This window comes from Beta vulgaris, chromosome 5 (assembly GCF_026745355.1).
Source record: "Beta vulgaris subsp. vulgaris cultivar EL10 chromosome 5, EL10.2, whole genome shotgun sequence".
Taxonomy (NCBI): domain Eukaryota; kingdom Viridiplantae; phylum Streptophyta; class Magnoliopsida; order Caryophyllales; family Amaranthaceae; genus Beta; species Beta vulgaris.
This window is the reverse complement of record NC_079206.1, coordinates 41,374,496-41,446,584: the sequence shown is the minus strand read 5'-3', so window position 1 is coordinate 41,446,584 and position 72,089 is coordinate 41,374,496. Positions and strand designations below refer to the sequence as shown.

The 72,089-nt window shown below is 36.0% G+C and overlaps 5 protein-coding genes and 3 long non-coding RNA genes across 8 annotated transcripts; 4 read left to right on the top strand and 4 right to left on the bottom strand.

Moving 5' to 3' along the window:
- The first annotated feature begins 2,798 nt into the window (after nt 1-2,798).
- On the top strand, nt 2,799-6,353 carry LOC104908260 (uncharacterized). The gene is made up of 7 exons (XM_010697352.4): nt 2,799-2,958; nt 3,132-3,218; nt 4,911-4,977; nt 5,082-5,204; nt 5,286-5,369; nt 5,453-5,539; nt 5,653-6,353. Exons 2-7 carry the CDS (start codon nt 3,151-3,153, stop codon nt 5,737-5,739), a joined length of 516 nt encoding a protein of 171 aa, XP_010695654.1. The 5' UTR covers nt 2,799-2,958; nt 3,132-3,150; the 3' UTR covers nt 5,740-6,353.
- Nucleotides 6,354-13,834: 7,481 nt separating this feature from the next.
- On the bottom strand, nt 13,835-15,064 carry LOC130591414 (uncharacterized). The gene is made up of 4 exons (XM_057394729.1): nt 14,846-15,064; nt 14,370-14,759; nt 14,016-14,291; nt 13,835-13,918 (listed from the first exon to the last, which is right to left on the bottom strand). The coding sequence occupies exons 1-4, from the start codon at nt 15,026-15,028 to the stop codon at nt 13,835-13,837; spliced, it is 933 nt and encodes a 310-aa protein (XP_057250712.1). The 5' UTR covers nt 15,029-15,064.
- Nucleotides 15,065-15,640: 576 nt separating this feature from the next.
- LOC130591615 (uncharacterized) lies at nt 15,641-19,330 on the bottom strand. The gene is made up of 2 exons (XM_057395114.1): nt 18,152-19,330; nt 15,641-15,956 (listed from the first exon to the last, which is right to left on the bottom strand). Exon 1 carries the CDS (start codon nt 19,322-19,324, stop codon nt 18,257-18,259), a length of 1,068 nt encoding a protein of 355 aa, XP_057251097.1. The 5' UTR covers nt 19,325-19,330; the 3' UTR covers nt 15,641-15,956; nt 18,152-18,256.
- Nucleotides 19,331-20,093: 763 nt separating this feature from the next.
- LOC130591614 (uncharacterized) lies at nt 20,094-21,988 on the bottom strand (the record flags this gene model as incomplete). Its single annotated transcript, XM_057395113.1, has 1 exon — nt 20,094-21,988. A coding segment is annotated over exon 1 (1,158 nt), but the record flags the coding sequence as incomplete, so codon positions are not given.
- Nucleotides 21,989-36,248: 14,260 nt separating this feature from the next.
- LOC125497487 (uncharacterized) lies at nt 36,249-39,448 on the top strand. Its single transcript, XR_008969265.1, has 4 exons — nt 36,249-37,069; nt 37,177-37,252; nt 37,809-37,886; nt 38,655-39,448. It is a non-coding gene; the product is annotated as an uncharacterized LOC125497487 (long non-coding RNA).
- Nucleotides 39,449-46,137: 6,689 nt separating this feature from the next.
- Nucleotides 46,138-49,857, top strand: LOC130591413 (uncharacterized). Its single transcript, XM_057394728.1, has 2 exons — nt 46,138-46,403; nt 49,002-49,857. The coding sequence occupies exons 1-2, from the start codon at nt 46,138-46,140 to the stop codon at nt 49,855-49,857; spliced, it is 1,122 nt and encodes a 373-aa protein (XP_057250711.1).
- A 4,224-nt stretch (nt 49,858-54,081) lies between these two features.
- Nucleotides 54,082-59,557, top strand: LOC104908258 (uncharacterized). The gene is made up of 2 exons (XR_002041462.3): nt 54,082-54,646; nt 56,390-59,557. It is a non-coding gene; the product is annotated as an uncharacterized LOC104908258 (long non-coding RNA).
- Nucleotides 56,971-60,541, bottom strand: LOC125497486 (uncharacterized). The gene is made up of 3 exons (XR_007274279.2): nt 60,334-60,541; nt 60,072-60,234; nt 56,971-57,175 (listed from the first exon to the last, which is right to left on the bottom strand). It is a non-coding gene; the product is annotated as an uncharacterized LOC125497486 (long non-coding RNA).
- Nucleotides 60,542-72,089: the final 11,548 nt, after the last annotated feature.

Below are 72,089 nucleotides of genomic sequence, written 5' to 3'. Positions count from 1 at the left end.
AAACAACACTTATACACTAAGTATTACGATTATGCTTCTTAATGGAATGTGTTTAGTACATGGACTTGTGGAGTAATTGTGATGATTGAGGTGGAGTTGTTATGTTATTGTTGTTGTGGAGTTGTTGTGGTGGTTGTGGTGAAGTTGTTGTGGAGTTGCTATTGTTGTTGTTGCTCTGTTGTAGTAGGTTGTTGGGTTATTGTTGTTCTTCATTGTGGTTGTGGTGGAGTTGTGTAAGTTGTTGCTATTGTTGTTGTTGGCCGTTGTTATGGTTGTTGTTGTTGTAGTTGTGGTGGCTATTGTGGAGTAGTTTGATGGTTGTGTAGATTTATTATGTTGTTGTTCTGTTGTTGTGGTGATGTTGTGGTAGGTTATATGAAATAGTTTACTAGTTTGGAAGATGAATTAGTTTGGATATGATTAAAAAGGTTACGATGATGTGTCCAGAGCTAGTATCATGTGGTTTATAGTTTAAGTATATATATCCAAAGTATTCAGTAGAACAATATGGTTCATCTTGTTATTATGATTCAAGAAGTTGGAGTGATAAATTTGGGAATATGATTTACTTAGGTTTGTTATGAACATAGTAGGTGGTGGTTTCTTTGTTGGTTGTGTCTGTTGTATTGTGGTTGTGTTGTTCTGTTATTGTGCTTAATGTTGTGTTATTGGTGTTGGAGTTTATTGTTGGTGGTGGAGGTGGTATTATTGTTGTATGTGCTGTTGTTATTTGTTGTTTTGTATCGTTCTTATTGGATAGTCGTTGTTGATGATGCGAGGGAAGTCATAATCTTAGAATTGGGAGACTGTTATAATTATTTAGTTGGAGTTGATATGCATGAAGTCGAGTTATGAGTTATGGAATGACTTCGTTAATTTCTATTTACGGGATTCAGTTTGATTAGCATAATGGTTGCTTAGAAGAAGATAATTAGAATAGTTAAGTTTGATATTATTGATTTATGTTACTGTGAGGTGGTTGTTGGAGATGGCTATGTAGACGTATAGAATTGAAGATGATATGGGAAATCAAGTTATGATGATTGGAGGTTTCGTATAATTGTTATAGATTGAGGTAACCTTTAGGTTCAGCAAAATATATTTAAATGCTCCCGTGGGCGTTATATTGAATTTTGGATATCATATATCGTTTGTGGTAATGGCCATGATTATAGATACATCTCTTGAGTTAGTTGTGAATTGTTATTGGATTGTTAGTATCATTTTGTTCAATTATCGAAATCGTTCGAAAATACTATATTTCTCAAAATATGATTTGGTATGATAATGAGGAAATGATTCAAATATGAGTTAAGACCAGATAAGGTCGAATATGGTGTTATGTTATGAGTATTGAGGATTCAAGTATGAATCATTAAATATCTTATTTATAAATATGAAAGTGAGGCATGAATAAGGCACCCCGAGTTAGGGCGGAAGTCCCTAGCTGTTGCCTTTAGGAGGGGCGAATTCCTGGCGTTATAAGACATGTCCGGGTAAGTCTTGCAAGCATAACAATAAAAGGCTGGGTGACGACCCTCACTAGTTTGGAGACAGCTACTGCGTGGTACCCCTCTCCACTCGCGTTCATGCCAAACGATTTGATTTTGTGAAAATATATCAACTAAGTTGATGTGATTATCTGTTACTATAACTATGTGTTAGTTTTCAAAATACACCTAAACTTGTATTTTCTATTACACAGTGTGTACTCAGCTTTGCTGATGGTGTTGTCATTTCTGTGGCCTGTCACTTGGTGGGTGGCAGAGTCAAACATCGTTGCAGGTTTGGTGTTGTGAGCTCAGGATTCTGAAGCGAAGCAAGATAAAGATGCCGTCGTAGCTTATGGATTGAGTTTTGTATTTTAGATAGTCAATTAAGGAATAGTTTCTGATATATTTCGTTGTATATAATATTTGGGAATATTAGTCGAGATATCAGTGTAATTGAAGTCTTATATAAAGGATTTTGTTTTGTGGGCCAATAACCCACAAGTTCAGGATCGTTTTCTAGGTTATGTTTCCGTTGCGAGTAAATGTTTATTTCGAGGCTTATTAAGCATTAATTGTGATTAGTGAATCTTAAGCGTATTTACCTAGCAGCTCGGGAAAACGGGCTGTTACAAGTTCAGTTCAGCTCTTGACAATACTTTTACTCTCACATATCACTATTCATTTCAGTTCAGTTCAGTTCAAATCAGTTCAGTTCAATTCAGTTCAGTTCAGTTCAATTCAGTTCAGTTCAATTCAGTTCAGTTGTTTTATGCCGAAGAGAACAGACCCTTAGAGTCCATAATTTTAAAAAATTGTTATTATTTGTTTCCTTAAATTTTGCAACTAAATATTCCTTTTTCAAATTTGAATTTAAAAGATACATGTTCTTTTACCTTAAGCGTACATGTTTATTTACTATATGTTCTTTCATTATAACCTATGTTCTTTTATAAATACAAATTTACATCTTCTTTAATTTTAAGTCGTGTGTTATTTTTTAAAGTAGAAAAGTTGTCGAAAAAAACTTGTGTTCTTTTACCACAAATTGGGATATTTAATCCATGTTGAGTGACTGAGCTTTCCTGTGAGTTTAGTTTTTCGCTTCCATTCGTTTGGGCCAGGTGCACACAGCTCACTGTGCACCTGGATGCACTGTCCACGAATTGCCTAAAAGCAGTGTTAAAATAAAGAAAGCAAAATAGAAGAACAATAGGAAAAGGAAAAAGAAAAAGGTAAAGAGAGGAAAAGTTACGTGGCCACAAAGGACAAAGAAAATGAAAAAGAAAAAAAGAAAATGAAAAAGAAAGAAAGAAAAAGCGAACAACGGAAGATCGAAGAGAGAGAAGAAAGAAAGAACAGAGAAGTGGGAAACCAGAAACGAAGAAATAAAGAAGCGAAGAAAAAGAAGAAAGAAACTGACCGGCGGTGGGGCTCCGGCGAGTTCGAAGCTCCTGTCGGCCGTCAGGTAAGTTCTCCTCTTCTTCTCTTTTTCTCTTCGCGTTCGAATTAGGGTTTCTCTATACTTGTGTTAGCTTTGCGTAGCAGATAAGTGTATTATTTAATCATTTGAGATTTTCTGAGGTTGGCTGGGGCTAATCTTTGATGCTGGGTCATTTTCGTGAAACAACATCTTTTCAGTCTTTGAATTTGAGCTCAGATGAAGGTGTTTGAGGTCGATGCTCACACAATCACTCTTTCCCTCTTCATCGACGTCACTAATTCAAAGTAGGTTTCTTTCTATCTCTCTCTCTCTATCTATCTATCTATATATAATATTATAACTTAGAGTTGGGAATCATAAATGAAAACAAAATGACATCTATATGACCTGCTTACTTTGAAGCTTTCAAGATCTACTGAGTGTTTGCTGTTTCTAGAGTGCTATGGTGCATTCACTTACTTCCTCAAAGTGAAAATTATACGCATTTGAATTTACCCTTTTTTGATTGGCAATTGACTAGGAAGAGGAACCTATCACAAAATTTAAGGTGGATTAAAGTGATAATGTTGTGAAATCTGGCCGAATCAGTACAAGGCTACTTTCTAGGATATGAAATGCTGTAAACTAGTTGAATGGACAGGGATTTTGTTTTTTGTGCGAAGGTTATATATTGCGGTAGGTGATCCCTAAGGAAGATGTGTTACTGTGTAGGTGCCGCCTTTGTTAGCAAGAAGTAATATACCGCCTCTTCTCTTTCTGTGCAGTCTTTTGGTTTCAGTCGGGCTGGTTCAAAGATGTCCTGGTAGCATGGAATATATATGGATCAGGGAAATGTGTTAGCTAGTTCCCCTTGCCTATGTGCAGATGCACATGAAAAGTGAGCTTGTAGATTTTGTTAGGGTGTAGTTTGTTTATAAAAGAATGCGAATTGACTCAAACTATTAAGTTTGGACGATATTAGCTTTCCTTACTTTTCTTTTTTGAGAGGAAAGCGGGAACCATATTATTAAGCTAAATCAAGTTCGACCAAAGTAGAGATACGTTGGGGAAAATAGCTTAGAAACAACCTCATAATCTAAGTTAAAATTCCGCCGTGCCATTAAATTTGCTACGATATTTCCCGCTCTCTTCACATGACTACACTTAAAAGCAGAGGAAGATTTACGAAGTGCAATAGTATCCTCACATAGGAGAAAGATTGGGGGAACCCCCCATGCTCTTGAGAAATGGCAGTAGCAACCTCCAATGCATCACATTCCAGCCAAACCTGTGTGTAACCCATTTGACGAGCACGAGCCAACATCACCCCATATCTAGCAGCAGCCTCTGCTATTCGAGCCTCCCAACACACCTCAAGCTTCTTTGCTGCAGCAGCAAGTAGGACTCCATTGCTATCCCGATAGCACAGTAGGGGAGCTTTGGCTCCCACAAACTTTCTTTGTGAATTCTATATATTCTTCCACCATTCTACAAAAACCAGCACCAATGTGAATAGGCGAGGGTGAGAGATTTTTAAATAGCACCTTATTTCTACATGTCCATGCTGCCGACGCATTTGTAGCACAAGTACGCAGCAAAGCACCTGCTTGAGTCATAATTGCGAGCAACCACTTTGCCTTTCACCTGCTACCTTAGTTTCTCCAACAATTTGAAACTTCAGAGTGCCATATCTAGACTTCTTAAGACATGCTCAAAGCCTCAAAGGGGTTTAACATCAGCTGTATCAAGGAAACTTCACAAGAGCTCATTAGTACATGTAATCTGTTCAAAGCACTCCAAATCTGCACTGCTCTGAGGTCTTGTCTGTATCAGGCTTTAATGATGTTTTCTTCTATTTGCACTTACTAGGCCTTAAGATGATGAAAATGGAATGGTTTTAGATTGCTGTAATGTTTGCACCAACTGTCCTGTTCTAGTTCTTATGAAGATATACCATCTGCAAATATTATGCCATTTTTCTATGCCTGTGTTTACAGGGAACTTTTGGATTCTATGCAAGCTGGAAACTTGAAGCCAGAAGTTGCGTTTCTCAATGCATCTCTTGTGAGCTTCTCTAAACTACTGCTACATCTATAATTTTCTGTTTATAGTGGGGTTTAACACCTTTTTCTAAAAAGAAATTTAATTTGTTATATTTCTTGAAACAGATTCCTGATGTCTTCCCTGTTCTGGCAGCTGCCCACAAGGCTCTTCTGTCAAAAGCGCGGGAGTCTCTAACAACAAGGACTCTTCATTCTGAGCTAGTTTACAATTATTCAGGATCTAAGCATGTAATCATCTTTGTTCCTAAACAGTAAACACTACCAATGCGGCCCTATGACCTTCTGTATCTAAAGTGTTAATGTCAATAGATTACAGAGTCTTTAAAAAGGTGTGGCATCTCTGATAGTTGTTCATATGTCCTTGCTGCATGCTTCGATGCTTCAGTAGATGAGGTGAGCTATTATATATTTCTATTAAGTGGTGGTGCTGAAAAATTCAACATGACGCAATTGATCTTAGATTCGAATTTTCGTAGATGAAAGCCATGCAAGACATCATCAAGGGAAAGGAAATTGATTTGGAAGAGTTGGCAGGGAAAGCAAGTCAAGGCCAAATTCTAAAGGTAGGCTACTTTATGCTTGATAAATCACTCAACACCTATAGCTATCTCCGTTCATGTAGTTTCTATAGCTATCTTTGCTCGTGTGGTGGCTAACACATTTGATCTATGTCCAGCTCTTCAAAATTTCCAGCCTAGAATTGGGGGTAGGCACACTTGCAGATGCCATTACATGTCGAATTGCTGCTCGTGATGCTTTGTGAAGAAAGGGAGCTCTAGAGCTGTTTTTGTGAGAATGCATGCATGATGCTTGCAGCTTTTCTATTTATCAACTTTTATTGCAAACTTCTCACATAAGTTGGGGGTGTTACAGCCTCAAAGTCATCGACGAGCCTGTTCTACCAGTGAATTCCTGATTTCCTTAGTCCTTCACCCGACAGAGAAGAATTGGGCGTCGATTTTGTCGCTTCTTATTGTCTTCATCTTCATCTAAGGGTGTTCTATTTGGGAGAATCTCCTCAGAAACTCTGAACCTCGCTGCTGATTGGTTGACGAACAACATCTTCCACTGCAACGAGCTAAGTCTTAGGTTCCTCTATAGATTTTCTTTTTAATTTTAGTTTTAATTTAATGTTTAATTTTTCAGTTGATTGTCTTTTAATGTAGTTTGGGGTGTTTTGAATGTTACTAGTTAATTGGTTTAGCTGTTAGGCGTTATATTTTTTTGGTCTTTGTTATGTTTTGGAAATCAGTGTTACTTGTTTGTGTTTGTGCTTGTTAGTCTCATCATGGAGTCAGAATATTGGAAACTCGGGTTTCAAAAGTTGGGGATAGAGTTTGAATTGCACGTTATGAAATTGAGAACTTTTGATGGTTCTTCCTCTGTTGCTTATAGAATGGGCTTGTGATCTAAAGGAAATGGGTTATTGCTACTTCAATCAATAGGAGTTTTGTGCTGCCGCCTTGATTTATGAAACAATTATGGATTCTGTTATGGGATAACTGTCGCTGGAGACTTTGCAAGAACCTAAAGTCACCATCTTGATTATGAGTTGTTTTTCAGACCTTTCAGCTTGTGAGCTCAAGCTTCATAACTACGACGTCATTTTTCAATTCTCTGTCATATTGACTATTGACTGCAAGAACACCAAGAGCTGCTACAAGAGAGGCCAAGCATATGCTAGGATAGGTGAAATTCAGGAAGCTCTTTCAGATCTTCCTAAAGCATCAATATTCGAACCTTTTGATACAACTATCAAAGTAGAAATTTCAAACCTTCTTCAAACTCAAGGAAACCAACATGAGCATGTGGTTTCTACCAAAGGTGTATGTTCATGATGAATGTACCAACCCAGTCCGCTCTTTGACTAAAGAGAGTCAACTAATAGGGACTTTCGATCCTTTGCATGTACTTAACAAGGTCGTTCAGTTAGGAGGAAAGCGACCTCTAGATAATGGATGTTCGATAGCTAAGAACAGGAAAAGCATGAAGGTCTTTTCAACTGTTCCATTAGAGTCTACCTATATTCCAAAAGGGAAAGTAGACAATTTGCATTGCTCAGGTAGTAATGGAGGTTCCATTTCACAAGGTAATGAGTGTGTGAATCAGAAGATAGTATTAGGAAATATTGAAGCAGGATATGAAGAGTCAAGATCGAGCACTTTTCCAAGAACAGAATCAACCATGTTGGGATTTACAAACAAGCGGAAGAAGTGTTATACATTACACCTCTCTTCTTCTACTTACTCTAAGGTGATATAAGGAAGGCAATTTATGGTTCATAAACCGAGTGAATGCTCAGGGATGTCTGTTTGTATTGCTTCAAAAAAACATTTTGCAGCATCAAGGAGGGGCAATGATGCAACAAAAGCCATGACAAGCTGATAATTTCCCTACTAATCTAAGCGCAGGTTGCTCAGTGTCTATGGATTATGACATTGGAGAGGCCATTTCCACTGAAGAAGGTATGATCGACATGGAAGGCACAAATGCGCAAGGATTCATCATGGTTGTTGACATTAAAAACTCTTCCCCTGGATTAATACAAGAGTCAGCTGTAATTACCTCATTCGTTTTCTCAACTCCATCCCCAGTTCGTAGGTCTACTATCACCCAGGTTTTAACCCCACTTCAAGCTTCTCAATCTATGCTACGAAAGAAAAGGAAATACCTTAAGTATAATTCCTTTACCAAGGTAGGTATTGGTGACAAAAGGGAAAAGTCACCAGGTTCTTTTGCTTCGGTAGACGCTAATGTAAGAGCTATAAAAGCTCGTTTTAGTTGCTTACTTGTAACTTGTACCGTGTTGACGCTTTCATTTCTTTCATCCCGTGTAAAGAAAAAAACAATAGATTTCCAAACTAAATAGTCAACTCAAACCACAAGAATAACAAAATTCAATATTGGTAAGCTACGGAAAAATTCAGGCAGAATATGTTCTGCCACGGACGTGTATGCGCTCCGCACAGGAGCATGCCCATGGTGCAGGACTCATGCGTTTAACACATCAACATGTACATATATGTATATACATATATGTATATGTAATATATATACATATATGTATATGTATATATATATATATATATACATATATACATTTATACATATATATATATACATATATACATATATACATATATGTATGTATGTATGTATGTATGTATGTATGTATGTATATATATATATATATATATATAGAATTGAGTTCAGGTGAGAATGAGGTTTTACATGAGAAATGAGAAGAAATAACAACCCTTAGATCATGCTCCATTTAACGGTGCTGATTAAAAATTAAAATAAAAAAATTTAACACCCTAAAATCCCAAAACTATCTCCACTTCTCACGCTTCTCTCTTTCCTATCTCTCTTCTCTCTCCTCTTTCATCCTCTCTGTCCTCTCTCCTAACAAATACTCCTCTCTGCTAAACTTTGACGGTTTCAATTAGGTTCACATACTATTTTTTTTCCTTGCAATACTAGTTCAGCGAATTTCTTCTGCAATTCGACACCAAATCTCAAGATTACTTGTTGCATACAGTATGGGAGAGAAAGGTAAGTTTTTTTTTTTTCGTTCTAGTTTTCTTCTTGAGTTTTTTTCAGAATTGCGATTGTGATTGGGCACTTCATGAAATCTATTGACATTAATTATGCGAAAATTTCCGAGCTTATAAAAATTAATTTTCCTGACATTAATTAATTTGCTTGAGCTTTGTTCATTTTGGGTGGGTTTAGTTATATAGTTATAATTTACTCCCTCTGTATTTTTTTATCTTTCTCACTTAGAATCTTGACACTATTCACAATTAGAGAGAATCTTTTAAATTTTTCTCAATATATAAGAAAAAATATAGTCATGTGGGGTCTTATTTGATTCGTCTCAATGAGTACTTTATTAATATTCAATCATTATAATTTTTTACTAATATGTAATAAGAGATATTTAATGTAGAATAAGTGCATTGGCAAACGTGCAAAGTCAAAGTAGGAAAGATAAAAAAATACAGAGGGAGTAATTTCGTTGAATTGGATAGTGCAGTAGGAAAGTTATAATCTTGTTTAAAAAATCTGATGAAGTTTACCAATTCTTTTTCTAATTTTTTTCAAGAACTCGATTTTGGTCTTTTTTGTGGGATGATATTATCTTCTTATGTAAAGTTGTGGATTGGTAGATGTTCTCCCTCTATCTGTGTGTAGGATGGAGAGCTAAAGTAGTTGGAGAAAAATTGTGAATTGGTAGATATATCTGAATTTCCGTTGTAGAAAAAATAGAGTTTAAATCTGATTAAAGATCTAGATAAGGAATTTTAGAGTGCTTATAAATACATTATGAAATGAATACTCAGCAGCCGTGGGATATGAGTAGAATGTTTGGGGATTATTCAAGCTTATAAACATTCACCTTTATTAAGAATTGAGATGAATGTTTTAAAGATTCTCAGTTAATTAGATTGTCTTGCTTTTGAGCAGAGCAATGCCATAGTGACTACCTTTTAGTTTTGGTTTTGCGACTAGGTTACCTTTGGTAGCTAGGAATGTGCGTTCCTGCTATTGCTCTATGCACTCATATGTGGTTATGTGTACTAAGATTTTTCAGATTGGATGTTTATGATTGAATTTCTAAATTTATATGCATTGTGAAAGTGGAATTTGTTTCAACTCACAAACCAAAATTGATCAAGAAACTTTTGTACTAACAACTAGGAATATAACTCCTTTCTACACCCTAAAACCTATTAGCTCAACTGGAAGAGCATTGTGCTATGCACAAGATGTGGGTTCGATTCCTACATAGGTTATGAAATGACTCTTGTTAGACGTTAGAAAGTTAAACATATAAAAAATTATTTTGTACAATTGCAATCATGTAAGTTTTAGGTAGAGTCGAACTTCTTTTGTTATTATTACTCAAGCTAGTGTAGTTTATTTCTTCCTATAACTCTACAAAAGACTTCATGTAACTCTAAACAAGAGTTCTCCGAACTCACAATGCTCATTTTTGGGACAATGTGTACCTATATAATCCTCATTTATAAATATTGATGTGATTTTTAGTCCATAAACATTATGAAATTGATATTCATGTGGTTAAGCATTATGACATGGAAAAATTGATGTGATTATGAAATTGTATTTTTAGACTTACATAATACTTGTTTAAGAGTTATAGGAATATATTGATGTGGTTAACCATTATGACATGGAAGAATTGATGTGATTATGAAATTGTATTTTTAGACTTACATAATACTCGTTTAAGAGTTATAGGAACTAGTAATTAAAGTTACGACAACATGTGTTTAGAGTTATGAGATCACTTATTTAGAGTTATAGGAAGTAGTAATTAGAGTTGTGGCAAAACTTCTTTAGAGTTGTAGAATATACTTGGCAGAGTTACATCAGATCTTGTTTAGAGTTATATGCACTAGTAATTAGAGTTATGAAAATACTTCTTAAGAGTTATAGAAAGTAATAATTAATTTTATTAACACTAGTGGAAAAAAGCAGTAGGGCTGCGCTGAAAATGGTATGTAGGGCTGCGCTTTTAGAGGGCAGCCCTTTCCATCGCAGCCCTTCATTATTCAAGTAGGGCTGCGCTAGAAAAGCGCAGCCCTTCAAGACGAAGGGCTGCGCTTTTTTCAAAAAGGCGCAGCCCTTCAATAGGAAGGGCTGCGCCTTTTTGAAAAAAGCGCAGCCCTTCTTAATAGAAGGGCTGCGCCTCCTTCACAAGCGCAGCCCTTCTTGCTTTAGAAGGGCAGCCCTTCTAGCAAGAAGGGCTGCGCTAGTGAAGCACTAGCGCAGCCCTTCTTAGTATAAGGGCTGCGCTATTTTAAACTAGCGCAGCCCTTCACTATAATTTTTTTTTTTTATTTTGCTTGCACACAGCAGCCTGCACATACCAGCAGCACAGCCTGCACCCACACACCAGCCACCACCCACCCATAACCTCTCTTGGACAAGAAAAAAATGCGAATTGCAATACGATAATATATGACAAGTGGAGAAAGGTAATAATTAACTTCAAATATATTAAAATAATGTAAAAAGTGTACATAGGTGATAGAAACTAGCTACTACATTATTGTTGGAGCGAAAATCTCATCCTATGCAATCATCGGTAATGTAGGACGCCAACTTATCCCGAACTTCGTCAATTTCTTCTTTGGTGAAGTTCCTCAAACGTGGTTTGGAACTAGCATAAACCTTGCAAAATAACCAACAAATAAACATATACAAAAAGTCAATCATTTTACCGTTAGTACTTCTAAAAATGACATATATCTTCCCGAAATGGAATCAAAATCAAATGCAAGCCTAAAAGTCTACACACTAGTTATAATATATCTCATATAATCATGTTCAAAGAGAATTTGAGGTTAAATCACTTCATAACTACATTTTGGGAGCGAAAAGGCCAAATTAGGCCAAAATAGGCCGGAAATGGCCTTTTTCGTTCCCGAAATGCAACCAACAAGAAATTAAAGCCTAAAAGTCTACACACTAGTTATAATATATCTCATATAATCATGTTCAAAGAGAATTTGGGGTTAAATCACTTCATAAATACATTTTGGGAGCGAAAAGGCCAAAATAGCCCAAAATAGGCCGGAAATGGCCTTTTCGTTCCCGAAATGCAACCAACAAGAAATTAAAGCCTAAGAATCTACATACTAGTTATAATATGCCTCATATAATCATGTTCAAAGAGAATTTGAGGTTAAATCACTTCATAACTACATTTTGGGAGCGAAAAGGCCAAAATAGCCCAAAATAGGCCGGAATTGGCCTTTTCGTTCCCGAAATGCAACCACAAAATTAAAGCCTAAGAATCTACATACTAGTTATATATATCCTCATATAATCATGTTCAAAGAGAATTTGAGGTTAAATCACTTCATAATACATTTTGGGAGCGAAAAGGCCAAAATAGCCAAAATAGGCCGGAAATGGCCTTTTCGTTCCCGAAATGCAACCAACAAGAAATTAAAGCCTAAGAATCTACATACTAGTTATAATATGCCTCATATAATCATGTTCAAAGAGAATTTGAGGTTAAATCACTTCATAACTACATTTTGGGAGCGAAAAGCCAAAATAGGCCAAAATAGGCCGGAAATGGCCTTTTCGTTCCCAAATGCAACCAACAACAAATTAAAGCCTAAGAATCTACATACTAGTTATAATATGCCTCATATAATCATGTTCAAAGAGAATTTGAGGTTAAATCACTTCATAACTACATTTTGGGAGCGAAAAGGCCAAAATAGCCCAAAATAGGCCGGAATTGGCCTTTTCGTTCCCGAAATGCAACCAACAAAAATTAAAGCCTAAGAATCTACATACTAGTTATAATATGCCTCATATAATCATGTTCAAAGAGAATTTGAGGTTAAATCACTTCATAACTACATTTTGGGAGCGAAAATGCCAAAATAGGCCAAAATAGGCCGGAAATGGCCTTTTCGTTCCAAATCCAACCAACAACAAATTAAAGCCTAAGAATCTACATAATAGTTATAATATGCCTCATATAATCATGTTCAAAGAGAATTTGAGGTTAAATCACTTCATAACTACATTTTGGGAGCGAAAAGGCCAAAATAGCCCAAAATAGGCCGGAATTGGCCTTTTCGTTCCCGAAATGCAACCAACAACAAATTAAGCCTAAGAATCTACATACTAGTTTAAATGCCTCATATAATCATGTTCAAAAGAATTTGAGGTTAAATCACTTCATAAGTACATTTTGGGAGCGAAAAGGCTAAAATAGGCCGGAAATACAAGAAACAACAATTGGAAACCTAAAAGTTACATACCTTTCGAAGATCAACAACATCTTTGCAATAGTTGACGATATCGAGCATGAACCTCATGACGTAATACCCACACGCAAGTCCACCTTCTTGTACCGGACACTAAAATTCACCAAAGATGCAATAAATGACATGTTATATGTGTATTATGTGTTTGTATAAAAGGATGCAAAAAATATTACATGTTACCTCGACTAAATACCAAACAGGAGCTTTTCCTTGTCGAAGTCCAGATGAAGTAATCTTCTTCATACACTACATCAATACACATTATTATAAGATTAGATGTACATTTAATATTTAATAAGCTAATAAGTGTGCATATATAGTTTCAATTAGGCTACCTATTTAACAATGATTTGACTAGTAAGGACCGTATTGTTTCTTTACGCAAAGAATCAAAGTGGTAGACTTCGTTACTTGACACACATATTGCAATGAGTGTCCAATGGTTCCTACAACAATAAAAATAATGTTATTGTTATCGTAGAACAACTAATAGGTCAATTTAATTAATTAAAAAGTCAGTTTACGAAGCATACGATTCAATGTAAGGAAGAAGAACGATCTTATATCCAAGACGAGAACATGCGTTCAAAGAACCTTGAGATATACTTTAACCTCTTTTTCGTTTTGTACGCAACTGTCATCTCGTACAAAGCTTGGACATAACCAACCAAAGATTGGCTGACTAGATCGCCTCACATCATTGTATAATAGCCTGAGAATTCATATTGATAAAAATAAAACAACTTATTATGGAAGTTATTATTAGTTGGATTGAATACTACTTAATTAATAAAGTATTACCTCATGAATGTTTGTATCATGGAAACATTCAACTCTTCCCCAAGTAAGAATTCTTTAATATCATCCTTACAAATGAAGGTCGATGTTTCCTCATCAATGTAGTGGAATTGGTGGTGCGACAACTTAATCTCAATCATTGCTCCATCGGCTGCATCACTAATGCACTCATGTAGCCAGAAGCACGGTTTAGTAAGGCGTTGCACCACCTCCATATCCGTAATGAGTGGATATTTGCTAAGAATTCGTTCCCACTTGGGCACGTCGGCCTCCCTGAGGTGAAGCTACCTTCTTTCCCTTCCTGTCGGCCTTCCCCGAACCCTAGTAATTAGTTAAATTAAAAGATATTACTGACAATCATATATAGGAACTATAAAAGAAATTAAACTATGTATATAACTTATGTTAGAGATTGTACCTGATATGCTAACCGCACCAATGCACGCGGCCATAGAATATAACTGCCAATGGAATCAGACAATAACTGTAGACCAACTGCTGCATTCGGCAGCGGAAGAGGAAATGCTTCGAAACCGGTCACAATGTCTTCAACGCTGACCACATAGTGAATATCAGCTACTGGCTGGTTGTGCAATAGTGGCCGATCCCTAGGGGGCTGTACAGATCCATAAGCCACGATAATGAATCTACCATGACCATCTCCTTGATTACATAGCTCACATGGTGTCTCTTCCTTTAAAAAAAACTCTATTCAAGGTTAGTCTATGAAACAACATATTTAAGAACAATAGTTGTGATATTAAACAATTACCGTTAACTCCGGTTGTGGACGAGGCTGCGTAGGAACAGGCTGCGTAGGAACAGGCTGCATAGGAACATTGCCCTGCGTGAAAGCACCAAAAGTCGGTAAGCCCATCTGCGCCAAAATGGCGTTGAAATTCTGAGTCATCTCCGCTCTGAGCTCCTCCCGAAGTTCGGCTTTCATAGCCTCCACATCTATGGAAGGTGATGAATTGACACTGGAGGTAGTGGATCTGGACGTAGAGGTGTATTGATCACCATACACCTTTCTCACCCCGAGGCGGACACCTCCTACGCCCCTCACACGTCCATACTGGTCCCGTCCTAGAGTCTCGTGTAAGGCATCAACTTGTCCTCTAGGAGTGAACTCACCAGCTGCCTCCTTTTCCTTCAAGCCAATCTGCATAAATGATGAGAGAAATACTCGTGAGCGCAGAAGTTATATTATTATGTAAACCTTATCAATAACTTATAATATGTACTTACAATGGCATTAGCTATCTGTTTTGTTCCGGGATCAGGTATGATTCTCTGTCCCTTTGCATCAACCCCATGCATGGAACACCACCAATCGAGCACTCTATCTGGTTGCCGCTGTGCAGCTGTCGTCGTAGAGCTAGTGCCCGATTGCGTCGTGGTCGACGCAAGCGTGGGGTAATGGTCATACATCCACGATTCTCTCGCCTGACCATACGAATGAGCACCCAGATGTGGTAGTGCTTCCTAGATTTTGCATTCGCGCTATTTTGCTCACGAATTGCCTGAAACACACAAATATAAACAAAGGTTAGATATGGTGTTATATAATATTGGATCTGAAGTAATAAATCTTAGCTAGTAAAAAATTCTTACAACAACTTCTGGGGTAGTTGTTTTTTGTGCAACAAATGCATGCCACTGCTCAGCTGTGATATGCCTCCATATCTGATATGGAAGCTTGGAGGGATCCTCGAATGATGTGTCACGTGAAGCCTCAGAAGAAGGTGTTGCTTCCCCGTCGTAGATTTTCTTCTTCTTTGTTCCCCCGACTTTTCTCCGCTTCGTGATCCACCCCGACACTAGCTTGGCCTTGAAGTCTCGGAACCTTTGGGCAACTGCGGATAGAAACAGATTCTTCTTCGCTTCATCGTTTGGAATATGGAATTGATTCTACAAAGAACGCATATCACAAATTACTCAATATTACATAGTATATTTAACCAAAGTGTTAAAATTCTAAATAAGTATACGCGAATCTTACCATAGTATCTTCCCAAATCATCTTCTTCAAAGACTCGGGACCTCTTTCCATGAGTGGAGAATGGAGAGCTTATGCATGCAAATCCCAATTTGCATGGCATACTTTTGACGCCATTTTCCACAAGGTTGCCCCAAGTGATCGTACTCCAAAGTCATTAGGGTGGGTTTCCCTAGTGACTTTGTAGGTCCCCTTCCTTTCCTCTTTTTCGTCTGCAAGTTCTTACTTGCAATTGACGTTTGTTTACCTTTTTCTTCACGGCGAGCCATAACCATTTGCCGTTGTTCCTTTTTGTGATCGAAACACTCATCCTCGGTAGTGTGTTCCGCACTCGTATCCGTATGCACATCCTCCATGTCCCTGAAATGGTAAAAAAACATACGAATTAATTAAAAAAATGGCAATTAAAAAAAAAAATAGATTAACATAGAATATGTTAAAGGGGGGGTGTGGGGCTGAGGGGGAAGGGGGGGGGGTGGGGGGTCTGCAGGGGGGGAAGGAGGGGGCAGGGGGGTGTGGGGGTCTGCAGGGGGGAAAGGGGGGGGCGGGGGTGGGCTGCAGGGGAAAGGGGGGGCAGGGGGTTGGGGGGTCTGCAGGGGGGAAGGGGGGGGGCAGGGGTGGGGGTCTGCAGGGGGAAGGGGGCAGGGGGTTGGGGGGTCTGCAGGGGAAGGGGGGGGTGGGGCAGGGGGTTGGGGGGTCTGCAGGGGGGAAAGGGGGGGCAGGGGGGGTGTGGGGGTCTGCAGGGGGAAAGGGGGCAGGGGGTGTGGGGTCTGCAGGGGGGGAAAGGGGGGCAGGGGGTGTGGGGGTCTGCAGGGGGGAAAGGGGGGGCAGGGGGGTGTGGGGGTCGCATGTGGGGGGGAAGGGGGGGGGCAGGGGGGTTGGGGGTCTGCAGGGGGGGGGGAGGGCAGGGGGGTGTGGGGGTCTGCAGGGGGGAAAGGGGGGTTGGGGGTCTGCAGGGGGGAAGGGGGGGGTTGGGGGTCTGCAGGGGGAAGGGGGGCAGGGGGGTTGGGGGGTCTGCAGGGGGAAAGGGGGCAGGGGGGTGGGGGGTCTGCAGGGGGAAAGGGGGCGGGGGGGGTTGGGGGTCTGCAGGGGGAAAGGGGGGGGCGGGGGGTTGGGGGGTCTGCAGGGGGAAAGGGGGGGCAGGGGGGTGGGGGGTGTGCAGGGGGGGAAGGGGGGGCAGCATGGTGGGGGAGGAGGTGGGCAAGGGGGGTGGGGTGGGGTGGGGCAAGGGGGGGGTGGGCATGGGGTGTGGGCGGGCATGGGTGCGAAAAGGCCAAAATAGGCCGAAATAGGCCGGAAATGGCCTTTTCGTTCCCGAAATGCAACCAACAAGAAATTAAAGCTAAAAATCTACATACTAGTTACATTATACATCATATGATCATGTTCAAAAAGAATTTGAGGTTAAATCACTTCATAAGTACATTTTGGGAGCGAAAAGGCCAAAATAGGCCAAAATAGGCCGGAAATGGCCTTTTCGTTCCCGAAATGCAACCAACAAGAAATTAAAGCCTAAAAATCTACATACTAGTTACATTATACATCATATGATCATGTTCAAAAAGAATTTGAGGTTAAATCACTTCATAAGTACATTTTGGGAGCGAAAAGGCCAAAATAGGCCAAAATAGGCCGGAAATGGCCTTTTCGTTCCCGAAATGCAACCAACAAGAAATTAAAGCCTAAAAATCTACATACTAGTTACATTATACATCATATGATCATGTTCAAAAAGAATTTGAGGTTAAATCACTTCATAAGTACATTTTGGGAGCGAAAAGGCCAAAATAGGCCAAAATAGGCCGGAAATGGCCTTTTCGTTCCCAAAATCCAACCAACAAGAAATTAAAGCCTAAAAATCTACATACTAGTTACATTATACATCATATGATCATGTTCAAAAAGAATTTGAGGTTAAATCACTTCATAAGTACATTTTGGGAGCGAAAAGGCCAAAATAGGCCAAAATAGGCCGGAAATGGCCTTTTCGTTCCCAAAATCCAACCAACAAGAAATTAAAGCCTAAAAATCTACATACTAGTTACATTATACATCATATGATCATGTTCAAAAAGAATTTGAGGTTAAATCACTTCATAAGTACATTTTGGGAGCGAAAAGGCCAAAATAGGCCAAAATAGGCCGGAAATGGCCTTTTCGTTCCCAAAATCCAACCAACAAGAAATTAAAGCCTAAAAATCTACATACTAGTTACATTATACTCATATGATCATGTTCAAAAAGAATTTGAGGTTAAATCACTTCATAAGTACATTTTGGGAGCGAAAAGGCCAAAATAGGCCAAAATAGGCCGGAAATGGCCTTTTCGTTCCCAAAATCAACCAACAAGAAATTAAAGCCTAAAAATCTACATACTAGTTACATTATACATCATATATCATGTTCAAAAAGAATTTGAGGTTAAATCACTTCATAAGTACATTTTGGGAGCGAAAAGGCCAAAATAGGCCAAAATAGGCCGGAAATGGCCTTTTCGTTCCCAAAATGCAACCAACAAGAAATTGAAGCCTAAAAATTGGAGAAATTACACACACCTGAGTTTATGTCTCATGATTCATTGAGCTTCCGCCTTTTCTTAGGATCCTCAAGTACATGTATCCCTTCCGTGTGATCTACACGCATATAATTCTCCGACATATTTACATCATCTTCCACACGAATTTCAGGATAGGTAAAGGGGGGAGGTCCTCAAATGCATCATATTCTTCCTCATTATCAACATCACCAATACCGAGGATACTCCTTTTACCAGGTACAACAATTGACCACTTATGATCAGCAGGATCAGTTACAAAAAATACTTGCTTCACTTGTGATGCAATTACAAATGGCTCCTCAGTTTCACGTAAACGACTAAGGTCAACAAGGGTGAAACCGCAAGGATCATCGTTTCTTACACAACGGCGATTATTGTCAACCCACGTGCAACACAAGAGGCAAATATTAAATGTACAGTAGTCCAGCTCCCAGATTTCTTGTATTCGCCCATAGTAGTTGCTTTCAGCATGTACAGGCGACTTATCTTTCGAGCTTGCATATTGTGTAGACGACGCCACAAGTGAAACACCACTATTTTGTTGCGATCTTGACTTGAGATCTTGACGTTCAGTCCAAAAAGTATACCCATTAATATCATAACCCTCATAAGAGCGTACAGCTTCACGAGGACCAAATGCTAACCACTTGACTGTTTCAGGAACACTTTCATCCAAATCATTGAGTACTCGTTTATGAAACCAATCAATGAAAGTCTTGTTATGCATTTGCGTCAATGCCCTCACTCCTTTTCCAGGATTGCTAACACGTAATTCCTCCATATGTTCACTTAAATAAGGATGGACATCTGGTACGTGATGCAATACAAATAAGTGAGCTTGTTTACGCTTTTCTACGGAAGGTGTGATCAATTTTGAACCAATTGTACCCTTGCCCTCAAGTCTGCCCTCGTGTCGGGATGTCGGAAGTCCAACAGGATCAACACTAGCAAAATACTCAGCCACAAAATTACTGATCTCTTCACCCACAATCCCTTGAATTATACTACCTTCTGGTTGTGCAGGATTACGAACTTTATCTTTCAAAGTTCCCATATATCTCTCAAAAGGATAGCACCACCTCAAAAACACTGGACCACACAGCTTAATTTCTCGAACTAGATGGACAATGAGATGGACCATAATGTCAAAGAATGCAGGGGGGAAATACATCTCAAATTTGCATAGAGTTTCAACTACTCTAGTCTGCAAGGAATCGAGGTCGACGGGTCTAGGACTTTGCTGCAGATTGAATGAAAAAATGAACACAGTTCTGTAATGGTGTGCCTCACATGCTTTGGAAGTATCCCACGAATTGCAATCGGTAAGAATACTTGCATCATGACATGACAATCGTGCGATTTCATACTCGATAACTTCAACTCACCATTTAAGGTAACAAAGCGCTTCATATTCGATGAGTAGCCAGTAGGGACCTTAATGCCATACAATGACTCGCAAAAAATCCGTTTCTCTGCACGCGACATCGTGTAGCAAGCTGGTGGCAAATAATTCCTCTCAGAATCCTCCACCTTTTTACTTTTATGTGTTTCATCATCATCAACCCTTTCCTCCCCTCTTTTCTTCTTTCTTCCGTCCCTTTTCTGAGCCCACAACTCTGGTCGAATCCCCTCTTTTCCAAGTAAAGTCGTGACGCCTTAACATCTTTTGTCTTACCCGGAATATTCATAAGTGTCGCGATAATAGCTTCACAAACATTCTTCTCTATGTGCATGACATCCAAACAATGTCTGACCTTTAGATCTTTCCAATATGGGAGTTTCCAAAAAATGGACTGTTTTTTCCATAATCCTGTAGGTCTATCAACCTCACTAGCAGGTTTACCAAAGACTGTTTCAATGCCCTTCACCTGATTATAAACTTCAGTACCAGTTAATGGTCTACGAGCAACTTCTTCAACCGTCCCATCGAATGCCTTCTTCTTAAACCGATAGGGATGGTCGCGGCTGAGGAGCCTTCGTGTGCGCATATACACATGTTTGCAGCCCTTAAGGTGTGTAGATTTCATGTCATCTAAACAAATCGGGCAAGGTTGTTTTCCTTTAGTCTTATACCCAGATAAGTTCCCATAAGCTGGATAATCGTTCATAGTACAAAAAAGCATGGCACGCAGAGTGAACATCTCATTAGCATACGCATCAAATACTAACACTCCTTCGTTCCACATCTTCTGTAAATCTTCAACAAGCGGCTGAAGGTATACATCTATGTCATTTCCAGGTTGTTTGGGCCCCGATATAAGAAGCGACAACATCATGTACTTACGTTTCATGCACAACCAAGGAGGCAAGTTATAAACCACTAAAACTACTGGCCATGTGCTATGCTGCGAGCTGAGATTGCCAAAAGGGTTCATGCCATCCGTACATAATCCAAGCCTCAGATTCCTATCCTCATTACCAAATGACTTATGCACCCTGTCGATAGTTTTCCACTCAGGCGAATCAGCCGGATGCTTGAGCAGACCGTCTTTCTTCCTACGATCTGCATGCCACCTCAAATTCTTCGCATCTCCTTTCATTGAGAACATGCGCTTAAATCTAGGTATTATGGGTAGATACCACAACACCTTGGCTGGTGGTCCTTCACTACCTCCAGCTCCTTCACGCTTGTACCTCGACAATCCACAACGTGGACACTCATGTAAATGCTCATACTCATTACGATAGAGCACACAATCGTTAGGACAAGCATGTATCCGCTCGTACTCTAAACCCAAAGGACACATCAACTTCTTCGCATAATAGTACGACTTTGGCAGTTCATTTCCTTCAGGGAGCATCTCAGCTAAAACTTCCAACAACGATGTGAAACTAGAGTCCGTCCAACCAGCGTTCGACTTAATGTTGAACAGTGTTACCACTGCAGAAAGTTTGGTGTACTTTGTACAACCTGGATACAACGGCTTTTCAGCAGCCTTAGACATAGACTCAAAAATACGAGGTCGTCTACACGACTGATCTTCAACCTCGTGTATCATCTCGTCTACCCGATCCCTATCATCATCTCCAAATTCATCATCCAAATTCTCATCCCCTAACTCATCATCATCCTTCTTTTTTTTCTTCACATACATCATTCTTTAATCCAGAGCTTCCCATATACCTCCCCTGCTCACCATGCCAAATCCATACATGGTATTGAGGCCTAAACCCACGGCGAAATACATGCTCCCTAACCACATGTATACTACTAACCTTGCTCACATTTCTACAATCCAAACAAGGACAATAAAAGTCGACTGCTCCAGAGGATGTTTGATATTCTAATGCACTTCTACAGAATTCCGAGACCCCATTCACAAACTCAATCGATTCACGACTACCATACATCCAAGTACGATCCATCTCATTCAAGAAGACCACCTCTAATAATTAAACACAACATTCATTATAATGCATCAATCATTATTAAAGTACACATACACTCACATATTCAAATCACACACGTATACAACAAGCTAAGATAGTCACATGTTCAATTGTATGCATGCAGTCAAAGGTCCTTATCACTCCAACCTAACCCATCCTTGGACGTCTAATCTCACTAGTGAATATATGCCAACTTTCCAATTCTAAGGAAAATCCGGCAGCATTTCCCTACAGTTCTCCAAGTACACAATGTAGATAATTGCTTATCTACATATGTACCCAGAGAACAATGTAGCGAAACGATAAGCCAAGATTTTCCTCAGAATTGAAAAGAAGACACACATTCACCACCTAAGTGAGATCAAACGTCCAAGAACAGTCCCAAACCGGGGACTATTCAAGACTTACCCCTAATGAGTAAGTCTTGAACGGGTATCTAGGCATATATGATGATGATTCAAACAACTACTTATATATTTTCATATATATAGCTAAATCACATTGCTTTTCATACAATCTCATATCAACAATAATAATTATATATACATTATAAAAAATACATATACATTCAATAAATTATCAACTTTGTCTACATGTTAAAATAGTTACCTCTTAACACCAACGACGAGCAATGAAGAGAAAAGAGATACTTGGAACTTTACTTGCCTTCCTTAGCCTCTTCTTCCTACAATTGACAAAACCCACATTGCACATTAACCATTTAATTCAATTTAACAAAACAAAAGTAACTTAAAAACAAAATTAATCCATACCTAATTAACCACTCAAATGGTGGAGAAGAGAAGAAAATAAAGAGAAGAGAAGGGTGGTGCGAAAGGGGTGGTGCGCAAGGGTGGTGCGCAAAGGGGTGGTGGTGCGCGAAATGTGGTGTGCGAATTGGGGTGTGGTGTGCGAAATGTGGTGCGCGAAGGGGTGGTGGTGCGCGAAGGGTGGTGGTGCTGAAGGGGTGGTGGTGCGCGAATTAGGGCACCAATGTGGTGGTGGTGGTGGTGGTGCAACTCGAAGAAGTGAAGAGAGAGAATGAAGGAAAATCGCACTTGGGTAGTAAGAAGGAAGAGAGAGAATGAAAGTGGGAAAATGAAGTAAGGCGCGCTACATAGCTTGTATCGAAAAAAAAAAATTTGAATGAAGGGCTGCGCTAGTTTCAAAAAAGCGCAGCCCTACACATAGAAGGGCTGCGCCTTTTAGAAAAGCGCAGCCCTTCTGCATGTGAAGGGCTGCGCCTCCTAAAAAGCGCAGCCCTTCACCTACAGAAGGGCTGCGCTTTTCTAAAAAGCGCAGCCCTTCTGTAGGTAGGGCTGCGCTTTTTAAAAAAAGCGCAGCCCTTCATACAAAAGGGCTGCGCTTTTTTTAAAAAGCGCAGCCCTTCATCAATAGGGCTGCGCTTTTTTAAAATGCGCAGCCCTACTTGCGCAGCCCTTTCGATTTTTTCCCCTAGTGTAAATTACTTGTTTGGAGTTATAACAAGTAGTAACTAGAGTTGCAGCTACACTTGTTTAGAGTTGTAGAAAATACATATTATAGTTACGCCATCTACACTTGTTTAGAGTTGTAGAAAATACATATTATAGTTACGCCATCTCTTCTCTAGAAATTATAGGAAATGGTATTATAGCTATGAGTACAATACTTGTTTGAGTTTTAGAAAATTGTAATTAGAGTTACAATAACACTTGTTTTTTGTTATAGAAAATACTAATTAGAGTTACAAATAAGAAAATTTTGTATAAATTTATAGGGACTAGTAATTAGAATTACGAAAACATTTCTTTAGAGTTGTTGAAAATAAAATTAGAATTATGACAACAATTCTTTAGAGTTATATGCAATAGTAATTAGAGTTACATCAGGATTTGTATAGAGTTATATTATATATAGGAAAATTGATATTACGTAAACTTATTTAGAGTTGTAGAAAATAACAACTTTAATTAGTAATTCATATAACTCTAATCAAATACTCTCATAACTCTAATCAAAGACTCTTATAACTCTAATTAGAAGTACATTATGAGTAATGCCATAAATATAATTAAAATTCTTACGAATAGTGCAAATACTCCTATAACTCTAATTAATAATTCATATAACTCAAACCACATACGCCTATAACTTTAATTAGCACTCTTAACAAGTAACGCCATAATTATAACGACAACATGCCATAAATCTTTTTATCATGGTAGATGAAATGATTATATTATAACAATTACAATAATTTAATTAGAGTTATATCAACATATATATTTAAAATATTTTGAACACGTACATATAATTACAATAATTACAATAATATTACTAAAATAATATCAACCAAGCAGTCTTGCCAACATCAATGTCATGATTTCCAACCAAGCAGTCTTGCCAACATCAACCAACCAAGCGCCTTCTTCATGTAACAACAACAACAATGGCAATATAAGAGAGGGGTAAGAATGATTTCACTTTCATATTTATAAAGTTTGCAGCATTGTATACCTTTTTATTCTAATTGTAACAACAATAATACATTAATATGTAAAAAAAAAACAACTATCTATAATAGTATGACATGTCAATTACTCCTGTAACTTTAATTAGTAAATCCTATAACTCTTATCAAATGGTCCTATAACTCTTCTAATTAGAACGTACATAACAAGTAATGCTATAACTATAATTAATAACTCTTACAACTACTCAAATACCCCTATAACTCTAATTAGTAATTTCTATAACTCTGAATAAGTGTTGGCATAACTCTAATGACTATTTCTTATAACTCTAAAGAGGTTATTGTACAATTCCTAAACATGTGTCAGCATAACTGTAATAATTATTTCATATAACTCTAACTACTCATTCATATAACTCTAAAGAAGTTTTACCATAATTGTAATTAGTATCAAAGGAAATAAGTTAGTATTATATAACTCTAACCAAGAATGTCTATAACTCTAATCATTACTTTATATAACTCTAAACATGTCGTATAATATGAACATTAATAAACTTCCCAAGAGCTCATTCACAGATGTTAAACACAGTTGAATCAAAATATTGTCAAATATATATATCATATAATGCTTTACGATCTTATATAGTATAGTTTTGGAATATATAGTTATCACCTAATTAAGTTCTGTTGTTAATTGAACTTCATACTGACTAATCAAAGATCGAAGTGTCTCGATTGTCATAATGCCTACACTACTACAAAAATGGCCAAAGAGACTACATATAGGAGACCGGTTGAGGTTACTAACCCATTTCCTAAATGTAGGAAACCATTGATTATCTAAAACCAGTCTCTTAAGTTTAATTTCTTGACTAATAAGTAAAATCGGTTTCTTTGAAATATTTTATTTTTTTAATTCAATTTTTTTTCAACATAATACACTATTATACGTGTATATTCTTCTTGTGAAGATATAAGAGACTACTTCTAACTTGAACCGATTTCCTAAAAATAATAATTTTAAAATTTAATATATTTTCAATTAATACAAATGCAGTATAAATTGTATGTATAAATTTATTTACTTTTAAAATTACGTAAGAAATACAATAGAAAAAAAACTACCTCTCCTAATATTATTGTCTATGCATCGTGGTTAATAGAACCACCACTGGTTATAAATGTTAACTGGTCTCCTAACCTCTTTTCACACTATATGTACATTTATCTAAGAGACTGGTTTTACCTATTAACCGGTCTCCTAAATAAACAAAGAAACCAGGCATTATAACCGGTCTCTTAACCTAGGACACCTGTGAGATGGAGATGTGTTATAGTCCGGTTTCCTAGGCCATTTTCAACCGGTTTCCTAGGCCTTTTTTGTAGTAGTGCTAAATAGTCAAAATGTGATTGTCTTCAGGAAAATAGCAACCCATTCCCCTCCTTGTTGGCAATCTCGTGATATACTATGACTGTAATACACAACTGTCATGGCAATGTACTCGCATGGTTTATATTTCCTCATAGTTACATTATAGCAACTTTGAAACTTCAAAATTATATCATAAATTCACGGAAAGGCAAAAAAACAGAAATCAAAAATACAAATCCAACGTAAGTTAAGTTGTTGCCTGAAATTTTCGAGCCAAATTTGATTAAATTTTCGAAACAAATTTTCGGAACTTCAAAATTTCAAATTTGTTCTCCTTATAAGTTATAACTGTAAACAAATTTCTAAAAGAAAGAAGCATACAAATTCAAGAAAATAAACTAACCTTCACGCGATGGGGTAATGGATTCCATGAAATTTCTTGATAAAAGGAGATGACAGGAGTGACTTGCAGTAGGAGAAGGGAGGGAATATACGCCGTTATTGGAAGAGAGGAGAGAGAAAATTAGGTTTTGCATGGAAAGGATAAAAAAAAGGTAGTTTAAGGTTAACATTAGTTTTGAAATCTTGGCCGTTGACAGTATCTAATCGAAGGGCAGTGATTCTTTCTCATTTCTCACCTAATTTCCTTTCTCACATGATCTTGCCTCTCTCTCTCTCTCTCTCTCTCTATATATATATATATATATATATATATATATATATATATATATATATATATATGATGGAGAATCCGATTGTGAGAGCTACACTAGCCTAGAGCTTGTCATATGTCGTGTGTTAAGAGTAGGCATCCTGATAGCGACGATGAGGTCATTCAGTAGTTTTATCATGCTAGAGGGCAGACCCGAAAGGACATCTACAAGGTTGTTATGAGGGTTGATAGTGATTCTAATTATAAGTTAGAAGAGGATGAACCTTAACCTAAGAAGATTCGAAGATCTACTAGAGCTAGAAATCCAGATTGTTATATTGTGATGGTGAGGATATATATTAAAGACTTTGAAGATGAGATGTTCACTCCTGAGAAGTACAAGGAAATTAAAGATAGGACTGATGATGTGACTCCATAGACTATTTATGTACGTTATAAGATTAGTAGTTGAATAAGAAGCTAAGTTGTAATGGTTTAAATTTCTTTCTTTAGTATCTTTATTTTATTTGTCAAGGAATAACTTTGGTTATTATGGATTGAAAAATATTATTATAATCGTTTGGAGGAATAAAAGTGATTATTTAGTTATTCAAATTGAGTAACAACTTATTTTAGTATACGAATGGGGAATATTTTATTTGATCGTTGTGATTGAATTTTATTTGATTCTTACATATTATTGAGATTTATTTCATCCACCTGATCTTACTATTTTACTTCCATTGCAATAGGTCTGGTCTTAGCAATGGTTTCTTCCTTGGAGTCAACTAACATTTCATGGGTCATGAGTGACCAATCAATTGTTTCAAGCATAGAATGGACAGATCCTTAGCCTCTTGTATCGTAGTTACCTTGGATAACCGTTTTCCTGAAAGACTGCTTAACAACTTTCTGACAACATCCTTGTGAGTAATATCTTTTCCAAGTGATTTTAGTTCATTAATAATAGTCATAAAGCGAGTAAACATATCACGTATATTCTCTTCGTTAGACATATTAAAAGATTCATATTTAGTCATTAATAAATCAATCTTGGAATGTCGTACCTCGCTCGTTTCTTCATATGCTAGTTATAAGGTATCCCAAATTTCTTTGGCCGTTGAGCATGCTAAAATTCGATTTACCTTACAGTCAGCAATGTCTTGTTGTACAAGAGACATTGCCTTGGGATTTTTCTCCATTATCTTGAAGTTTGTTGAGGAGTACTCACTTTCCCTGTTGATGGACTTTTTTCCTTTGTGATATGTCACTTAAATGATCAAGGGACCATCTTTTACAATCTTCAAATATTCATTAGTCAATACTTATGATGTAATTCTTCATTAATTTTTCCAGCAAGGATAGTTTGAACCATTGAACTTAGGTGGTGGGCTTGAAATTGATCCTGTAGCTAAATACTCATTTATTATAATCCTTACGTTGGGTTTAACCTTGTGATAAGTTAGGCTATGATATCAATCTAAGGCCCATATTATATTTAAGATGGGACATGAATTAAGTATAGCAATAGGTTATCACTTTTTCAATTTAATGCATTAATGAACACAAGACTAGTAAGAGAACTAATTTGTAGCAGGAGAATAAAAGATTAACTTAAGCCTACATCCTCCACAAATCTAATTACTCTTACTGATCAACTCTGACAAATAAAAGGATTACACTCAATCAAGGTGTCCACCTATGAAGAAAATGATTTCCCAACAGTTACGTATAAATTTCAATGAGGTGATTCCCCAAACCACTTCCCCAAATACATTGTACACTAGTATATCTCGTTACTACAATAAATTTCCCCCCTAAAACTATGCTTCAACAAGCTTTAATGGATATTAATTTTTCCCTAAATTGTTATGCTTATCTCAATCGTGTTTTAGGGTTTCTAATAAGTGCAAGAAGCTTTCCTAATTCATTATAATTTTTCTCGAAAAAGCTCTCTGAATTTCTCATAGTATCTTTGTTTAGGTAAGTCTTGAGTTGTAAAATATGAATATTTGCCTAAATTTTTGGCAAATATATTTCCTTTGACCTTATTCCGAGTTATAGGAATAAAATGAATAGGATAAACTTTATTTTCAACTCATACTTAACCGATAATACATACGCACAAAGTCCATCTTTGAAAACAAAGTTTAGGAAAGTATCTTCACAAAATCTTTCCAAAGATATAATAGGACTTTGATATTCGAAACGTAGTAAAGTGAACTAGTATGGTAATGATATCATTACTGACTACATGGAAATGTATGTCCTGATATGAAGTTTGCAACTGATCTCATAACACTACATTCCATAAACTTCTTTGCACACCTCACAATACACCTAAAATTAGCTTAAGATTCATGTATGCATTACATCACTAAGTACTACAATCTTCATGATATCTTCAAAAGGCTCTTGCTCCAATGTCTTCACTTGATTGTCTTGGGAGCATTCTGGAACTGGAGCCTTTCACAATCTCTTTTATGATACCCCGAGAATTCTCTATTTTCCAAAATGCCTTTTTAATATAAAACTTAGAGAATTATCAAAGTATTGTCGCCCGTGTGATAACGTCTCGGCTTATTCAGAATTTTGCAGCGGAAAGAATAATAAATAACTTTGAAATTAAAACTTAGCCAACCAAAATGTCAAACTCCAAAAGTCAAAACAACATAAAGTCAAAAGTCAACCCCAAAAATAAAAATCAACTATAAATAAGAAAGTCAGCTATAAAATATAAAATCAACACAAGCTCTCCAATTTCCCGAATCCAAGATGCATTATCTTTCAACCTGTAAACGACGATGCTCTACTGAGCCCGAGAGACTGCTCACCAGTTGGGTCATCACATGATCAATAAGGCATAGCTGTGATCAACACATACACACTAAGCACGTTAATCAGCATAGTTGAGTACTACATGGCAAATAAATATAAAACCTAACAATGATACTAATAAACATTAAGCAAGGATAAATAATACTATAATAACATAATAGACTACTTTAGTAAACTAAACTCCACAACTAATAAGTTAATTTACTTCAGATGGAATAGTCAATGGAAAGAGTTGTCTAAACCAAAACAGTCTTCAATCTAGAAGACGAAGTACAAGCGCGACTCTGTATTCCCATGACCTACGATATCGAGGAACCTTTTAAATAAAAATAGCACTCGGTAATCCATCTGGCCCCAAGAAAAGCCATGGGATACCACCATGTGTCCAACTCATACTTGTCTAACACTTCAGACGTGCACAAATCTAAAGCTATTGCTATTCACATTTCACTTTACATGATTAATAGTTTATTTACTTGTTATGACTCACAAGTAGGAAAAATCATATAATCATCAAAGGTGCATAAACTTTCCTTTTTATCTTAGGATTAACTAAGGTGATTATCAACTTAACAACCCAAGATTAATTTCAATATTAAATCCATGACCTTCATTTATGTGTTGAACCAAGTCAACAACCTTTCATAGGTGAATAACCAACATACCAAATAAGGCAATAGGTCCTTATGAAGTAATTAAATAATCCAAAGAGGACAACATGATTCAATCATGATCCAATACCAACATAATTATTAATCCTTCATGCGAATTAATAAAATAAAGTTCTAAAATCCCGTTTGCTTGCATCAATCATCCATTACAAACATAATATAACCATCATAATCAACAAGTTTCACACAACATCGTAAAACATGCAAATGCAATTAAATATAAATCACATATGAACTAAAAACAGTTTCCTATACATGATACTACGTAAATCCTATCCTTTGGACATGATACTAGTCCAACCCACACATAGTTATGTACGTACCTTGTGTAGACAAAGTTCGAGGCCACATAACAAGCTTAAAAGTCGCCTAGAGAGAATTTTTCACGTAACAATGATCAACATAACCACAAATCAATACTCTAAAAATTTCCATCAATATTAAAATACTTTAAACCAACTTTAAAAGTGTTTAAAACCTTCCTTGTCATTATAATTTAATTATTAAAATCTCATAATATAGTACTATTATACTAGTTGTTAAAAACCCTTAAAAACTCATACTTTGATCATGAAAACTCCATCATAAGCATAGTTATAAAATTTCATGCAACTTATAATGTAACAAAACCACTATTAAGCATACTTAAACATAATTAAAATCGTAAGAGTACTCAATTTCATAAACTATAATATACTACTATGATTTTTCAACTCATAAAACCCTCAAAATCCATACTTTGATACTTAAAATCTTAATTTTAACCTAATCAATATATCTGGTGATTTAATTACTTTATTATATTAATGACATAATCATAGATTTATATTTCAATCATTAAGCTACAACTTTAAACATAAACATATTAAAATACGTTACGAGCGAATGTTATCGTGCACCCCTCTAGTAATATGGGACTGAAAAAGAAGACGACAACTCCAGTAACTGGTTCGTCGGGATCAGTGCATCTACTGGGCCTCAATCAAGTGTAAGAGTAGATAATATTGATGTTTTCGAAGCTCCTGCCAATGGAACAGTAAAAGTATCGACCAAATAGAGAAGTTGTCTGCTATAGAAAAAGAGGGAAGTTCAAAGCATATAGAAGATGCTCAGAAGAAATGGCAAGGGTTCACTGGCCATAATCGATTTTAATATAAAGATATGGGATTAATGTTTATTGCTCCTACTATTATTGATGGGTCTGTGATTGCAAACTTGGACAAAAATGAAGTTGAAAAACTGAATGAAACATGGGAAAATGTGATAATCATGTACGTAGTAGGTCAAAATCCTACCATAACAGCCATGTCTGCCTATATTAAAGCTAAATGGGGCCTCATGAATGAATCATATCTGTTTAAGCATGATGAAGGTTATTTTGTTATCCAAATGAAGTGCAGAGAAGATAGGGATTCAATTCTATATTTTGGTCCTCACCTATTCTATGGCAAACCTATGATTGTCAAACTGTGGACACTTAAGTTTGATTTTCATAAACAAGTCCTTAAGGTTGTTCCTATTTGGGTGAAATTACCAAATCTACCTCTTAATTACTGGAGTGATAACTCTTTAAGTAGAATTTGTAGTGTGTTAGGCATTCATATATATTCAGATGAGTGTACAACTAAGGTCCTAAGAGTGTTAGTTTGCCCCGTATTCTTGTTGATATGGATATCACAAAGGCTATCCCTCAGGAAATCCAAGTTGAAAACCCTAGTGGTAGAAAATTTGCTCAAAAAGTGGTGTATTACTGGCTCCACCATTCTGTAAAACTTGTCAAATGGTTGGGAATAATTGTGATGTTAAAAGGAAGGCTCCAGTTAAGGCTAATCAGAAATGGGTTCCTAACACTACAAAAAAAATTACATATAGAGGCAAACCAAAATTGCATCTAAATATATATTTGTAGCCTCTAATGGTGTTTAGAAGCAATTTTCTTGCTGCCTCTAATTAGTCCGTCGCTAATTATATGTTACCCCTAATGCCACCTTTTAGAGACAGACAAGTTATGGTGTTGCTAAAGACACTTATGTTTAGAGGCAACCATATGTTTGTTGCTAATTGTTGGTTGCCCCTAATGCCACCTTTTTGAGGCACAAAACTTGAAGTGTTGCTAAAGCCACTACATTTAGAGGCGACCATCAGTCAGTCGCTAATTATAGGTTGCCCCTAATGCCATATTTTTGGGGCACACATGTTACATTGGTGATAAGACCATTTATATTTAGAGGCAACCATAAGTTTGTCTCTAATTTTAAATTGCATCTATTGCTTAGTTTTTGGAGCACACAAATATTGTTTCTAAAACCACTAATGTTTAGATGCAACTATAAATTTTGCCACTGATACTAAATTAAGGCAACCACTTCTTTTGCATCTAAATATATTTAGAGGCAATTACATTTCGTAGGTTCAAAATACATTTAGGGACATTTATACATGTTGCTCCTAATTATATTTCGATGCAACTGTGAAATTTTATAAAGTAGCTTTTTAAATGCACCAAACTGTTATAATGATGTTTAATAATGCTACCTAATTTTTAATATTATTTATTTATTTACTTATTTTGCATAATAACTCAGATTATTAACAAAAATGGAAGAAAGAAATTATAGATTTATCAAAGAAAGAAATATGTATTTATATGAACGTGACAACTGTACACAATCCAAAATAATATCCACAGATGGCCAACAGTAAATCCAATCCGGGAAGCATAATAACCTAAAAGGTTTTAACATAATCAGTCCCGTCAAGGAGGCAAAATCTAAGATTTACTGATTCGTAACTTAAGCTAGGTAGGCAATGCACCATGTCTGGCAATCTGTTCCCAAAAGTCTGTGCCTAAAAGATCTCCAAAATATGCAACTGATGTACATCTTCCAAACTGCTGTACATCTTCCGAAAAAATCTGCAAATAGGATAAACTTACAAATATTAGTATGCTGTGAAGAAATTGCAGTATAAAATTCTGAGAAATAAAGGAGGGTGAGAACTAAGAACACATACTGAGCCGGGCTTAGTAATGACCTGGATTATGCAAACCGGATAGGAAATCCGCTCTTTGGGGGAACCTCATCGTCACTACTACTATCACTGTCGATTTCTATCACCTCATCTTCGTCGCTTTCATAAGAATTGGTCCTATCATCATCAAAGTCATAAGGTACAGCATAATATCCATCCCCTTCTAAGATGATGACCTCATCATCACTCTCCTCACTTTCATTGTCAGAATTTTCCTCTTCATGGTCATAGATCATGACCCCAACCCCCTTGGTCCTCCTCCTCTTAGACGTTCTTCTAGGAGCAAGCAATCCTCAGTACAAACCCCAATTATTCATTTTGTTCATGATGACTCCACAATGACCGAATAACAACAACAATAATAACAAAACCATTTATTCACTATATGATCATTTATATAAAACAAACCAGAAAGATCCAACATTAAAATTCAGAAATACATGAAAATCAGAGTATAACTTTTTCTTTACATATATAAGAAAGTAACAAATAAGGAAATCAATTTATTTCATAGTTTACTATCAAAAGAGATCCTTCTTCCTGTTCTTAGGTAGTGAATTTGAATTGGCCACACAAAAGTGGGTTGACTGTTTTCTGTACACTGATGACGACTACTCGAACAGGTAAATACAGTTTTCCAACTCATCTTAGTCGCTACAGCCTTGCTGTAACCAGATCTAGGAACTCCCAAGACTCAAGCATACATCACATATCTGAGGTAAATTGGTACATGAACTATGTGTTTACCTATGGTACTTGGGCTCAGGTACCTATGTTGAATATGTGTATGTATGGTCGATGAGTATGACTTTGCTATTTTATGAAAAAGTTGTGTTTTTGGCCCAAAATGAAGTGTCAAAGGCTGAGTATTGAGCATTCAACACAGGTAAAATGAAAAGTCCTAGTAACATAAGTTTGACCATATTGTTGCATGAGCTACAAAGCAGAGATGACTATATGTAATTTGGTGTAGTTGGCTGGCGGCTTCTGCAACAGTGGGCTCTACAGCTGCTTATGGAGTGCACTACATGAGGAACAGATCCATCTCTATTGCACGGAGCCATTGACCCTATACATAGTTTAGCTCCATATCAATTTTACAACTCACTTGATGCTAGAGGAAATCCCAAAAAATAGCATCAATGCAGAAAAAAAGCTTTACTTTAAGTTAAAATAACCTTGGGGTTACATCACTAAAAATGACATGTTTCTGTTTAAGGCATCAAATAAGGGTCATTAGATAAAAAAAAGAAACAGGGCAATTAGCTGTAAATTTACAATTGCTTTATGTATGTTAACCCCAATACATAACTAAAGACGACGACAACAACAACAACAACAATAACAACGACAACAACAATAATAATAACAACAACAACAACAACATAATACCAGAATTAAAGGGACTAATTTAGACCTTCTGAGTTGAAAAAAAAAATTATTAACTAAATTGAACAAAAAGATCTAATTTATACCTTCTGAATCATCAAGGACCTTCTCGTTCCCCTTACTTCCAGCCGCATGTTTTTCAGATGAAACCCTGGCCTTCTTCCGTTCCTTTTTGTTCTCCATTTCGCTCCCCTTTGCTAGAAGGGCACACACAATGCATCGACCTTCTGCAACCTCTTCTGTAATAGTTCTTATGACCATGTCGAAGGCTGTAATGGCATAGGGACTCATGAATGTCCTTGTTTCTTTGTTTCCCCTCAAATTCAGAAAGAAATCTAGAAATTTTCTTTGAGAGAGAAGGTCCAGATAGAGTTTGAGCCATGCCTTTCTCTGCGGATGTTCTTCAATTTCGTAAGCAATTTCCAATGTGGTTAGGTCAACCATTTTTTGGGTGGATAAGGGGTGGGAATGTCTGGAAAAGGGAAGGGGATTGATGTTTTGTAGAGCGACTAATCTGAGGGAGGTGAAGGAGATTGAACGCTCAAAAATCTTTTGATTAGGGTTTAATGGGAATTAGGAGGTCATAATTGGTTTGGCAAAGGGAAGGGAAGAGATTAGGGGGTTTGTTTTGCTGAGGCGGGAATCTATTTCAGAAATTAAAAATTTTCCCTCCTTAAGTTATCTTAAATTATATCTTAGATTTTTGGGTTTGAGAAACTCCTAAATTATACCGTAAATAATATCTAAGATTTTAGAGAATTTTGATATTTTCTTCTTAATAAAATAGATATTTCGCCTCGGGAAAAAATATTCATTTATTGTTCCGTATGAAATAAGAGAAATTGACACATAATAAATTAAGACAAATTCAATTCCTATAGAACAAGAATGTTTCATGATAACAAGAACGAAATTGTTACTCCATCCGTTACGCATTATTGGCAACGATTGAATATTTTAGTGCACCTCTCACAAATAATACTTAATGATGTTGCCAATAATGCGTAACGGAGGGAGTACGTACTAAGCATCTATAAGCAAGGGAGATGATGTCGTTTTTTTAAGTAATAATCAGGCGAATTAATTAATTAGGCTGAATTTGATGTAAGTGTATTAATTCGGTTAGGTTATGTGTAACTATATTACTAATCTAACATGACTATTTGCTCCTATATATGTTGTAGTTCTCTTTAAGACGAGTATTCTAAACCTAGTGAACGTTGTGACTATGTTATTTCCTAAACGTGAAGATGCATGTACGACCATGACTAATTCGTGCTCTGCCATCGTGCATGCCTCATACAAGTTTTAGTAATTATAAGTTTTGACGACCCTCTTGCATGATCAAATGATAACTAAAGTATTGAATAACATGTCACTAATAACTTCTTAACAAAGGCTCAATTCTTGATTTATATATATGAGCATAAGTTGCCAATAACTCTGTTATGAAGACTGTATTAACTCACCAAACTAATTTATTAACACATGAAATGTCTTACCCTATTACTTATCAAATCATCATATATTAATTTCATAAGTTTATATTGAAATAGTATATTACTTTAATTGATTATTCTCATTTATTTATATCGGACATGGCACTGGTTTGATCTCATTGTTGTAATCGTTAAACCATTATTAAGGAGTTCACTCATAGTACACCCGGGTGTACCGTGAGCATGGTACACCTAGGGTATTTTTGTAATAAATTAAAAATTCAGGTGCTCGATCATTACACACCAAATTTGCTCATGTGGGCATTTTGTTCATTTACTCATATATATATCTATATAAAGCTAGGTTCATTTTGCCTATGTGTCATTCACCAGCACAATCTGTCCACATGTCATCTGCTAGGTTCAAAAGTTGATGTGTCACCTCCACAATTATCATGAACGTGTGTCGATGTGCATTAATTCTGAAAATTAATTTAAATTGCTTTAGTTAGTTGATTTTGAAAATATTTCAGAATAAAAACCATGATTACCCTGGAGCAAGATAATTATAACACTATGAAATCAATAAAGTTTGATCGACACCATTAATATCAAATGACTAGAGAGTAGAGCAGGTTATATTTGGGTATGTAAGGAAGGTAATAATCAAGTTAGTGACATGGGTCATTTTTACATTAATAAAATTGACGTATTTAAGGCAAAAGTTATTACTCCCATCTCACAATAGTTTATTGTATATTTGCGTTACGCAAGAGTTTTTATAAATAAAATATTCAATGAATATTTTTTAGTATATCTAATCAATAAATAAACTTCCAATATATTTTATCATGACATCAGCTACATCAGTCATTGAACGCACGAGTCTTAAACTGGTTTTAACATATATTTTTATTACATGATATGATTATAAGAACTTTAAATCATGATTATTGAATCCATGATTTTAAGAGAAATATCCTAAGATCTTAAGATTTTTAAAGTTTAAAATATAGTAACAGAGGGTATTTATATATCATGAAATATAATTTATCGTATTATAATAATTATGATTTCAATAAATTTGGAACAAAAACAACTATTTAATAAAAAAAATAATTATTACTTCAACTTAAATTCAGTTTAGTTCAGCTCTCAATTTTCTTCTCTTATCCAAAAATACTTTCAGTTGTATTCAGTTCAATTCAGTTCAGGTGTTTTGAGCAAACGTACAGAGGGCTTGAGAGACACGTATTTCCTACACTGAGGTGTTAAAAAATTGAAAAAATTGAAAATTGGAAAATTGAAACCAAAAACTCACGTGAACCTTAATTAAGATAATTTGTGACATAAAGAAGTAAAAAGTAATAAAATAATCCATCCCCTCAAAAAAAAAAAATTTAAAATAATCCATTGAATTTTTTTAAAAAAAGAAAAAAAAAATGAAATTCCGTCCTTGCGCAGGACCCGTTCCTTCAGTAATTAGGAATCCATCTTATTCCCCTATCTTCTTCCCATATCTCGCACAAAAAAACAAAAATTCAATCGCGAAAAATCTGCTATGCAATTTCAAAGAATCATTCAGATCTTCCAAAAAAAGGAGGGAATTATTAACGAGAAATTTGAAGTGAAATTAAGTCAAAAATCTTCACTATTTCCCTCATTATTATTTTGGCGGTAAGTGTTAGTTTAGTTGATTGTTTGCATAATAATTCATTCAATTATACAAAATCACGCACAATAATTTTCATTCCTAAATTTTCGAAATTATAAATTTCTTGCAGAGTGTTTACAATTCATTGAAACTGATTTCAAAGAAGGAGTTTGCAACTCCCTGAATTGCACCGACTTAATATTCAGGTTAGTTCATCATTCAATCCAGTAGAAGGTGTTCGATTAATGGGTAAAAATATGTTTAAGATGTGTCCGCTACATTTGATGAGAACATTGGTGCCTTTTCCATTTTTAGTTTTGATATGTATACTTCAAAGGCATCTTTATGTGATTTGTTGGTAACTGTTGCCCTTGGCAATTCATGATTTCTATAACTTCTTATTTAGCTGGTTTTTCATCATTTGGCGTTGTGTAAGGAGCCAAGGAGCGAAAGAATTTTATTTTGTTTCCATTTTGCTTGGCAAATAGTCTACCTTTTTATTGTTGTGGCTTAATGATGTTCTTAAACTTGTTCTTTTTCCTTGTTTCATATTTTAGGTGTTGGACCTATGCTGCTAGTATTGTTCTGCAGCCCCTTGATGTGGGCTTATGCTGCTGATCTGTGTTCTTCTTTACATAGCAAACTGATCTTACTCAATTCTCTATTTCTCTCCTAAAAATGAAATCCTTAATCAAGTTCTGCAGCCTCTTGTACTTAATGATGTTGTTAAACTTGTTTGTCTTCTGTGCTTTCATATTTCAGGTGTTGGACCTGCTATGGCAGTGGGCTTATGCTGCTGGTACTATTTTGCAGCCCCTTGCTGTGGCTCTACTAATCTAGGTGCACACATATTTCTCCTATTTTTTTTATGAACTTTATTGGTGACTCTATAACCTACTATGATATTGCTGCTTTAAGAACTATATAAGCAGTCTTTGGCTAGAGATTTCCCGTTGCCTCGCACTGCACCACTTCAAACACTTGATAATTTTTTGCAGTTGTGTGTGTACTGAGAGTCTGAGCTAAATGAATGAAACATGAGGCTTCCAAATTAGATAGGACTCCTAGCCAAAAATTATATTGAATCTGTGTGTAGTGGTTGAGCTGTTGCGCATGTGTGAATGACAGAGAAGTTAATTTTGAAGAATGCTGCTGGTATCTATCGTGGATAGATATGTTGTCATTTTATGCATTCTTCAAAGTTGGTTCATTTCTTAACTCCATGCTATCGTGCACAACTCTATCCAATTTCATGGAAGTTAAAGAGTTTATTGGTTTTCTTTGGCATTCAAGCTGTATTGATAATAGCTACAATGAGTCTTTAAACTATGTAGGCTTTTTATGTATTGGTAGTTAACCACAGTAAAGAAATTTGGAGACCACCTGTTATCGCCCAAGCTAAAGTTATAAGGTTGAGGTCTTTGAGAGTCTTAATTGGTACTGATCTTTATAGGCTTGTGCTGCAAAATGTGAGTGTTAATCGTACAAATGAGGCACCCTTTGCACTTTTAATGCTGATTATTTTTATAACCAACTGTGAAAGGTGCCTCAAAGCATTAGGGCAGAAGATGTTGGATTTGCTAACTCGTTTGTTTATTTATGTATCAGGTGGTGATAACAACCGAGGATGCCATTTGTGCCTAAAACTTGCATTTGGTTAGCTGTGTTCCCGAATTTACAGTGTCCCTGATGCAGACGTTACCAAGAAGAGTGTACTAAAACATAGCTGAAGACACTTCTGATGCTTTTAATAGTGTACTAGAATCCTCTTATTCGGCTGCTCTTACCATCATAGTATCTTGCAAAGTTTATCTCAGTGGTTGGGCTTTTCAATTAGACAGGGAACTATCACCCAAGTTTTCATATGGGTCAATAGGAGGCAGGGACTATCCCTCTTCTAGAAGCAATTTGCTTATGCTGACATTGCTGGTCTATCAGATCTGGTATATGAGGAACCAATTTGTTTAGAAGTCAGTTGTCCCTGATGTTGATCAGTTTGTTAAGCAGATCAAAGACTTTGTAACGGCTACAATTTCTAGCTGCAACTTGGGTAAATGTAAGCGAGTATATGTGTTGGTCAACCTAAGGTTCCGTGGGCATAGTATATGTTTGGAATAGGTTATCTCAACCTAAGCACAGATTATATGGTTGGCTGGTCATGCACCAGAAGCTGAAGACTAAGGATAGATTGTACAGAATAGCATTATGTGCTGATGATAGGTGCTTGCTTTGTAATACTGCAGCTGAACACATGAGCACTTATTTTTCAACTGCTCTTTTAGTTAGAGATGTGATGCAGGAGCTTACTAGTTGAATTCTGAGTTTTAAGCTCAGAGTAGGTTGTATGATTGTTGTTTGTTTTTGAGCTATAATATATATATCTATTGCTAATTTGCAACTAATAGTCTAGTGCAATCTTCTTTTCATTTAGCGACAAACTTTTAATGTTCATTAAATCAATCACTAAGTTCGGACGTTAAATTAATTGATTAACATTTTTGTAAGAGTACAAATGGTTTTAAGTTAATACAAAAAAAGTAAAGATAATGCAAAGAAATTAAAATATCCAGTTATCTAAACATTATTACTAACGGTATGTATACACAAACACACATACATACATGCAATTAAGCATAATCATAATGATATTAATAAAGACAGATATAATTGTTGTTTTATAGTCAAATATACTTTAAGCGATAATTGAAACTACCTTTAGAGGCAATTGCTTTCTACATGATCTTAAAAAAAGGTAGTTCAGATGCAACCACATTTCATGTGACACTAAAAAATATCTTTAGATGCAACAATACTTTATGTGATGCTAAAAAAATGGCTATAGAGACAACTAAATTCATGTGATGCTAAATGCATGACTTTAGAGACAACTAACTACAGTTGATGCTAAAAAAAATGGCTTTTGAGGCAACTAATTTCATGTGATGCTATAAATATGGATTTAGTGACAACCAATATTCATGTGACGCTAAAAAAATGGCTTTAGAGGCAACCAACATTCATGTGATGCTGAAATGTATCTTTAGAGGCACTAGAATATACTTGATGCTAAACACCATATAATTTAGGGGCAACCATGTTTATGCGATGCTAAAAGGGGCTTTTAGAGGTAAGTCGGCCAAACAACGTGCCTATATAACCAATTTTTTTTGTAGTGTAAGGTGTAGGGTCATCAATTCAGGGGGAAAAGAATGACCGAACAGTTGAAACCATGGACTTAGTAAATGATAATGAAGCTAAGGATCAAAAGGAGGAGACTAATGCTATATCTGATGATGGTGTTCCTGTCAAGGTAGTAGAACTAAGCTCTGCTGGTGATCCTCCCTTCGTAGTAGAGCATGTCATAGATATAACACCTGTTAGTACTCCTATACAACAAGCTACTGAGATTGAAGAACCTTGGAAAATTGTGACTAGGAAGTCTTAAGGAAAACAAGTTGCCTCTCAGGCTGCTAGGGTGGTTACTTATAACACTGGTTTTGACTCAGGGAGACCTGGGGGTGCTAGGGGACCACATCCATATTTATCATAATGAAGCTTATGCCTTAGAATGTTAGGGGTATTAATTATCCTATTAAGATAAAGGAAGTCAAGGATTTTCTTCTGAAATAGAATACTGGTTGTTATTCTTTGTTTGAAATTAGAGTGAGAAGGGCTAAAGTGGAAAAAATTCAGAAAAAATTTGGTGATCACTGGAGTTGGAATAAAAATTAGGATTTCTCTCCAAGAGGGAGAATTTGGTTTGGCTGGAGGCTTAGAGAGGTTAAAGGTTATACTGTTGAAGACTACAGATATGACTCTATAGATTACAACAGTGGGGACCTTTGTGTTCATTGTAATTGCATTATATGCACTAGTAGAAAAACGATGATTTGCATCCCCTGATGTGCCTCGCACTGAAACGTAAATGAAGCAAAAACCCTATTTGCATTGTATGACACACTGTGAACGACGCAAAACATCAACAATCATGTATCAGGTACGAGCAATATGCGTCGCACCCTCATTATGTGCGACGCATATTGCCTTTTTGCGTCGCATGCTGATGTGGTGCGACGCATATTGTTGCATCTTAGTGGGGAGAAACTGAGGACAATCTGCGTCGCACTAAGGGATGTGCGACGCAAAAGAGCTATGTGCGTCGAACCCTCTAACCTGTCCGACGCAAATTACCTAGGCCCACCTATTAGTTTTCCTAAAGGCTTTTTTATTTCGAGCCCTAACTCAATACAAACTACTGCTACTCTCTCTCTCTCTCCCCTACGACACACCCTAAGTCACCCTCGCTCACACTCGCCGGCGCACCCTTACTCTTGCCGGCGCACCCTCGCTCCCGCCGGCGACTTTCGCTTCTCTAGCGACCCTCCGGCGCTCCCTTAAAATTATTTCACAAGTTACATGCAAAAAAACTCGCTTCTCTCTCAGCTTCTGTCCTTGCTGCCATTATTATATCGTCGGCGCTCCTTCACCCTCGCCGGTGACATTTCTTTTCCGGCGAATTACCATCATCTCCGGCACTTTTCTCATTAACTCCGAGTCCGCACTTAAAATTTACAAGGGTCCATTCGACATTGCTTTCTCCGACACTTTATCTCTCTTCTCTGCCCTGCCACTTCGTCGGCTCTCTCTCTACACCGTCGTGCCGCCGCCGCTTGGACTGAGTTGCCGCCATCGGTCCCGCCACCGACAATGTATGTAATTCTTGGTTTTTTTATTTTTTTTGTATTAATGTATATTAATTATGTATTTTCAAGTTATTTTAATTTTTTTAGGGGTTGCTTTGAATAATCTTAGTTCTAATTTTTGTTAAGGTGTGTTAAAATTAGAATTCAAATCATGATAAACATGTGAAATAATTTTGAGATTGAATCTAGGATGTTTGTAGCTTATGAATTTGAATTTGTATAGTTAGTGTAGTGTATAGTTTCTTGAATACTCACTTTAGAATTATGTGTTTCGATTATGAGTTAGAATTCTTGAATGCTCTCTTTAGAATTATATGCTTCGTTTATGAGTTAGAATTCTTGAATGCTACTTTAGAATTTGAAACTTATGTCATTCCTTTACATTGTACTTTAGTTGCCACCTTAGTCCTCATCAATTTGTCGGTTCTCCAAGCTCGCGTCTTTGTGCTTGTCTTCGCTGCTCCTTGAGAGCAGAGGTATGTATTATACCTTTTGTTATTTTTTTATATTTACGTTAATGTAACCATTAGTTTGGATTTGTGGATTTGTATATGTAAATTGTTTGGTTATTATGTGATTGGGATAGTATAAGTTGAATCATAACCAAACCTATATGGACATACCTTAATGGGCGGGAGGGAAATCTAAGGAATGGATTGGTTTGTGTTGTTTTATTGCAATGTGCATCATTTGCCTAGATACCCGTTCGAGGCTTACTCATTAGGAGTAAGTCTTGAATAGTCCCCGTTTTGGGACTGTCTTTGAGTTTCTTATCTCACTTAGGATGTGAATGAATGTTTGGTTTTTGATTCTAAGAAAGATCCCGCTCATTTACCTAAGCGTTCTCTGGGTACATATGTTGATAGTTTAACTACTATCTTCATCGTCTACTTGGAGAACTATAGGGAAGTGCTGCCGGATTTTTCTTAGAATTGAAAACCAAATGTTCATTCACTAGTGAGATGAGAAACTCAAGGATGGGTTAGGCTGGAGTGATAAGGACCCAAATGGTCATGACTGCATTTGATAAACCACTTTGAATGATGTGATCGATTGTGTTCATATTTGGTGTCTCTACTGTATGAATATGGGAGTTGCGTAGAGCATCAATCGCAGAATGGGACAAAGTTAGTCTTGTGTTCTTGTTGTGATTGCAATAACTCAAGGGAGTATCGTGATATGGGTCAAATTAAAGATCATTTGAGTCGTCATGTGCTTAAGAGTAACTATACCAGGTGGACATGGCATGGAGAGTTTTATGATATGGGTATGAGCTCCACTAGCTTGTGTGATGATTTTCATGTTGATGAGGTTGAGGTTGAGATTAAAGGAGATGCTGATTATGAGAATGATAGGGTAGATGACGAAAATGATATGGTAGATGATGAAAATGATAAAGTAGATGAGATGTTGCACAATATGGAGGATGAAAGAACCGATCATCCGCATATGTATGATAGTATTTTAAGTGCAGCGGAAAACCTATGTATCCGGGGTGTAAGAATTTCACTAAACTTTCTGGCATCCTCACATTGTTCAATATGAAATCGAAGCATAGTTGGACAAATAAAAGTCTAAGTGAGTTGTTCACTTTTTTACAAGAATTGCTACCTGAAGGGAATGAAATGCCAAACTCTGCCTACGAGGCAATGAAACTGTTGTGTCCATCAGGTATGGAATATGAGAAGATACATGCATGTAAAAATGATTGTGGAAAGTCTCAATACAAGGTAAAAGAGAATAATGATGAGGGGATGAGAAATAAAGAAACTCCGACGAAGGTTCTTTGGTATCTTCCAATCATTCCGCGATTTAGGCGTTTATTTTCTGATGAAAAGAATGCTAAATTATTAAGATGGCATGCGGACGAGAGAAAGAAAGATGGGATGCTTAAACATCTGGCCGATTTTCCGCAATGGAGAAATATCGACCGAAAGTTTCCCGATTTCGGTAATGAACCTCAAAATATTAGGCTTGGACTTTGTACAGATGGGATGAACCCATTTGGCACACCAGGTACCCAACATAACACTTGGCCGGTTCTACTGACAAGTTATAATCTCCCTCCCTAGTTATGTATGAAGCGTAAATTTACTATGCTATCGCTTCTTATTTCGGGTCCTAAGCAACCCGGAAACGACATAGATGTGTATCTTGACCCACTCCTTCAAGAACTGAAATTGTTGTGGGATGAAGGTGTTTCCATGTTCGATGCGTATGCGAAAACTGACTTCACATTGCATGCCATGATATTTTGCACGATTAGTGATTTCCCGATTATGGGAATTTGTCAGGGTATACGGTTAAAGGAGCAAAGGCATGCCCTATTTTGATGATGATATGATTGACAAGCGGTTACATCTTTGTGGGAAGAATGTGTACCTGCATTATCGTACATGGCTTCCTTTAGATCATCCATTCCGTAAGAAAAAAAAGTTGTTCAACTGGAAAAGTGGAATGAGAGAAGCCCCTGTACCTTACGTGGAAAAGAGGTTTCTAATAGGGTAAAGGATATTGAAACATTTTTGGCAAGCCCTTCAAAGTGTCTCAAAGAACTTATACAAGAGAAGATCTAAGTTTTGGGACCTTCCGTATTGGGAATGTTTGGAAGTCAGACATTGTCTTGATTTAATGCACATTGAGAAAAATGTTTGTGATGCCATTGTCGGAATATTGTTGAATATGCCCGGGAAGACAAAGGATGGAGTTAAAGCCAGGAAAGTCATGGCTGAAATGGGCAGACTAGAACTAGCACCTCAGGAGCGGGGACAACGCTATTATCTTCCACCAGCTTGCTACACTTTGTCTAAGAAGGAGAAAACTAGTTTTTGTGAGTCCTGCATAGGTTAAAGGTTCCTGCTGGATACTCGTCAAATTTCCGAAACCTTGTTCACTGAAGGACTTGAAACTTGTTGGTTTGAAATCTATGATTGTCATATCTTGATGCAGCATTATATTACCTGTTGCAATACGAGGAATTTGCCTTCCCAAGTAAGATATAACACAAAAGTTGTGTTTCTTCAGAACTATCTCTACAAGGTGATTGATCCTAACATTTAATAACTTGCAAGCCGATGTAATAGAGACGATGTGCCGATTTGAAATGTACTTTCCACCATCATTCTTTGACATCATGCCTCATTTGATAATCCATCTTGTCAGAGAAATTAAACTTTGTGGGCCCGTTTGTATGAGGTATATGTGGCCTTTTGAAAGACATATGGGTACTCTGAAGGGTAAAGTGATGAATCAAGCTAGACCAGAAGCAAGTATTGTCAAAGAACAGTTGCTGAGGAAGTATCTGAATATGAAGTCAGTATTTTGCACGTGCACAAGCAATTGGTTTGCCAAAATCTAGACATGAAGGAAGGCTTGAAGGTTGTGACCATTGGGAGAAAAAGATTGTGTCTAATGGAGAGTTGAAAAGAAAAGCAGAATTGATTGTGTTAGAAAATCTGAAACAAGTTCATCCTTACTTAGATGAGCACATGACTGTGCTTTGTTTTCAGCATCCATTGAAGATTGAACGCGAGTTGATGATTGGGCATAATCGAACGTTCGTTGATTGGTTTATAGAACGAGTTATGAAACAATTATCTGATACTCCTAACGATGTATCGGATACGTTGAAATGGTTGGCATATGGGTCAAAGGCCCAAGTTCTTTCCTATGAGGGGTATGACATCAATGGTTATACATTTTACACTAAGCGGCAAGATGACAACTCCACGATGCAAAATAGTGGTGTTACGATGGGGGCTTTGTCATCAGAGTATAAAAGTAAAAGATATAGAACGATTGTTGAGACAATGAAGTCAAACTATAGGTTCATTGAAGAGATATTAGAACTTGACTATGTTGACTTCAAAATTCCGCTGTTCAATGTAAGTGGGTTGATATTCGTCGTGGTGTGGAGAAGGATGAACATGACTTTTTTACATTAGTCAATTTCAGCCGGTTAGGACATCATGAAGATAACTTAATATTGGCATCACAAGCAAAACAAGTATTCTACATGGTTGACCCTGCCGATTCAAAATGGTTTGTTGTCATGGAAGGAAAAAGGAGAATACTTGGAATTGATGATGTACACGATGAAAAGATTACGATGCCAATTCAATGAAGTCATTGCTTCGTCAATAGTCATTCCAAGTACATTAGGGGAAGATCTAGACACAAATTACATTCGTCGAGACCACAATAAGGGATTTTACGTTGGCAAAGAAATAGCTGATTAATAGGTAAATTATGTAATATTAACACAACTACTAATGTTTATAATCTTTAATTATTTATTTTGTGTTTTGCATGTTCAAATAATTGTGTATTAATTTATTGATTAATCTAACTGATGTACATGGTTTCAGTGTAGTGATGGAAGATAGATAATGCTGATGCATCTGATGAGCCCCAGATTACTGATGGAGCTGCTAGAAGAAGAAATGAGTAGGCCAAGAGGTCCTACAAAAGGATACGTTCCAAACCCGGCTTTCAAAGAGTTCTTCTGTGGGATGAGTGGATACGTCCGATGGGGCAATTTGCTGGTGAGTACAAGACATATTGCAGGGAGATCAGCAGAAGCAAAGTGTCTATCTTGTACGACAGTTGGGATGATGTTCCAGAAGGCACAAAAAACTTTGTGGGAAGATGTAAAGTAAGTAACCTTATTCTTTTAATAACTAATTGAGATTATGTTTATTCTAATCGTTTATTATTAATTGGTTTATTTTTGTATATTGAAGAGAGAGTTTAGAATAGAAGAGGATGAGAAGAAGAACGAGATGTCTTGACTACATGTGATAAGGGTGGAGAGATTTCAAGTCAAGATTGGTGACTAGATGTATCACAAAACGAGGAAGGGGCCTAACAATGATAGGCGACCGTACGAGATGTATCCTTTCATCACGCGAGAGATCTGGGACAAGTTTGTAGAAAAATGTAGCTCTAAGGAGTTCCAGGTATGTAATATATAATATGAAATTATATTATCATTAGTTCTTTAATATTGACTAGTTACTAAATCCTATATTAGGCTAAAAGTGAAAAAGCAAGAATCTCTCAGGCTGCTAACAAGCATCCTCATTTTTGGGTCAAAAATCATATACGGAGATGATTCCCATTTGGAAACGTAAAGGATATATCCCTTCATCCTCTACAACATCATCTGTTGACTCATCTACATCATCAGTGATTTCCTCCTTGCCGGATCGGACATTGCCTTGCTTCTCGCGAGATCGAAAAAATATAAGGATGGAAATTTCTTCTTTCCTAATGAAGAAACACAAAAGATAAAAGAGTCCATTGTAAGCATTGTTCAAAGTTTATAATGTTTTTCTTGTCTACTTACTCGTCTTCTACTAATCATATGATTTTTTTTAACTTGAACGGGATGATTGGAAAAAGAAAGAAAGTGAAGGAGTGTTTGTTCCAAGTCGGATGGATGATGCTCTATCATGTGCTCTGCAGAGGAAAGACCGACTTGGGTGTGTGTCAAAAGCTGAAAAAAAGGAAAAAAAGAACCATACATCTGCGTCGCACATGGAAAAAGGTGTGATGCAGATAATATGCAATGTGCGTCTCACATAGCACAAAGTGCGACGCACATCACCAATGTGCGTCGCACATAGGCAAGGTGCGACGCACATTGCCCCTGCCATCCCGGCTAGAGTGGGAAGGGCAATGTGCATCGCACCTTGCAACAGTGCGACGCAAATTAGCAATGTGCGTTGCACATTGAGCAAGGTGCGACGCACATTGCCCTTCCCAGCCCAACCTGGATGGTAGGGGCAATGTTCGTCGCACCTTACCTCTATGCGACAAACATTGCTGATTTGCGTCGCACATTGGCCAGGTGCGACGCACATTCCCTGGGGGGTTGGGGAATGTATTGTGCGTCGCACATTGCCTCAGGTGCGACGCGCATAGTTTCTCCTCTAGGTGGCTGGGGAGTGTATTTTGCGTTGCACCGTATACATAGTGCGACGCAAATAGCCAAATTACCTGCGTTGTTTTTGCGTACGACGCAGATCATTGTTAGCTCATCTGAGTCGAGACCTGTGCCGTCGGACCAATGTCTGACGCAAATAGGGGTCCAGGGTTCGACACAAATTGACCTTTTTCTACTAGTGATGGTCTACATACTATAAGTGATAGAAGAGAGTTATGGAGTGAGCTTTTAATACCATAGTTGCTTATTCTGGTCCTATCAGCATTATAGGTGATTTCAATGCAGTTAACAGTTTTGTAGATATAATAAATGGTGTAGATGTAAGTGAAGTATAAACGCAGTGTTTTGCTACATTTCTCTTTGGAGTCTTAGCTTATTGAAGCACCCAGTAGTGGTTTGTTTTTCTCTTGGAACAATAAAGGATATGGTAACAAGATGATTTCAAGTCAAATTGACAAGGGGTTCATTAATGATTAAATTCTATAGCTCTACCTTGAGATCATGATTAATTACCTTCCTGAAGGTAGTTTTGACCACACACCTCTAGTGGTTAGATTATGCCAGCTGGAACAACCTAAAAGTAGGCCATTTAAGTTCCTTAATATCATTGTTGCTGATGAAAGATTCATCCTAACAATTTAGGGGGCTTAGAGGACATGTATTGCGAGGCACGAGCTGAAGGAAGTGTGGGAAAATTTGAAGCAAGTTAAAATGGCAGTTAAACTATTTACTCTCATCATTACTCTCAAGCTCACAAGAAACATGAAGAATTTAGAGAACAATTCAAACTGGTTCAGTAAGATAACAATATAAATGCTTGTGAAGAGGTGCAGTTATAGGAAAAAGATCTCATTGATAAGCAGAGATACTGGTCATATGTTGAAGAAAGTATTATGCATCAAAAAGCCAGAATAAATTGGCTCTCTTTAGGAGATTCTAACTCCAAAATTTTCTTTACACCTGTAAAGTTTCGAAAAGCTAAGAGCATTATCAACTTACTTCAGAATGACCAGGGAGACCTAATTACAACTTCTGATGAGATCTAACATGATATAGTGAGCTTTTATAAAAAGCTACTTGGTAAATGTGACAACAATCTACCTTCTATTAATCTAGCTACTCTCAGGGGTGGTAGATCTTTGAGCATTGAGGCTAGTTGCTTTTTTATCCAAGCAGTTTCTCATGATGAAGTTGATAATGCTTTAGGGTAGATTGATGATACTAAAGCTCCAGGGGTAGATGGGTTTAATGCTTTTTTCTTCAAGAAGAGTTGGAGTCTCATTAAGCATGGTGTATACTAAGCAGTGTTAGAAATTTCCACAAAGCCTTTATGCATATGCCCATGAATATCACTCTCATTACTCTGATCCCTAACGCAGACCAAGCTTTACTTGCAAAGGACTTTAGACCTATAGCCTGCTACACTATGTTATACAAAATTATAGCTAAGGTGCTTACTAATAGGCTTGTTCAAGTGATTCATGAAGTGGTAAACCCTTCCCAGGTAGGTTTCATCCCATATAACATTCTTCTTGCACATGAACTGATGTGGTCCTTCCTTGAAGCTATGATGTTAGAACTGGGGTTCCCTGACCAGTGGGTAGATTGGATCATGGCTTATGTTAGAAGTGTCTCCTATTCAGTGCAACTAAATGGTTTACCTTCTAAACGATTTCAAGCTAAGAAAGGGCTTAGACAAGGAAACCCTTTGTCTTCTTTTCTCTTTGCTTTAAGAATAGAATATTTGAGTAGATGTTTGGGAGATTTGAAAGATGATCCTGATATCAACTTTCACCCAAAATGTGAGAGAATAGCCCTCACTCATCTCATGTTTGTTGATGATCTATTGCTCTTTGCAAGGGTTGAGCATAGCTTAGTGACTATGATCATGGCTGCCTTTAGAAAATTTTCTTTGGCCTTTGGGTTGGAAGCTAGTGTTGGAAAGAGATGTATCCATTTTGCTGGTGTCTCTACTCATGAGGCTAATGATATTGCTACTGTTGTTTCTCTCCTAGTAGGAACCTTGCCTTTCAAGTATATTGGTGTGCCTTTGGCAGCCAGGAAATTGAATTTCTCTCAAAGTAAGATTTTGGTTGATAAAATCACGGCTATAGCTCAGTCTTGGATGGCTACGTCTCTCGCCTATGCTGGAATAATTTAACTAATTAGAAGTATTCTTAGCAGCATGCAAAACTACTAGGCCCATATCTTCCCTATGTCTAAGAAGCTTATTAATGTAGTTGAGATGGTCTGTAGAAAGTTTTCATGGTTAGGGAAAACTCTTGAGTCTAAAAGATGTCCTGTGTCTTGGCATACCTTCTTTCATCCTAAGGTGGCAGGTGGTTGCAATCTTACTAACATGGCTATCTGGAATCAAGCTGCAGATAAACTATAGGTGCAGTGAATCAATGCATACTACCTGAGAAGGGATGATATTTACAATGTTGTTAGTAACAACATATCTTGGATCCTTAGAACGATTATAAAATCTAGGGATTTGATTGATAAGATTGGTGAATGGGAGTCTATCACTCAGAATGAAAAATGCAGTATTAAAAAAGCTTACATGCTTCTTCAAGGCAGGTTTGAACAAGTTAATTGGAGAAGATTAATTTGGAATAATCATGCAAGTCCAAAAAGTAAATTCATTTTGTGGCTTGTACTTTAAAATAGACTGGCTACTTGTCATAGGGTTAGCAGATGGAGTCCTGGATGTAAACTAGGCTGGTGCCCATGGTCTACTAGAGTTGAATCTATGCAACATCTATTCTTTCAATATTGCTACTCATCTTAAGTGTGGGCTAAGGTGCTACAACAAGTCAAAGTGAATCATATTCCTTCTTGCATTGATGATGAAAGCAGAGTTGTAATTAGTTAAGCAAAGGGTAAGAAGCCTGATGATCAAAAATTTGTGATTCCGTTCACTGAAACTGTGTATGCCATTTAGAAGCAAAGAAACAAGAAAGCAATCTGCTTGTTCAAACACTTGTAAGAGAGATCATATTTAATACTGCTGCAATGAGAAGCAAATAAGTCTTCTCATTCAATAGTTAATGTTTTGATTCTGCCTCTAGACTATGTAGGATCCATTTGTTGTTTCTCTTTTGATGTTGTAGGCCATATGTGTCCTCTAGTGCTTTTTGTCTAGGTTGTATCTCAATCACCAATTTTTTTTTGGTTTTCAATAACAACTTTGAATAGCAAAAAAAAAAAAAAAACTTTCTCTATCATAAAAAGTTTATTCTTAAAGTCTCCTAGTATAGTACTACTATACTAGTTGTTTAAAACCCCTTAAAACTCATACTTTGATCATGAAAACTCCATCATAAGCATAGTTATAAAATTTTCAACAACTTATAATGTAATAAAACCCTTTTTAAACATAATTAAAATCATAAGAGTTCTCAATTTCATAGACTATTATATACTACTATGATTTTCCCTAAAAACCCATGCTTTGATACTTAAAAATCTTAATTTAAACATTATCAATAAATCTGAAATTTGATTACTTCATTATACATACTACACAATCTTATATATATATTAAAATTATCAAACTATAATTTTAAACATAAACGTATTAAAACACTCCTTAAAAATATAAACTTTGCATTAAATATAACATTATGAGGAAGAAAATAACCAAAGAAAAGGAGGAAGGAAAGGTACGCCGGTGGGGAGAGGTCGCGCGACACGATGGTGGCGTCGGTTGCCGTCGACTGTTGTCCGAAATAGGAGGAAGGACTGAGAGGAGAGAGAGAGAGAGAGAGAGAGAGAGATAGAAGAAAAAGAGACAAAAGGAAATAGGAGAGGGCCGAAAGGTTAAGGGATAGGAAGAGAGAGAAAATAAATGTGTGGGAGAATTTTTGAAGTTTTGAGGTTTATATAGTTATTCCCTTTTGGGCTTAGAAAATGTTGTTTGGGCTTTAATAATATTTAATGGTTAGGTGATTTGTGTAGTTGGATTCCTCTAACCCAATGTAAAATCCTTTTTGCTAAACCAAAAGGTGTTTTAAGCTATTTAAATAATTTTCAAAGTCTGACTAAATAAAATATTTGACTACTTTAAATCATTAAATAATTCCTTTGACTTTCAGATAGTCAAACTTTTGATAAATAGTCATTTAAGTACTAAAATATATATAAATATACATTAAAATATATATATTTATAAAATTCATAAAATTACAGGAGATTACATATTTATCGTAAAAATATGGTTAGACACACACATGTATATATCATATAGAACACAACAAAGGATTAGTTTGTCATCATTCAAAACACACAAGCTTAAGAACTTAACAACTAGTTCTTATACCACTAAAAAAAAGTTGGCATAACTCTAAACAAGCAATGTGTAACTCTAAATAAATATTACTAACTAGTTATGAGGCCTGGGCTACGCCCCGGGTACGGGAAAATTTCATTTATTAAAATTATAATTTAAGATGATAACACTAAATATTATTTGGTCTAGTGGTTAAGAATTTAGTGTATGTTCTTGAGGTTTCGGGATCAAACCTTACACTATGCAATTTCTAATTTTTTTTTATCGTTGTGGATTACATGGAGTAAAACTTCATTAGGGAGAGCGCCACATGGCACCGTTTCTCGCTTAGGCACGCCTTTTAATATATTAGTATAGATATGCAAACTTTATGTTTTGAGTCAGTTGCAAGTTCCTACATGTGTAATGGTCCTCTATTGTTCTTTAATTTCTATAGACAAGATTTATACCAAATTATCAAGTGCATGTATATGAGTTTTAGGGTTAAAGGGTTTGAGTGAACTCCTGTAATGGAGACTTGGTGAATAGTTTGAGTGAAATCATGTATCAAGTTTGAGTTAGAAACCTGAGTAAGCTCTTGTTGTCTGTGCATAGAATTCGTTTTTATCTATTGTTGCACCTTGATTTATGGCAGTGCGAAATTTGTTGCAATAGGCCATTTAAGAATCGCAACAATGTACAATTATACTACTACTGGGGGGGACTCTTGAGAGACTTATACTAAGGAGAAAGAGTAGCATTGTGATTGAAGGAATCATAGTGGGGAAGAGTGAAGTTCCGAGTGGAACTTGGAGTTCTGAGCAGAACTTGCGAGAGTTGGATCTTTTAATGGAACTTGTGTATGTAATAGGTTGTAACTGAAATGTTCCCCTATTATAGAGAAGAGTTTAAATCTTGAAGAGCTCGTGGTTTTTCTTCTTGTATTAAGATAAGAAGTTTCCACGTACAAATCTCTATCGCATTTTAAGTTCCTGATTACTTAATAAGTTCCACACTAGAATTTGCCTCCCTCTTGTAGTGTCCCTTCCGAGTTAACATATTATTTACAGGACCAAATCTAGGATTTTAATCCTAGGGGGCTCAAAATAATCAACCCGATAGTACACAAAAATTAAAAATATTCAAATGCAAAAAATTATTATTTTTAAGTCGAAATCTAACAATTCTTTTATTTCAACTATTACAATCTATCATTAATATCTTTAATTACATATCAGTAAAAAACAATAAAAGTTTTATTTTCGCGATATAACAAATTAAACAAGACCCATATGACTATATCTTTTCTTATTATGTTGAAAATAATTCAAAATAATCTTTTTCTTATAAATGGTACAAATATTAGAAGTGTAATATCTTTTGGGGGACAAAGGAAGTACATCAACCTCATTCATAAAATCTAGTAATGTTACTAACTTAGAATTCCTATAACAATATAAATTATGATTAATTCAATAATCTTCTTCAAAACATCAATTAAATATTAAAAGTATTAATAATAAATTCAAATAGGAATACTTCAAACAATAAAATTTTGCACTCACACTTATATCCAACAAACAATTTGCAAAATTTGACTGTAGGGGAAAAAATGAAAGATATAAGTTTAACATAAAATAGACTAACCTTAGTAATGAGTAAGCAGAGACCGAGGCTGACATGTGGCGGTTGTCGAGTGGGTACAAAACGATTGTAATCCCCCGCAATTTTGTGAATTTTATAAATACATTTTATGTATATTATATATATTTTAATGTTTAAATGATTTATTTCTTAAACGGTACTATTTGAAAGTCAAAAGAATTATTTAATGATTTTAAGTAAGCAAATATTTTATTCAGTCATACTTTGACAATTATTTAAATAGCTTAAAACATATTTGAGTTTAGTAAAAAGGATTTTAAATTGGGTTGGAGGAACCTAACTATGAAAAACACCCAACCATTAAATATTATGAAAGCCAAAAAATAATTTACTAAACCCAAAAAGATATAACTATATAAACCCAATACCCCAAACTTTTCCCCACTTTATTTTCTCTCTCTTCCTTATCCCCTATTTTCGGTCTCCCTGCTCTCTTTTTCTCTCGCTTTTTCTTCTTTATCCCTCCCAAATTTCCTCATCCTTTAGTGTCTTCCGTTGACAGGTGCCCGTCGTGTAACACCCCCTAGTTTTATACCCATTTAGTAACTATTTGTGTTAAGTTATTTAATGAAAATAATTTTTAATTTCTTTTCTTTAGAATACTTTTTTTTAACTAGCTTTGACTTTGCCGTATAAGTGGTCAAAAATAAACTCCTAATTCTCCTAGGTTAAATACAGTACTAATACTTATCATTTTCCCATTACAAGAAGACATAAAGTAGAAAAAGAAAAGAGTGTACATTATCCAAATCCTCCATAACTCAAGCCAACATCTTATACTTTTATTTAATTCCTCACCTCCATCAACATTAAATATACAAAACTTCCATCAACCATGATCATACTCCAACTATCTTTCATCCATCTTCACCATATTGCAGGTTGTGGATTTGTTTTCGATGAAGGAAAACTTTGTTCTTGGGCTTGCGTTTCATGTCGAGAATCGGATTAAAGAAAAGATTTTTGGATCCTTTGGAGAATAATTTCACTGTCATTTAATTTCCTTAATCAAGTAAGTTATAATGTTCAACTTTAATTTCGTATTTGGTTGATTATCTGAATTTGGGGTTTTTTATAAATTAGGGTTCTTCAATAAATTGAATTGGGGAAAATTGTCTATTATGCAAAATTTACATGATTGGTTCATGTTTGATGGTTAATATGGTTTAGTTTAGTATATTTCGAATTTAATTTGCCAAATATTAGTTTCAAGATTTACGCTAAAATTATTGTTATGTGGATTGTTTGTCGGCTGTCAAACTTAAGTATAACACTATAGTTGTTTAGAATAAAATATATCATACTTTAGCATGAGAATTGTTGAATGGTGGGATTCAAGTATTATTGTTTGTGGAGTTGGGAGATTTGGCTATGTGTTGCACTAATTCGGATAAGCTAGAATTATTGTGGTGTGGACTAGAATTGCTAGGAGTAATGGTTGTTGTAATTCTTAGTTGTTGTAGACTGAATTGGAGGTGGGTATCATCTGTTGTTTTAGCCGACGAGAAGTTTGCCATAAATAGTAATAGTGTGATTCTATGCTTAAATGACATAATTCAAGGCATAGGTTCGGGAAACATTGTTGCTTCTTATACAACAATATCTCTTCAAAGTTGTTGCAAGTAGATGATTAAATATAATCCAATCAGTTTCATTCTATGTAAAATATTTGAAATGCTACAATATTAGATTAGTGTAATACTCTTTATGTTATTTTTACTATTAGAGTCACAGTCGGCAGGCAAGTAGTTTATTGTTGGCTTATATCATGTACAGTTTATGAACTAGGTTGATTGATCACGTTTATAATTAGGAAACTAATAAGGAACAAAAAAAATATTAGTGATAATTGTGTAATACGTACACCTGTTTGAGGTTTTGTTAGTATATAAGTAACCCTTTCTCTAAATTATATGATTCACCATTAAACCACTATGGATAGGTTTTAACTAGGTTATGTCATTTATAGGTAAATTATGTGAAGTATAGTCTAGTGACTTATACTATGTTATTATATTGTAGATTGCGGGTTCGTAGAGGAACCTTTTTGATTTGAGATTGAGATTCATTGACTGTGATTGTTGATATGGTAAGATTTAGTAATATGCTTGTACATATGAGTTCAGAAATTGTTTTATGTTGTTTTGGAAACTTATTTTAGGAATGAGATCGTTTTTATGACGTTTATACATTAAGATTTAAATTCTTATAGATATTTATATCGAAAGAGTTTATGAGACTTATATTAATAAAAAGCAGGTTGTTCCTCATTGTTATAAAGTTTAATTAAAATGTGGGGTTGCCGGTAAGCGGCATTCCTCGAGTATGGAAGTATGTTGAGTTAACAATGTCTCAACAATTTGTTTTAGTAGTTGGGGGTATATTGATCAATACTCTTGCCATTCGCCTTCCTTCTTAGTACGTTATCAAGTTAGGGGTATGGATAACAAGGACTTTGGTGTTTACCTTATCAAGTTAGCCTAGCTAACTCATTCGATTTTTTTTATTACTTCCTACTCATATATTACAAAAGGTTATGTTTGAAAGTTTTACAAATTGGTTCATAAAGAAAGAAAGATTAGATTTGAAGTTGTTAGAAAGTTAATATATTATAGATATATATAATATGTACAACTTTTAAATAAATTTGCAAGAGATTCCTATATGTCTTGCCTGAAAATTGAATAGTTTTGTTTCATTATAGTATAAAATCTTGCTCAGCCTTTGGCTGTTACTAACAGTGTTTAATGTGCAGGTACCTATACATAGTTACCTTTTGGTTGGGTTACGTTAAAGAGTATGTTAGATCTCCTTTAGCTTAATAGGCTTTAAAAAGACTTTCCCCTATTATTTATTTCACTTTAGAATTTATATTCTCACTACCACAAATTGCCACTTGTGCCATGGTAAGAATCGTGGCCCAAGTTAAAGAAACCCGTGGCTATGTAATCTAGCCACGGGAATTTCGGAATGTACTCCCGTGGCGCAAGTGGCCGTGGCTAAGATTTTGCCACGGGAAAATAGAGGGTGTGGCGTAAAGTGAAATGTATGCCACGAATACTCCCGTAGCTAAAAATATCCTTTGCCACGAGTATTACCGTGGCTACAAAGCCTTTGACTCAAGTACTATTGTGGCTAAAATAATCCTTTGCCATGAATTTTACTGTGGCTAACAAATCTTTGACTACAATTTTCTCTCATGGCTAAACAATTCAGTATGCATAAGATCTCCCGTGACAAGAAAGAGAGTATACGATTTTATATATGTTACCAATTTCATATGCCAAATATATATTATTGTGCAAATAAATATATAGTAAACCATAATTTTTGATATGGAATAACGAAATATTATTATTAATAGAAAATTTCTAATATCTTTACATTAAAATGTACTTGAAATAAAAAGTTCCATTGGCAACTAAATAAAAACACAATATTCTCCAATCTTTTTACATAGAAAAATTATAAACTACATAGTACTTTGATTGTAACTAAGAATGCGTCTTGTGCTTGATAATATGTACCCTCTTTCTCCAATCTGTAACAAATCAAAAAAAAATTGTTAAAATACAATAGTGACATCCATTAATCTTGCTTTGATTGAACACAAATTAAGAACCAAACAAAATGCATTAACAATATTAGTGTCAGGTCAAAGAAGAATAACTGTAAGCAATATCAGTTGCACAAATAAGCTTCCCATTCAATCTCTTACCTACACCCTGTCTTGCTAAGACAAGGTTTCTTGAATAAAATTGTCTGCAGAAACTATTGACAAGTGACAACCCCCAATTATTTAAAAGCAGTGCTGGACCATTAAGCTCTAGCTCTTTGGATACGTTAGTAGCTCTCAGTGCACTAGCTCTTCAATTTCATATTATGAAGACTCGGTATAACATCCCTCAAGAAAATTTTCAAATGCTTCAAACCTCAAACTTATTCTCCCAAAACCCACCAGCAACTAAAAAATGGAATTGTAACCCAAAGTTCCATTTCGAATTAGCTCCAAAGGTTTCAAAAATCGATATATAATCACATACTCAAAAAAAATAAAAGATCTTACTTAACAATATGCAAGATGAGGTCATATCACTATTGTGGAATCCTCCTGAATGGATACAACAAAGAGAATCCTCCTATACTTCGAATCCTAAAACTACCAAATCTCCACCTTTTCTTTGCTATAGTTTCACCAAATAAAGAAGCAAACTTTGAAGTTAAGCTGCTTCTAAATTTTTTCCTTTTCTGTGGGTTGAGAGAGCCTTGAATTATGTTTATTACTCCATATGCATGCTCAAATTTATGAGAAATGGGTTATTCATATCAGGCTTGGTTATACAATCCATTACTTTAACTGAATAGTTAATCGATTGAGCCATTCAAATTTCAGGTGTGTTATTTGGGCAGGTCAATCTCAGCTTGGGTAAAAAACCAGGTATCAAGTACGGTTCACGTCTAGGTCCGATTGGAGTCACTTTGTGATAATTTCATGATATATATAAGAAATTCTAAGCAACAAATAGAACAAGAATATATCATTGAGCTACAAAATCCTAACATATGACAGCCAATTGCAATGCTATTAAACTTACCTAAAAACCATTCTTTGAATAGGGTCCCTATCATCTCAAGTTCGCATTCCATATGACAGGTCTCACGTTCACATTCACACTAATATTTAGAAGTACCCCCGAAAGCAAATGATGTGGAGTGGAACACCTAAAGCACAAAGTTCGAAGGTCACTCAACACTCTGGACATTAACACACTCCAAGCTCTCTGATGCAATCTGATCAACTGACAAGAACCATGAGTTTGTCAAATATCGACTCTACAATCTCAGCTCGCTGCCTTACTCAAACAACCCAAATAAAAAAGCATTAAAAATCCCGAGCCTTCTTAGAAGCCAACAACCACAAAGTCACCATAATCCAAAAGGCCATATTTACACACTCCCATGAGCCATGAGTCTAAGGAAATCGTCAAATCTATTTTCAAATTCCATCCACTGTAATATTTTCTTTTGGACATCTGAATCATCCATGATTGAGAAGATTTCTTACTACAAGATAAGCAATATAAAATATTTAATAATTATAAATGACACTAATATATATAGTTCAAGTTTGAAATTAGGACAATCAATTACACAAAAAAAGAAGCAACAAAAAATAGAGTAATGGGAAAGTACCAAAATCATGTCGTAGATAAAAATGAGAAATTTGCTTCACCTAAAATATGGAAAGCAGATGAAACTAAGTATTTCTTTTGTTTATTATAGTTTCGAATTTTAAATACACAATCTCAAATACCAACTTCAAGCAAGCACACAGGAAACTCAAACTAGATGGCAAAGATAAAACTGGTAGGTGCAACAAGAGTAATAAAATTTCAGATTATGGAAATAATAGAATGAAACTGTAACTGTAAAGAGTGATTACTGTGCAACCTTTTTCTTGTGAAAGTGGGGATTTGAACTCTACATATTTTTAACAATGTAGCTGATCATATGGGGGCACAAAGAACGAATTCGAAGGAACTTTTTCCTACTACAACTTTTTCCTAATGCTATACTAATGCACAACATTAGCATAGCATTTATAGTTATGTTAGGCATTTATAGTTAGAATATTGCCTTGGCACATTTTGTCAAGCTTGTGGCCGATTTTTTGTATATACATTGTCCATGTTTTCAATTTTTTAGGCCAATAAAGGCAGCAATATTAACAATCGCAATTCGGTTGAACCAAAGGCAAGTCTATGTAACTGCAGTTATGATTATGAATCCAAGAATCAAATAGATGTATGATTATCATGAAGGGTAGGAAAAAAGGAGTAACCTTACAATATTTAACTATAATAATGTATTGACTTTTTGATATCTTTTCTAATATTACTAGCTCTTGCCAATTCTATCAATATATTATGATATGGCTGCATGAGTGGTTCCCTGTCCAACTAATGTTCTTTGGACATCACCTCTTTGAGATGTGATACATCTTTGTTGCTCGCTCTTTCTAACTCAGTTTTGCTTGAGTCTCTTTCTAAAAGACTATACTGAAACCTTACAGTTTTACTCGCTCTTTCTAAAAATATATACAATTTGAAGGACATTGGTTAGACACTGTCAGACAAACGAACAATAAAAGAGAAGAAAAGGAAGAAAAAAAAAGAGACAAAAAGCCCAAATATAAAACAAAAAACATTCGAAGCAAGAAGTAGAGCTTGATTTCAGTATCAAGTAAAGAATACATTTTTCATTACACAAAAGACAATTCAACTCCTTTCTTGAGGCTAAACAATTTCAAAGCTTTAGAGCGTAAACCACTAAAATTGAAAATTGATTCATAATTTACCTACAACACAAAACGACTAAAATCGAAAATCCCTAAAATAATCAAAACACCATGAATAAAGAGAGGAATGTCGAATTACCAGTTCAACTTCAAGGATATGGGCAATTCTACAAGATGAAGGACCGGTGAATTGCGTTTAGACTGATGACGAGGTCAAACGCCTAGACTCTAGAATAATTGAATCCAAATCGTAACTTCGTAAGGATGGGTTCTTCGTCTTCTATTCCCTTTGGAACAGATGTCTGAAACGATTTCGATTATCAAAGAAACGACAAAACAAGAATGGTTGAATTGCAACGAATACAAATTTGTAAAACGAATCTATTGAATTGCAATCTTACCAACGATGGTGGGATGGAGATGTTCGATTGTCAAATTGCATGCGTGAATCACAGTCGGGCCTCTCTGTTGTGATGGTGTGAGAATTAATGGCGGTTTTTGAAGATATGAAAAATAGCGTTAGATAGATGTGTGAGAAATAACCCAGCCTCAACCGAGTAGGTTTAGAACTCGGTCAAAATTCCTTCTACCGTCATAAGCATATGATTAGCGCCAATATTTTGGGTTCAAAAAAATTTGATCTAAATTTTACGTTTAAGTAATAAACAAATATTGAATCAAATATATATGCTTAGATATGTGTGTTTAATAAGTTGATTTGAAAATAAATATAAAAAAGAATAAATAAGTTAATAGATTTACAATAAATTTATTTACTTAAAAAGCATTATTTACAATAAATTCCTAGTTGGTTGTTAAAAACTTTTTTTCGAAAAAAAACTCAACATTTCTATAAAAAATGTTAAAGTATTTTAACAAAAATGGACCACATATACCCTACTTTTAATATTACGCTTTGATATGTAAGGTATATCAAGACAAAAAGTTTCTTTGACAATGAAATTTACCAAAGATCTCTTTCAAACCCAGGCTTGTCTACAAATCAAATTTTAGTAAACAAAGTAAGTAGGGTGTTTCTAGATCCACTTATTCCAATTGTAGTTGGTTGGTTAGGTTGGAATTTAATTATTAATCTTTTTTTTATAAGAGTCAACTGATCGGTTCTAAACAAAAAAAATATATAGTTTAATAAATTATTAATATTCATTCGATAGTATATAAATTTAGTAGGGCTATACGGACTCGAACCGTAGACCTCTCGGTAATACAGATCAAACTTATTATTCTCAAAATGATGTATTATGTTTAATATACTTTTATATAGAATAACAAAGTCTGATGGCTAAATGTGATGAAAGGTATATTTATTGCCATGAAATTATATGCCCCTATATTCTATTTTCCAGTGGCAAAAATAGATTTAGCCACGAAAATTTGTAATGTGGCAAAAATCGTGGCATAAATGTATGTTTGCCACGAAACATTTCTTACTCTTGGCCGAAGTTTAAAGTTTGCCACAAGAAAATATCTTCCCGTGGCATAATTTTGATATTTGCCACGGGAAATTATTTACCCATGGCATAAATTTTTCTTCTTCTTTAGATTTTGTCTTACTATTTATTTTTCCCGTGGCTATATGCAATTATGCCACGAATTTTGATTTCCTGTGGCATAATTCGTGGCACAAGTGATGATTTGTTGTAGTGTCTGGTTTGGCATAATTATTTCAAACTTATTGTTTATTATTTTAGTTAGAACCATTAACCTTGCGGTTATTATTATTAATTATCGCGACATAGCACTTTTGAATTTATGAGTTTATTTATTATAAGATGTTTTTATAAGTATCGGATTTCAGTTGTTATAGTTGGTATCAGAGCCATAGGTTACTAACACTTCTCTCAGATGACCTTAAACAAGAATTGTTAAATAAATTTGTTAAAATTGAAGAGCCGTTGTGATGATGATTTATGGGAAAACAAGGGATTATGTTAGGGAAATTTCCTCAGGTACCCCTAAGGTTTGGCGTAATTCCCAAATTACCCCCCACATTTAGGGAATTCCTCAGATTACCTTACTATGGATGGAAACCTAACGCGTTAGGTTTTCCTCTCCTTCTCCCCAATTTTCTTTTTCTCTCTCTGCCCATCATCCTCCATTGATGACATGGAAGCTTTCTTTCTCCTCCCACCCCACTCTAAATCCCTAACCACCCAACCCCCACCACCTCCCCCCCACCACCCCTCCCTTACCCCCGCAGCCCCCTCCCCCACCAGATTAGCCCCTCCCCCACCCACCCCGTCCAAATCGACGCCCAGAACCCTGTCGAAATCGACCCCACCCCTTCCCCACCCAGTCGAAATTGATGCCCAGTTCAGTTTGGTTAATGAGTAGTGGCGAAATCAATGCCCGACGAAGAAGATCGGACAGTGAAGTTAGCAGGCCAGAGAAAAATCGATCTTCTTCAGTCGAAGATTTGGGATTTGGCAAAAATAGAGGAGAGAGAGAGAGAGATTGCAAAAATGGGGGTTGTAGCTGGCAGGCGGTGAGGGGCTGCTGGGGTGGGGAGGTCGTGGAGGTTGGGTGGTTACGGCTTTAGAGTGGGTTGGGAGGAGAGAGAAAGTTTCCATGTTCATCAATGGAGGATGATGGGTGGAGAGAGAGGGGAAAACCTAACGGCGTTAGGTTTCCATCCATAGTAAGGGTATCTTGAGCAGAAACACAAACCTCATGGGTATCTGAGGAATTCCCCAAATATGGGGGGTAATTTGGGAATTACGCCAAACCTTAGGGGTAGCTGAGGAAATTTTCCATTATATTATTATCACATATTGATGATATATACTTCTCTTTTCATTTCTTGCCTGATGTATTGATGTTTTGAAACTAATAAAATTATGAACTATGTGAATTCTCGCATTTTATTTATCATTTTCTAAAGGTGAACCATGTTTGGTTTATCTTTGTTTCTATCGTGCTTTTAAGATAGTGCATAGACATGTACGTGCTAAAAACTCATGTTTAAATCGTATGATGCACGAGATAGCTCAATCCATTCGACCCTTAACTGATGCTATGAAGAAACTTGCAGAGGCTCAAGCTGCTGCCCTTAATACTCCTATTACTCCTGTTTTTGGCAATGTTAGTTCCAAAACAGCTGTGATTTCTAAAGCAATTGACTAGAATAAAACTTCTTCTTTTGATGGTAAGGGTGATCCTACCAAGATGGAGAACTGGATTAGAGAATTTGAAAAAATCTTTACCACTCGCCAAGTCTCTAATGAGATGTGGGTTCATGCTGCTGCATATTATCTGGTTGAGGATGCTGATATTTGGTGGACTTATAACAAGTTTTATTTGACTACTAAGGTGACTGTGGATGAGGAAGGAGAAGAGCTCATGGAGGAGAGAGAGTTTGGTTGGACGGAGTTTAAGAAGGCGATCCACGAGGAGTTCTTTCCCCCCCCCCCCATATGAGGAAGAGGACGATGACATAGTTTAATGATCTTGTGTAGGGAGATATGATCGTTCATGAGTTTTATGTGAAATTTCAGAAGTTGGCTCGTTTTGCTAAGGGATTAGTTCTTGATGAGCATGAGAGAGCAGTGAAATTCGAGGAGAAGTTAAACCCTAATATTCATTCTAGGACGGGAGCTGGTGAGTATATTATAGTGAATGAGTTGTACACTCGTGCTTGTAATGCTAAGATGATTGAGAGAAAGAGGCAAGCTGCAAAGAAGTTGAAATCCACTCCAGCAGGGTCTACTCAAGCGACAGAAAAGGGTGATACATCTAGTTCCACTGGTTACAACAAAGGTAGAGGGGATTTCAATAAAAATCGAAACTTTGGGAACCGTGATTTTGGTGGTAATTACAAGAAAGGTTCTAGTCGGCAGTAGTCTAAGGACAATAAGAATTCCACTCCTTCCCGTAGTCAGCCCAAGGTTAGAACCAGAGGACTGATAAGATTTCCTATTGCAAACGTTGTAGTGAGAACCACCCTGGCAAGGATTGTGATGGTAATTTGGTAGTGTAATCACTATGGGAAGACGGGACATCGAGCTTATGAATTTTTTACTAACCTAAGGTCTAGGAACTTCAGGCCTGAGATAATTTAATAGCCTATATTTTAAGCAGGTTTAATAACGACTTTATAAATGAGATTTGATAAGTATAATAGCTGATATTTTCAGACACGTTTTAGTCAAAGTTATCTATGTTCATATTAGTAAAGAAATTACTTTGAGAATTTTTTTTTATTGTCTAAAGTAAGTTCGAAGCACAAATAAGTTAATATGGATTTTATATAATAGAGATATTGAGTTAAGGATTTCAAGCTTTGAAATAAATAAAAACTCATTTATAATTACAATTTATTTCTCCTCACTCATGTCATCTACTCTAGATGCTAGAGCATCACTCTATTTTTTTTTATGACTTCTCAATCAAGTGCCAAAGTGTATTTTTTCCTACAGATCAATTATTCTCTTCAAGATTTCAGTTTAATAACTCAAGTGGTTGAGAATTGGGAGAAACCTTAAAACAAAAATAAAACCCCAAAACCTCAATTTTCTCTCTTCTCTGATTTTATATCCCGTACTGTGCATGCTCAATTTCTGCATTTATAGTCGGAATTTGCTCAAACTTATTCAATCAAAGTTGTAGATCTCGAAAAGTTATTGAACTTAGACCCAAAAATCACTTGATTTGGAGTTCGGAGCTATGAGTTATGGTCTTTGCAAGTTTGGTGTTGCTACCTTCAATTCTCTCTCCTTTGTTTTTATTCCGACAATCTGTGGCCCCAATTATCTACAACATGCAATCCAATTTTGCTCTTTATTGCTGAATCAAAGTTGTAGATAACTTCGAGCTAATGAATTTTGCACAAAAATCACTTGATTGGAGTTCGAGCTATGAGTTATGGTCTATGTAAGTTTGGTGTTGCTACCTTCATTTCTCTCTCCTCTGTTTTTATTCCGACAATCTGTTGCCTAAATTATCTATAACATGCAATCCAATTTTGCTCTTTGTTGCTGAATCAAAGTTGTAGATCACTTCTAGCTAATAAATTTGGGCACAAAAATCGATCAATTCGGAGTTCGGAGCTATGAGTTACGCCTTACACAAGTTCAGCATGCTGTGTACTTTGTGTTGCGCTGCTGTCGTGGTTGGCTTGTTTGCCCATGTTGTCATTGCTAAAATTGTTGCCTTGTTGCTGCCATTGTTGGTATTCCTTTCCATATGAAGGTATAAGCTAATTTTTCTTAATTCCTCATCTCCTTTATTCCAATTCAAGTGTGGTGCAATTGGATTTTATATTCTGATTTTAGAAATAAACTTGGTTCTCAATTTTGTTATTGATTAGCAAATATAATTATGATAAGAATTGTTAAACTTAAAGATTGAATATTTTATCTTTCTTATTGGATTGAAGCTTCTAATATGAAGTAAGCCTCTTAAGTAAGTTTATAAAAACTGTTTTTTATAAATTATGTCGTTTGATAATACTCTCTGAAATCAGAATGATGTTAATTAGAGATGGATTGATGTTGTGAGTTGGATTAGTAGAATGGGTTGTATATAAAGTTGTGGTGGTTAGTTCATGGAAGAGCTTAGAAGTATGAGTAATTCAATTTGTTTATCTAAATTGTTGTGAGGATGGTTAATGATTGTTGTTATTGTTTTGAGGTGTTGTTGGAGTATGTATATGATAATATTATGAAGTTCGAGCTATAGTTGGTTATCCAAATGTCGAATTATTGGGAATCGTTTAAAGGTACACACATGTCCTTCCACCTTTGAATCTATATTCGTGTTTTATGTGATTTCATGTGCTGAGCTTAATAAGCCTTTTATATATATCAAAATTATTCAAAGTGTTATTCTGTGTTTACAAGAGTTGTTAACTACATATTTTTTTAAGCGATGAGCGAAAGCTATATATGTGATGAGTTTTACTGAGTGATATTTCTATGAAGAACTGATTGGAGGTAGTTGAATCCTTCAATAATATAGAGTCGTGATATTATTAAACCTACTTGTTTCCACATCGAATTTATAATAATTTCATGCTTAGTAAGTTGATCTTTTATATGAAAGTGTAGCTATGAGAATTAAAGCAAGATCTTTAGTATATCTAACTATATAAGTGGTTTTATAACAAGTACTTCGATTTACGAACTAAGCGGGAGTCGACTCGATATTTATGAACTCGCTTTCGATTTAAACTGTTAGTATATTTGAAAGTTTCAGAGAAAAAGAAAGGAATTTTGATCAAGGATGTTGAGTTAAAATTTAGGTTTAAGGCAATTGTGAAAATATTTGTGATATAAGTTTTATATGGAATTCTGAAAGTATGAAAAACTCTTTATTATGGTTTGAGATTTTGATTATATATGATCATGAACTTTGAAAATTATGACTTGGAGTTATGAACAAATATGGACTCGTGAAATTATAAATCAGAATTTTCTAGTTCTATTAATGACGGCGTGGATCTTTACTCCAACTTAAATTTTTATGAATAAGTTCTCATAGGAAAAAGTCTCTCAAATTTGGGTCAATTAAATGAACATTACTTCCGGATTTAAGTTTGGAAACACGTAGCTAGATCTAGTGAAACAAGGTATATCTTTACAGAATATCATGGATGAATTATGTTATATGGGGTTTGGAATTTAAGTTAGAATGAGTTTGTGTGAGATGGGTACTTGTGAATTCGTTTAAGAAATACAATTGTCGCTTTGAGGATATTATTAGAAGTTCAAATATCCAAGATTTACTTATGGCGTATAAACAAGGCTGAATGGTATCACCGAAAATCTCCGAAAATAATATGGAGCTTGGTTATATAAGAATGAAGATTTGTGATGTCATAATTGAAGGATGAAGTAATTGTTGGGAGGTTCTAACTAAGAATGAAGATGTTATGTGGTGGACGTAGATTAGATAGTTAGGGAATAGTAAATTTGGATGTGAATTTCAAAGGTCAAATATTAATTTATGAGTTAATGAAGTTGTTACAAGAGGTTTGTGAGTTCAGAGGATGTGTAGGATTTGAGATATGAATGTCGTATCAGTGAAATAAAGGATCCAATCTTGGTGGTGGTTTAGATGAGTATCTATTAGAGAGATATAATTTACAATACTTATGTAATAAAAGATTATCCGCAAAGGGGTCAAGTAAAAGAGTTTGGAGCATAATTTCGTCTATTGGATGAGTAAGATTATATAAATGGGTTGGGAAAGAAAAATATAAATCTAGATAATAGAGAGCATGGTAATTAAAGTTATATAATGACAATACTAAGCGTATGGTGTTAAGGCTAATATGAGCTTTCAGTAAATACATGGGGACGTATGGTTGTTGAATTATAAATTTGAGAAGGATGAGGACAACGAGTGAGTATTGGGAAATATGGAGTGAGATATTTTGACTTGCCATAGTAATTGTAGGTGATTTATGACTGTAATAATTATATTCTGGCAATGAAAGTTCATGTATTGGGAATAAGAAAACCTTTAAGGGGAAAATTCATATCTGAGAATTTTGGAATGCTATAGTTTAGATGCTATAAGTTAAAGACGGAAGTCCAAGTACAAAGAGAAACTATTATGATGAAGGGAATTGCCAAGACATGTTAGAGGATACCTTATAGTCTACAAGTAAAACATTACAGGTTAATCGCACGAGCTTAGAATTGGGTCTCCATAATAGTTATCTTATAAGTCTTTGAGAAACATATTTTACACTTTGATTATGTTATGGGTTCGACTGCGGAGAGACATTTGATTTCGAATACATTTTTATGTATATTACTTCCTTTAAAAGAATATTTGAGTTAAGTGAGTTATTTGAGATTCGAGTTTGTGTTATAATAAGATTATTGAGGTTCAGGTATTTTGGATATGTTAGTTACATTTCAACTTTGTTTTGTTTTATATTAATTTACGGACGAGAGTTTAAGTCGTTGATACACTGTGGAATTGAGTATGCGATACGAATTAAGAACAAGAGTATAAATTTTGAAAGATATAAGTTTGTGTTATTGAGAAATTAGCATTATGATTTAGTTATTGTTTTATGGGGAAAGTAAACAACATTTATGGAGCGAGATCTCAATATGTGTTATGGAGCGGGTATTGTTCCTTTGAGTAGTCATGATCCAAAAGTTATTGAGGTTAAGTTTTGGAAATTCCTAATTCGAAGTACCGAGCAGGAAGTTATGTTCATTTTAAGTTCAGTATTTTTGTGTAATTATTTTGACAAAAGTTCCAAAGTTCTTGTTAACTCAACCCTTTTGGTAAAGTTTAAATGAGCACACTAAGTGCCTATACGACTTTTACAAGCAGTAAAGAATTGATTATTTCCTTATATCTTTACACGTAACTAATATGTGAAATTGTTGACGTAAAACAAAAGATTTCAAAAGAAAGATCCAAGTCTTGCAATGATTAGCAACACCATAGTAGTGGTGATTATTTTCCTCTTCATGGATAAATATGTGTTCTTTGAAACACGTGTGGTATTGATAAACTGTGCATTTAAACTATTTATGTAAATAAACTATGGATACAAGTGGGTAAAGGCCGATACCAAATAAGTACGGTATGAACAACAACCCTTGGAGGATGGGTGATCTCCTTTCGAACCCTCGCTGGGTGGGTGAAGTCCAGCAGATAATAAAAATGGGACATGTCCTGGTTAAGGCTTGCAAGCATAAATATTTAAAGGTGGGGTGACGACCTCCATTAGCTTAGAGACAGTCGGCTCCTTGTGTAAGGAGCCCCTCTCTATTCGTGTTCGCTTTACCCAATGAAATTAAATGCTACGACCCAAAGGGTTTTTGAATGATCTAATGGTGATCTTCATGATAAAAATTCTTACTTTAATACGATTGTGCAAGGATAGTAATCCTGAAATTTTTAAACAAGTACCTTACTTGTGAAGCATACTGAATTCTAGCATGAATTGTATACGAATGGTCTTAAGCCACCAAAATGAGGTTCTTGGGATGAGCTTATGTATTTCAACTGTTGTTGACATTGTCCTTATGGCAAGAAACTTATTATTTGTAGTATATGTATGAGTACTCTTTATTGGATTTCTAGTTAAGGGTTGCTGGAGTCGTGATAAACATTTCTAACTATTTGATTTTAAGTATTTTTAAGTCTGGGATTGTTCCACTTGTTGAGTAATAAACCGCACAACTATATTTTAAGCCACTAAAATGAATTTCTGGTTAGACAGTGTGTGTACTCAGTTTTCCTGATTTTGTTCTTCGAACCTGTCCTGGTGGGGGCAGGGTTCACTGTTAGTGATTTTGCAGGAATGATGTCGAGGTCGTGGAATATGATTATTGATCAAGAAGAAGAGTTTTATGTTATGGAATGGTGGGCTGAGGTTAAAGTTAGATGTTTTGTTTCAAAGTATTCGTAATCTGTTATTTGATTTTCAATTGTTATATTGTGGGCCCCTGACCCACAGATCCAGGATCGTTTTTATAGGTTTAGTTGCCGCTGTAAATAAATGCAAATTCGAGGTTTGTTAAGTGTTGATTCTGTTTTGTGTATCTTAATTGTGATTAGTTAGCAGCTCGGAAGTGCGGGCTGTTACAGATAAGTTCGAGGAATGGGGAACAAGTCGATAAGATACCCAGAATGGAAACAACACTCATCCTGCTCCTTCTATCCAGGGAATACTGCACCTAATCGCTATGGAGGGACTACAAATGCTACTCAGGCACACAGAGGTGATGTGAGGAGGAAGACTGGGTAGGTTCATGTGATGAATTAGGTTGAAAAGGGATACGTGGTCACTAGTACTTTTTCTATTCATTCGGTGTTTGTTATTTAGTATTTGATCTTAGTGCTTATCATTCTTTTGTGTCTAAACCTCTTGTGAAAAAGTTAGGGTTAGAGAACTCTAGAACTTGTGGTCACTGGTACAGTATTGTTAATTTGCCTCGGCTTATTTGTGTCGCACCCTCGAAGAACTGATGCAAAATCTCAGCAAGAGCTTATTTGCATTGGACATCATAAGACACGTGACGCAAACAGTCACAACAGATGAGTGGAAGGGACATTTGCGTTGCATCAAAATGAGAACGCAACGCAAATGACGAATATAATTTGCGTCTTAGGAAGCTTCAGTGTGACGCACATGGTGGGATCCGGATATTTACGTCGTATGGTGAAAAGATGTGACGCACATCGCTGCATGTATCCAGACCTTGGATACTCCCCTATCTGCGTCGCACAGTTCTTTAATGAGATGCAAAAAGTTATTTGCGTCGGACTCCATGGCCCATCCGTCGCAAATAACAAAACCCCCAGTTAATTTTTGGATCCAACGGCATTCTCGAGCCCTAAACACAATTCTAAACTCAAACTCGCACTCTCACTCTCTTTCTCGCTCTCTCCTGCGATAAACTCACCCTCACCCTCGCACTCGACGACGCTCCCTCACCCTCATTGCCAATCGTTGCTTCTCTGGCGAATCCACTCAAACCCTCTCCGATGGTTTTCTGTGTTCAATTTTCAGATTTGCATTCTCACTCGCCCTCTCTCATTCTCGGTCCACACTGTCATTCTCTCTCGATTTTCTGTCACACTCACTCCTGGCTGTCGCACACTTTGCCGGCGGTGCACTCCCTCATTGTCTGTCACCCAGTTTTCAGTAACACACACACACTCTCTCTCATTCTCGGTCACTCTTTCTCTCTCACTCGCCATCGCCGCTGCTGATGCCGAAAATTTATGTAATTCTTGTTGTTTTTAAATTCCTTGTATATTAATTTACATTGATCATGTATTTTCAAGCTCCCTTAACTTTTTTAGGGTTTATTTTAATGATTTTTGTTCTGATTTTTGTTTAAGGGGTTAAAATGAGAATTCACTAATGATAAACATGTGTGAAATGAGTTTTGAGATTGAATTTAGGATGTTTGTAGTTTGTAGTTTGTTGTGCTTATGAATTTGTATACTTTGTAGTGCACTAACTACCTTCCTAATATATAATTGTATTCATAAGTCATTCTTGTATTGAATCAATTTCTTACATGTGTTTCTTGAGTGCTCACTTTAGAATTATGTATTTCGATAATGAGTTTTGAATTCTTGAGTGCTCACTTTAGAATTTCAAACTTAAAAGCATTTATATTATAGTTTCCTACGTACCTTGAATTTGTGAAATTTAGTGATATGTTGTGTGAAGATCCAAACTCATCTCTTTCAATGGTATTGCATTCTCTCACTTTGCAACTCCTTTACATTGTACTGCAATTGTCACCTTCTCTCATGTGCTCGTCAATTTGTCGGTTCTCCAAGCTCACCTCATTATGCTTGTCTCCGCTGTTCCTTGAGAGCAGAGGTATGTATTATACCTTTTATTATTTTCTCATTTACGTTAATTTAACCATTAGTTTGGATTTTTGGATTTGTTTTATTTGTCCCTATAATTTTGAATTATGACCAAACCTATATGGACATACCTTAATGGGGTGGGGAGGGAAATCTAAGGAATGGACTGGATGTATGGTAATCGTGATCATTTGATCGTTGTGGGTTTAAGAGTAATTATACTAGGTGGACATGTCATGAAAAGTTCTATGATCATGGTATAAGCCCCACTAGTTTATGTGATGATTTTCATGTTGATCACAATGATGATGAGGTTGAGGTTGATATTGCAAAAGGAGAGGATGATAATGAGAATGATAAGGTATATGAGATGTTGCACAATTTGGAGGATGAAGGAACCGATCATCCGCATATATATGTATGATAGTATTCTAAGTGCAATGGACAAACCTATGTATCCTAGGCGTAAGAATTTCATTAAACTTTCTAGCATCCTCACATTGTTCAATATGAAATCGAATCATAGTTGGACAGATAAAATTCTAAGTGAGTTGTTCACTTTTTTACAAGAATTGCTAGCTGAAGGGAATCAAATTCCTAGGCAAAGAAATTGTTGTGTCCATTAGCTATGGAATATGAGAAGATACATGCATGTCAAAATGATTGTGTTGTATCGAAATGAATACAAGGATTTGGGTGTGTCCAACGTGGGGAGAGTCTCGGTACAAGATAAAGGAGGATGATGAGCGGGTGAGAAAGAAAGGAACTCCGACGAATGTCCTTTGGTATCTTCCATTCATTCCGAGGTTTAGGCATTTATTTTCGGATTAAAACA

Excerpts from the sequence above, each read along its gene's own strand:
- LOC104908260 (XM_010697352.4), top strand. The coding sequence starts at position 3,151 with ATGAAGGTGTTTGAGGTCGATGCTCACACAATCACTCTTTCCCTCTTC. Across the intron at positions 3,219-4,910 it reads ATCGACGTCACTAATTCAAA|GGAACTTTTGGATTCTATGC; the intron begins GTAGGTTTCTTT and ends CTGTGTTTACAG. Across the intron at positions 5,205-5,285 it reads ATTATTCAGGATCTAAGCAT|ATTACAGAGTCTTTAAAAAG; the intron begins GTAATCATCTTT and ends TAATGTCAATAG.
- LOC130591414 (XM_057394729.1), bottom strand. The coding sequence starts at position 15,028 with ATGTATGACCATTACCCCACGCTTGCGTCGACCACGACGCAATCGGGC. Across the intron at positions 14,760-14,845 it reads AACAGATAGCTAATGCCATT|ATTGGCTTGAAGGAAAAGGA; the intron begins GTAAGTACATAT and ends TCATTTATGCAG. Across the intron at positions 14,292-14,369 it reads GTCCACAACCGGAGTTAACG|GAAGAGACACCATGTGAGCT; the intron begins GTAATTGTTTAA and ends TTTTTTTTAAAG.
- LOC130591413 (XM_057394728.1), top strand. The coding sequence starts at position 46,138 with ATGCTGATGCATCTGATGAGCCCCAGATTACTGATGGAGCTGCTAGAA. Across the intron at positions 46,404-49,001 it reads ACTTTGTGGGAAGATGTAAA|TGTTAGAAATTTCCACAAAG; the intron begins GTAAGTAACCTT and ends TATACTAAGCAG.
- LOC130591615 (XM_057395114.1), bottom strand. The coding sequence starts at position 19,324 with ATGTATTTCCCCCCTGCATTCTTTGACATTATGGTCCATCTCATTGTC.